Here is a 63,790-nt window from a genome sequence, read left to right on the forward strand (position 1 = left end):
CACCTTCCATCTGGTGTGTCTGCCAGTTCCCTGTTTTCATTCTCACTAACTCTCATGTCATTTCAGAGCCAGCCACTCCCCTCTGCCCACCTGCTGGCTGCTCCGCCCCTACACACACCTGTTTCCATTTACCTAATTGCCCCCTCTGTATATATACCTCCCTGTTTCTGTTCACCAGTTGTCTGAGTGTCTTTGTGCACAAGCTTTTCAGGCCTTAGGTTGCATAACTTCCTGACTGTTTGCCTGCCTGCCTGCCTGCCTGCCTGCCTGCCTGCCTGCCTGCCTGCCTGCTTGATGATGATTCTGCCTGCTACTGTTTTGTTTTGTTGCCCTCCTGTTTGTTTGCCTGGTGTTAAACAGTCCAGTAAAGACTCTCTATCTGTCATCACTGACTCTGTTGTGCTTTTGGCTCTTGAGTCTCTTGGACTGTATCAGATGTCTAAGCTTGGTAAGTCGTTTATTTTAGCACTCAAAAACATGAATCCCTCATGATGTGTTTCTTTACAATAAAGCACAACTTATGATGATAACATTGAGATTTTGTTAGCAACAGGGCAGCCTTAATAATGGACAGCTGGGTTCTACCACGTCCCAACTTCAATGAGTCTTGAATTATGGATTTATTCTCTCATATGGATTTTGAAGACCCTCCTTCCCCACCCATAATCTGCACACAGACACAGGAAATACTATTGTGCTAGACAGGAAATGCTGAGAGTAGGTGCTCAGATGACACTCCTAAAGACTGAGATTGGGTTCATACTATGTACATGTAGATGATCAAAACAAAGCCAGTATTGTGGGTTGCTACTAGAGAAGAGCCTCAGACAGTTACAGGAAGTTAAGCCATGGCAACTGAGTTGGAATCGTTCCCTTATATCTCCATTTAGACAATTACTGTGGCAAAGATGTGTAACTCTGGGAGTGTGGGCGGCTGTCTTTGTGTTAGTAGTGTCCTCACAAGGAAAAGAAAACATAAGAAAAGTACTCCAAAATGAAGACATCACCGATTATGATTTCTTTGAGAGATTGATCTTAGTTTGAGACTGAGAACAACATTTAAATTTAAGATTACAGTATATGTTTAATGAGGTTTTAAAAGGGTGATTGATAAATCTTTTGCTGCTTTAGTAGACAGAGACGTTTGGTTTAGAGTCATTATAACACTTAAAATGAGTTTTGAGTTATCCTGTCAGTTAAAGGGGAACTTTTAATATTTCCCAGGATTCATTTTAACAGTATCTACAGCTGGAGCTGTGCCGTCGAATGAGGGAAGCTTCCTGCATAACTTGCACCAACTTAATGAAGTAAAAATAAACATTTCTCACTTTGTGAACCTGTAGAATAGATAAGAAAAATAAGTTTGTGCATTTGTAAAAAAACAAAAAAAACAATTGGGAATGTGGATTTATAGTGGGCCACGTTCAAAGCCTCCATTGGGGATGCAGCTGCCAGGAGTTGTGGTTAAAAAAAAGGTTGTCGGTACCTCTTGTGGCGGCAATGTGAGAACCTACTGGTGGACACCGGTGTTGAGAGAAGCTGTCAAGCTGAATGAAGCCTCAGGTGTGGTTGGCCCAGGGCTCTCGTGAAGCAGCAGCCAGATACCGGCAGGCCAAAGGTGCTGTGGCTACAGCTGCGGCGTGCACAGATGCAAAAACCCGCTGGTGCGAGGACTTCAGGGAGGCATTGGAGAAGAACTTTCGGTTGGCCTCAAGAAGGTTCTGGCAAACATCTGGCATTTCAGGAAGTTGAAGCAGGGCTGAGTCCAGGCTGTTTTCAGCAGGGGAGATAGTCTGTGCCAGAGTGCTGAAAAGGAGGATCCGACCGACTGAAGAAGGCTATCCGGTCCGTGTATAACCAAAGTGAGAGTGTCTGTATTCTTGGTAAGAAGTCAAACATGTTCCTGTTGGGTGTTGACCTCCACCAGGGTTGCCTCTTTCCACCAATCCTGTTTGTGATTTTCATGGATGGGATTTCAAGGTGCAGCTGGGGTGGGGAGAGTGTGTCCGGTTTGGGGGCCTCAGAATTTCCTCTCTGTTATTTGCAGATGATTTGCTTCTGTTGGCTTCATCAGACCGTGACCTTCAGCATGCACTGCGGCAGTTTTCAGCTGGGATGAGGGTCAGCACCTCCAAGTCCGAAGGCCATGGTTATCTGCCGGAAAACGTTGGACTGCTCTCCTGGGGTTGGGATGGAGTTTCTGCCCCAAGTGAAGGAGTGTAAGTATCTTGGGGGTCTTGTTTATGAGTGAGTGCAGGATGGAGCGAGAGACTGGCTGGCAGATCGGTACGATAATAGACAATAATAATAATAATAGATGTTAATTATCAGGTTTATTTGTCTGTTTTTCTCAGTTTATCTGTTTTTAATCTGACTGTCATTTTCTGGCACCGTCACAGGTATGCATGTTTAGAGGATCTGTGAAAACTTTTCTTTTACAGGGCACGTGAATCAAATGCTCTCTAGAAATTCAGAAAATTCAACTTAAACAAAACTATGGACAAAGGGTGAAAATAGTTTCAATATCAGTTTGAACAGGACTGAACAAATAGTTAACAAACACTGCCATTGTGTCTAAGGCAGCTACCAGGAACTTTTAAGGTGGAATGTTTTTCTCTTATGTTGCTCAATGACACTGACATCCTAAATTAAATCAATAAAGGCCTACCTTAATATCAATATGACTACTATGACAATTCAATTTGTTTCATTGGCTCTCTTGCATGACATGCTTTATAATGCTGAACTTCAACCGGATCATGCGACCCGGGAATATTTCCTTGCCCCCGCCCAGTAGTGGCGGAACGTTGCTCCGGTGGCAGCACTGCATCTCTGTCTGTCCGGACGATGTGCAGATAGATCCACGCCGAGTAGCAGACTGCGACACAGCGTCCAACTCCCTCCCTCCCTCCCTCCCTCCCTCCCTCTGTTCCTGCAGTCCTCTCCCCTCCTGTCCCACGCAGCACTGCGCCCCCCCCCCCCCCCCCGCCCCCGCAGCCCTGTCCGACTGCTCATCAATAAGCTGTATTTGCCCACCACTAATCATATTGCGAGAGAAAGGGAGGGAGGGAGGGAGAGAGGGAGTAGGGCAGCCAGACCTCGTGCGCATCATCAGTGCGTGTGTGCAGCTGGTGAGGGAGGGGTGTATCCTAGCGGGGAGCTTTTCCCTGTTGTAGTAACCAACCGCACGCAGACTGCCAGCCATTACTTCACTGCAGCAGCAATCACCCTCTCGGTACTTAGTGAGCCAGACACACTAACCTGTCTGTCCCCTCCTCTTCTCTCTCTCTCTCTCTCTCCCTCTCTCTGCATATTCAGCAGAGCTGCCCTCCTCTCCTCCTCATCACTCCTCCACTCCTGCGGCATTGCTCTCTGCTTGAAGGGGGACACTGGCCTGCTCCTCACCCAGTGATTCTGCATGACTGTCACAAAGGTAAGACCGCCTCGGATGGGGAACAACTTACAGGCTGTCACCGGTGATTTTGGGGCTTGGAGTCAGACTGCAAGGTGAAGGTTATTGAAGACTTTATTCTCTTTAGTGTGTTTTTGTGTTTGGCTGTGGAGGAGCGAGGAGGAGTTTTTGAGTATAGTGCTGGAGTTGCTGGGTTGAGGCAGGTTGTCAGGATGCTGCTTCCTGAGGATGTGTGTTTGTGTGACTGTTGCCATTAGAAATGCAGACTGGTCATGATAAAACCAGTCAAATTCTGTGACTATATTCCCTAATCTGCAGTGTTTCACAGGCATTCTGGGTATGAAGAAGTTATTATTTTTATTTGTGAAGGAGCTGTATAAACTTTATTTAGATGAGACTTTGTGTTCAGAGAAGCTAAGGCCTGAAATCTGAAGGGAAAACTGTTTCTTTTAGGTGCGACTTCCTTTCACACTCAGTTATCATACTGCATGTGCAGGATTGTTGGGAAATGAATTGTTGGAGATATTGTTTGGCAGGTTTGGTGATTTTAAAATGTTTTGTTCATTTCTATTATTAAGAATAAAGGAGCTGATAAGCAGGTCCATACTGATTGGCTGTTTTGTTTGCTAGCAGCTGCAGGGAGTAGAGTGTATCTCCTAAAGCCCTACTGTGATTTTGACAAACAGCGATTTATAATCCTAATTAACAGAAAGACCATCACAATATGCAAATAACGGCTTAAAGTGAATTTCGAAGCACTTTACAAGGAAACATGATTTGAGTATTTTGCATTTCTATTGTGTCAGTGTGATGCAGTGATGTAGCTTCTCCTTGATCTGTTGCGGTTTGGATTATATCCCATTTGTAAATAATTTAAAACAAAAGCATCTACCAAATTAATAAATGTAAATGTAAAAAACCAGTTCCGGCAGTCACATTACAGGAACTCAACCCCCTTATTTCAGAATAAAAAGCAGGTTCCCACAAGGCAAACCCCTAAATATTAGGGTTATGGCTTCATATTTGGTTAATGTTAGTTTTTAAGTTAATCTTGGGGTGAGGTGAATAGAAGTATGGTTGAGATTATGGTTCCTTAAGGGAATAGTTATATGTCAATGCAGTGTCCTCTCAACAGCAAATGTGTTACTCACTGCTTGGGTGAGTGTTTGTGTTCACCTGAGTGTGTATTGGTGGTCGCAGTCTGTGCTTAACGCTGCACCAGCCAGTTGAATCCTCTTAATCAATTAACAGAGAGAGAGAGAGAGAGAGAGAGAGAGAGAGAGAGAAAGAGACAGACAGGAAGAGACACACAGAGAGAGGAAATTAGCACACCTACTCCCATGTAGAGAATTAACCTGGACTAAAATAGATGACCTACTGGCGACACAGGACAATGGCCTATTTACTCACACTTGTGGTCGCACACCTGCAACTTCCACGGAAAAGTTCCTTTTAATACAGAACGGTGTAGTGGTTTGTATTTCCAGGCCTGAAAATCTCTGTAGCACGAAACCACAAGGATTCACAGACATTCGCTCTCAAAGTAAGATTTTTCTGCCTGTGTGTGAGAGACACTGTGTGGGAGGTGTGTGCTGCTGCGTAGGTGGACGTTCTCCACTATGAGAACTGAAAGAGGAAAAGGTCAGGTGTTCCATGTGCTGGCATCGAGCCGAAGCCTGAATCTGACTGTAGACAAGGCCAAAGGCACTGAAGAGAATTTAAATGAATCCACACTTGATTTTTTTTTTTTTTTTGTGTGTCTTTGCTCGCATCTTGATTCTTACATGCAAGTATGGAAATGAGGTGAGGAGGAAGGAATGAAGGGGGGGAGGGGGCAGGCAAAAAAAAGTGCTTTGACATCTTTGCAGAAATAAAAAAGTATGATAAAAAAGATTTTAAAAAAAAAAGGTATGAAAGCACATTATCCAGTGGAATCTGAAAGATGATGGGTGTGTGGGAGAAGCAGAGAGAGAGAGAGTCTAGGGAGGCGTTTTCATAGCTCCGCCTGCCAACAGCAGACAAGTCACCTTGGGAGGGATACACGACAAGTGCTTGTATGCTGACAGGGCTAAACAACCTTCTGCCCCTCAGCACACAGATACAGACTCACAATATTCAAGAGACACATGCAGTTCCTGCAATGCCTACTCAGTGTCAGAAGATTTGTGTTGTATGACCTGATCTCTTGACATTGCAAGAGGGACGTTGGAGTTTATGCATGCAGAATAAGAATGACAGTCATCTTTTTAAATGAGAAATCATGTACATGCTGTATGTTGTTCATTTGGTTTCGGCTTATGAGCAGCAACACGTCAACTAAACACAGAATTACTCGGAGTTACTCAGATCATCTCCTCCTCGTCAGCACGTCTGCATATCTCATTAAACAATAACTCAATCAGAAGATCAAGAGTTGTTCAACAAGACTCGCAGCGCTCCAACTTATAAGCTACTTTTTTTTGCTGTAAAACATTTTGCATCAATAATCCATTAATTGGACGAAGGGAGAAATAAAATGTCAATACAAAACCAAATTTAAGAGATTTTACATTGACCAATCAGGTCATGTCCTTTATGACAAAATAGCAAATTGTCAGGCTGGCAACCTCTGCTGGTATCAGACCACACACACACACACACACACACACACACACACACACACACACACACACACCCATTAGTTGTTGTTTTTTTCAAGAGCTACTCTGCTCTTTGTAAATAGATCCTAAAAATCAAGAGGACTTAACATTGGTGGTGTTCCTTGAGATTCTTGATGTTTGTTTAATCTTCCAACACTGACGTCAGATTCTAATATTTTTACAGCGGCAGGTTTTTCCAAGTAAAGTATTAAAGCTTTTCCAGTTGGTTTGTTTTCACTGTTTCTTGGGGAAATAAGTTGTTTCTCTCCCTCCCCGCCATGATGAATCTGTATTTACACATCAATCAAGATTCTGTAGCGATAAAAGCATGAACATTATACTGGTTATTGTTCATCCCTGAACAAGTTCATCCAGGATTCATTTTCCACAGCAACCACACAAACATAACTAGCTAGATCATCTACCGCAGTGGTGATGAATGTAAACCTGTGAGCGTTTACAGATGGTAGAAGTTGCCGGCACTAGTTGTGTAATATATCTGACATGTTTTTCATTGCAATTGACAAATCAAGCTACGGAAGAGAAACTACCATTCACTCCTTTCAAACAAAATGTTGACAGAGAAAATAGGTCATTGCATGTTTAAATCCATGGCCTTTGCTTTCAGATGTGGCCCCGCTGGCCCTCGGTGAGACGGGACCACAAGTTCTGTAGCTTCTTAATACTGACACTTCAGTCTACTGGCAATCATTTCTTTACACCTGGAGGTTTATCCCATATATTTCAACCAAATATTATAATCCCTCAAATTGAAAACCATAATATGATTAGTGAAATACCTGAGGGTAATGCCTCCTTAAATTGCTGGATGATGTTATTAACTGTAGGTTTATGAGCAGGATCCACCCGCTGTGTGTAAATGTGCCAAATGCTGCCACAGTGGTGGGCCAAGATTTTTTTTTTTAACAATGCTGAGGCATTGCTTAAGAAATGGATGATGCTCTAATGTTCATGAATCAAAATGCAAAGAACTGCAAAATACAAATAATGCCTATCCTTTCTTTTTTAATTATGTTTTTCCAGCATTTGTTGGTGTATCATAAAGAGCCAAAAAGAAAACGTGCAACACAGGCCCTCGACTCAGTGATGGGACAGTTACATGGAGTGCATGTTAGTCCATTAGCCCTCCACAGATGACAGACCACAAATGTTTATTCTGACTGAACATATTCAGTATTTTCACTCTGAAGGCCATAATGCAAAACATTTGCATTAACGTGAATAATGCAATTTAACATTACAAACTAAGAAACACGAGTATTGGAAACACATGAATTTAGAAAAAAGTCAAATGTTGCAAAAAAAAGAACGTATACGCTCACATGAGGTGATTTTTCAACACTCTTTCCGCATTAGAAGTCACATGACATCCAAAAACATCGCAGACTGTTATCTCCAAAACATCCCTGATACGTGGCTGCTGCCGGATATAAGTGGTTTGCCTTTCTGTCGTTACGTGCACCCGATGCCCTCGTCGCCTTTGATTAAATACCACAACAGCTATTGCGGGGGCTGCAGTCAAAGTCCCCCGTCCCGACACTAAGCAGATGCTGGAAATCCCACGCCATGTTTAATTTCAATGATATTGCAAGAGGAGAAAACCCTCATCACTCAATGGAAACACGGACCATTCACATTGTTTTGTTGAGTTTTCTTAAAAAAAAAAAAAAAAAATAATTGTGCAAAACTGCAATGGAAACATTACTAATTAAATATTGTCTCTACCTTCTAGGCAGCCAATCACTTCCATTTATTTCTACTGTAAATCATCTTGCAGCTACAGCACTTGAAACTTCAATAGTAAATCCATAACGAGGAGTTTGTCTTGTTTTATTTTTGTCAGTGTTATGTTACCATAGCTGTTAAAAGGGCTTTTGAGAGTTACTGTAGCTTATCTACAGACTATTGATACTTCAGATCCTCTGGCTGTGACGTGGAAACGAGGAGAATATTGAAATGGAAACAGCAGAGTGTGTTTTTCCCTGAGTGAGATGCTCGGTGCTGTGTACAGCCCGCTGCTCTCAGCGGTGCAGCAGAAAACTGCCAACACAGCTAGCACATCAGCGCACAGCACGAGATTATTATTACTATATCTGGACACTCTGTTCTCATCTGCTTTGTGATTGTGTGTTTGTCTGTGTGGACATGAGTGTGTGGACATGTGTGGGAGGGCACAAATGTGAGTTGGCAGACACATTATGTGAAGGTGGGTGGAAAACTTCCATTACTACTAAATCGGTACAAGTATCTAGTGAAACCGGCAAAAGAGCAAGCCTGTTTATCTGCAGTCTTTTTGACCTCACACTGTGTGAATGTGTATCGCTGCATCTTCAAGGTTGTTTGAATTGTTAAAAAAGGAAGCCAGGTGAAATCCTACCCTCCCTTACATAATATAAAAGTAGTAACAACAACCCCATACAGTAAAACTACTAAAAAAAGACCACTTCAGTGTCCTCCAACAACACAGGGGGCAACAGAGGCTAGCTGTAGCATTGACCGTTGCCCTGAGTTACCTTCCTGTCAGTTTTAGTTTTGCCCTCAGCCCACGGGGTTCAAGGGAGAGGCATAATGGCCACGGCGGGATTTCTCTGTGAAAGAAACTGACCTCTCCAGAAGACTGAGGTCACCCGGCCCTCCGTCTGCCAAGCAATCCTCCAGCCAAGAGACTTCAGGCAATAAAAGCACAAACACAAGGACTGAATTCTGTTTCATATTCACAGCAATTTCTGAGCATTTAGCAACCCATTCAAATGTGCCATAAAGCGTAACGGCAAGTTGCTGGCACAGAAGTAGCTGCATCCGACCATTTGGGCCATTTCTGTTGACTACTCCCCCTTGATTAGAAAGCTGTGATTTGCACAGCGACCCCCTTAAATGGTCCAGTTGTTTTTGGTTGGATACCACAGAAAGAGCAGTGTGCCATGTCTTGGAAGAGGGGAAGACGGGGGGGTGGAGGGGTGGGAAGAGGGACAGAGGGACGCTGAGGGAGGAGAAGAGTGACCAAGACAGGGAGGGGGAGACTGACCTTTGGAGAACACCTTTTTGTTCCTTTAGACACCAGCTAAAAATGCTCCCCAGTTAACAGTGAAGGGAGTCCATGCGGTGATAAATGATGGTCCCAGAGGACACGGGGACACACACACACACACACACACACACACACACACACACACACACACACACACACACGCTTACTTATATCTGTATTCCTATACTTGCAAGCACCCTTTATTACCATTGATTTTCTGGCTCATAACCCCAACCCTTAACCATCTGCCCTGCAACCTTAACCTCACCCTAATCCTATTTTAGCTTTAACCCTCAGACTAAAAGCCTCGGCCTCAAATAAGCTGTCGAAGGTGGGAGGGGCACCCAAATTTACTCCCTTTGCAAAAATGTCTTGTAGGTCTAAAACCCAGTCAGCACAACACACACTCGAACATGCGTGTTCCTCTCCTGGTGCAGGCTTTATATTTAACCTGCTGACGTGAATTCTGCATAATTCAAAGTAACGTTCCAGCTGTGTTAAGTGTGTTTGCAATTACATATCTGCAAACACCCCAATTATGAAGGACGCCCGTGCTGCTCTGATGTCAGGCGCACACATGTGGTTGGAAAGACATCTGAAAGCCATTTTCAGTGTGTTTATGGTATAGCTTCTGCTGTTAGCTGTAAGGCCGTTAAATGTCTCGTAGTGTAAAACGATTCAAGATTTGTTTCAAGATGTGAGAGCTTTGACACACGTCGGTGACTGTCCCGTTTCATTTTTACCTGATTTTTATAGAGATTTTATTTGTCCAGTCAAAATAAGAAATAAACATTTTGCTGCAGAAAGGCTGTGCGCTTGTGCACACACACACACACACACACACACACACACACACACACACACACACACACACACAAATCCAAGCACATCCACACTTAAACTGTCTAAATTCTTTACTCTGGGCACCTCGCCCACCATAAATCTTAATTGAGTCTGATTTAGACCACTGGCCATTTGTCAAGCTTAATGTTTACCCGCACACTCCCGCTCTCTCTCTCTCTCTCTCTCTCTCACACACACACACACACACACACACACACACACACACACACACACACACACAGTAACCAACCCACAGATTGACACATTAAACTGAGAGCTAAATCGCTAACCTAGCAACACAAAACCTGCTATTGCTGGAGTAGGAAAAATACGCAACTGCTCAGCAGATTAAGAATACTAAATCCAGAATTAAGCTTTTTTTGTTTGTTTTCTTATATTCACTCTAAATAGAACATATAGAAGAATTAACACAGGGAGAGAAAGTTGTTTGTGTGTGAGGAGGGGGACAGACTAAAAGTGTGAGAAAAAAAGAAGAAGAAGGAAAAAAAGGGGGAATAGTTGTAAGAAAGCCACAGAAAAGCATTCACCACAGGAAGACATTCAGATCTCATGAGCTCATTGCCTGTCAGAAAGCTTCCTTACCCTGATCACTGTGTGTGTGTGTGTGTGTGTGTGTGTGTGTGTGTGACTGTCTGTAAAAACTGTACTTTTCAAATCTGTGTGAAAAGCCTGAAGTCTTTGTCCAGAAGAGTTGGGAAACTCTTCTCTCTCCTTGTGTGTCACTGCATAAATCATTCCTCCGCTGCAAATGCATTCACACAATCCAGACTCTCACAGGACGCTCTCGCATACAGTAGGTGGCTTTCTCACCACGGCACAAAAGTATGACGCTGAATTCATTGCGAAAGAATTGCACAGGGGAAAAGCTTTGTTGTGGCTTTTTGTTGGAGTCGGAGTTCAAAATTTATTTGTGAACATCCTCCAGCGGAAATAAAGACACAGGAGAGAGTGACCATTACCAGCATCCCCTTTCCCCTCCAGCTGAGATTAGGTGCACATCTCCTGGAGTGTGTGTGTGTCTGTGTGTGTCTGTGTGTGTGTGTGTGTGTGTGTGTGTGTGAGTGTGTTTGTGTGTGTGTGTGTGTGTGTATAGAATCAGGACATAGGATGTGCTTCCTGTTTGTGAGCCTGGGGACAAGGCAATAAGTGCATTGAGACAGCTTGGTGTTTCACTCTGTATGTGCATGTGTGTACGGTTGTGTGTAAGAGATTTTAACAACAACAAAAAAGTATTTCCTTCCTTGTAAATTGCTCGTAGTCTGATGTTCAACACTAAACCTGAGGAAGGTTTAGATAATGACTTAATATCAGAGAAGCTTCGGTTTCTTCAAGAACTTTTATTTACTTCCCATCATTTGTTTTTTTTCATGTATGAAGAAACGGAGACTCTTCAGCTGACATGACTTGTTGAGTTGATCTCTCTCCAAGACAGATTCAAACACTGTCTTCTTTCCCTCTGAGCAATACTCATTCCTTGTCCCTCCATCCTTTCTTTCCATCCTCTCATTCACTCTAATGTTATACATGTAATTATGAAATCCCCGATTTGTCTCGTCTCCTCTCGTAACTGTCTGTTTTGGCTTTCATTCTGTGTTGTACCATCAAAACTGCAAATATCTCCTTTCTTTCTCTTTTTCTCTCTGTTGTCTTCCATCTCCATCTCTCATTTAGAGGCGTCTAAGATTCCCTTGGCCATTCCAGCAGAGTTATAGTGACACTCTCTTTGGCACATTGAAACAGACTGAAAGGCTTGCAGCAGCTGTAAGGATTATTATTAGGTTATTTATATCAGAATGCCCAGTAGAAATAAATAACAGCAACTGAATATTCTTCTCTTCAAACACCTCTCAGTTCTGCAATACAATTCGGCAGCACCACAAACTACATCCTCCAAAATCATCATAAAGTAGATTTAACGCCTCTCTTAAACAGTTTCGACTAGAACTGAACATTATCGCTTCCATGAACGGAGGATTTACTGCAGGACTGTTGTATTAGCCTGCATCAGTTTTAGCCAGCTGTTCCTATAATGAACTCGCAACTGGGTGTATGATCACTTTGTGTTCACCGAAGTCATTTCTATAACATTAACATCACTATTAAGAAGTCTGCCAAAGCAGCGCGCGATTGCCTGCTGTAGTTGCTGTAAATTTGCCCGACATGTTGTTTAATTAGGGAATTCTGGGATCTCAGGTGTTCAGCACCAAATAAACTGGTACCTGGAAATGCCAGTTTTTTTTCCGACAACCTGTTTGATTGCCGAACTATTTGTGTTTCTTTTTCCATCGGTGTGGTGATGTTGCCGTGACCCCAGATGTCTGAAATTAACCGATAGGAAAAATGGCCGAGTGAAATGACTCATTAACAGCTGTTTACCCAGCTCTTCCTGTTTAGTGAACAGAGCCACAGAGAAAAGAACCCACTCGTACTTTTCTGCTGCAGTTGCACTGGTGAAGCTGCAGTGATCGGTACATGTCGTCCAGGCCGCTGCAGTGAGCGTCATGGGCGACTGAAACAGTAGCTGTCTGGTTGGGAGGCTTGACGAAATGTCATGGATTCTACTTTGCGTAATTTTATCCCACATCACATTCCCAAGCATGAGGCTGACAATAGCAGGACTGTGCAGTGGGTTGTGTCTTCATTTCTCGTCTGCTTGTGCAGTGTCAACTCGCATTTGAGGTGCGTTCTATCACGTGGCGGGGTGGTGTCAGGTGTGATGTACTGTGATGTCGTTCATGCCGGGGGAAACTCTAGTTGAGACATGATGCATAGCACATTTGAGCATGTTATGAGCTTATCTCTGTGTGTATTATACTGCAGGTAGACCTGCTCTACACTGAATGGGACGGAGCCGACTGAACATAAGTGAGCCGTGTGGCAACGAGTGAGAGCACATCCATGAAGGATGATATTACCACCCACACACGCTCTCTATCTCTTTCTCTCACACACATGAACACACACACACACACACACAGACATCAGCATTGGAGATCATTGGGGTCAAATCCAGCTCTGTGTTTCGCCTATGGGCACTGATAGAAGCATAAATATAGATATTTTTCTCTATGGCACAAAATACTTCCTTTCCATCCCTCATGTGCTTTGTTTCCTACCTCATGTCTCTACTGTTCCCTGTCTTTTATATTGAACATATCTATAATAACCATGTAAAAAAGGTATCCAAATGAATTTTACAGGTAGTTAGTCATGGTGGTTCGTTGTTCTGACCAAACTGATGAGCCCATGAGGAGGTCACATAAACCGTAAATACATAAGCCTCTTATAAAGGCCACAGTATAGAGTAAAACGTCAGCTCCGAGCCACAGATAAACCCTGGTGCATGTGTCAGCAGTTTGTCAGCCGAGTGTGTCAAAAGCAGTCGGGTTTATAATCGACGCTGGTTTGAGTTCAGTTGATGTTTGGAGAGATCAGGTGCCGAGTGGTGATGGTGGTGCTGGTGCTGGTGGTGGAGAAACCTGAGTTCAGCTCAGAGATCCGTCAGACTTGGGAACATTACTGTGGGAAAGAGTGTGCTGCGTTAGTGATTCCTAGTGGTTGGTTATGAGTGACCTGCGCAGGGAATGGAGCCTGAGGCGGACACCGTTAACAGAGCGATACGCCCCTCAGGCGAGCTGGTGGGCGCAAAGAAACTTCTTACAGACCACTGGACTGTCTACACCCTCCTCACACAGCGCAGTTAGAAGCCGTTCCAAAAAAGACATGATGGAGATGAATTATAGATTAGCGTAGTAGAGTAATCTTTAAAACAACCATTCTATATGTCTCTAATTATATGATATTAAAAAGTACTTTATACTCTAACCTTTTGTGTGATCAGCGACGTGACTCACCAGGACCAGAGCTCTGATTCCTCCTTTGTGAGTGACTGCCAGATATTTTTTACACTGCTGAGAAACGTCAGTATAAATGTCAATCGGTCCTTATGTTTGGAGAATTTGTTATTAATTCCAGCTGTCTGGATTTCCATTGCCGTCACTATGGTAACGCAGTGGGTATGCCCGGCTGTCTAAAAAGGAGCAGTCCAACAACAGAGGCGAGAAACAAAGAGGCTTTAGAAATGATTGGACATGAGAATTCATACCACTTCCAGTTAGGAACCACGTTCTCTGCCTCTTGTGGAATTATTAACTTTTGTGATTATTATTCACCATAGCACTTTTAATACATTTCTCTTATGGTTATATGAATACAGGCAATTTTTCCAGGGGCATTGTCTTGCACCTGCACATTCCTGTCTCTGCTTTGATTAAAATCTGCCTCAGCCTTCGTTCTAAATTAGTTCAAAGTTTAAACAAAACTTTAAGCAGATACTTTCATAATCTAGTGTTGGATTTTTCAAACAAAGACACTTTTTGATATAAGGACAAGAAAGCCCATTCCTCAGGAAACACATTATTGTAAGTAGACCTACTGTTTGCATTTTCTCTGCGTGTTATTGTTTACTGGACGGATTCACCAGCTGAGAGCCAGCTGTGTCTGCATTCCTGCCCCTCGCTTCTCCACCGTGGCTGCTGACTGCAGCTGAGAGGGTTTGCTGGGTCTTTCCTGATGTGCATGGTCATTTATTTATGTAGATGGCTCATGGGAAGAAGGACAGTAAGACACATGTCAAAAGGGAGGGTGAGGAAGACACACACAGACCGGATCAAGATTTAGCTTGAATCGAAACATTGCTGATAAAACCTTCAGGGAATTCAAGTTGAAGTGTGCAGGGTCTCCCTCTCTGTTTCAATGCTGTCCTCCACAACAAAACTTAATAAAAATGGCATATAATAAAGCTTTTTTGTTAATGTGGATATTTAGATTTGTTGATATGCAACTAAAAGAAAGTTAAAGTTTAGCAAAGGTTGTATTCATAGTTTCTAAAGAGAACCTTCAAAATAAAAAAGGGGAATGTAATCCCCACTGGGAACTGACACCCTGAGCTCCTTGCGTCTTTGACCTCATTGTTTTTGCTTGACGTGTGGCTGGTGAAGAAAAGCTAAAGAGACTCAGATATGTTGTTTTCTGACCAAACTGGAGATGAAACACCACAGGACTCACATTTGACTGGATGTGTAAGCATGGAGTTGTTTAGTAACATGTCAGCTGTAATAGCTTGTAAAGCTTGCTGCTGTTAGCATGGTGCAAAACCAAATTAATTGCTGTAACCATGACTCCTTTTGTATTTTGTCCCATTTTTGTGCACAGATCATGTGTTTAACCTTTTTAAGAAATTATCCTTTTTTCTCCACAAGATGTTTGACGCAACATGGATGGATTATGGAATGGGCCTACTGGACACAGGCCCGCGGGCCCAAAGGGTCACGATGTCCCAGGAACAGAGCCTCTGTATGAAATGACTGTCAGCCCTAAACCTAACCCCTTCTTATATAAAATTAAATCAAACGACTTCAAAATGACCACAAGGAGACACAACACGAGTAAAAAGAGATGTTAAACAACCACAACAGATGCAAAATCAGTAAAAACAGATGCAAAACAACTGTAGGATGTCTGTATGGATGTAGGAGGCCTACAGCTACTTGGAACATCTTTCACTTATTTCAGTCTGGTTTTCCTGGTTTTAGTTCGGAGGTATTATACAAACTGCACCAGATAAGGACCTCAGCCCGGCACTGCTGCTGACAGTGAAGAATAGGAGCTGTGAAGGGTAATAAAGGCTAAAAGACATTATTCTACAGCGTCAGGGGGAAAAGAGCAGTTGTGGTTTTGAATTGAAAGGTGCTGAGGGTGGCGGCGAAGAAAGGCTTGCAAAATTAAAGAAGGTCCTCGTGTCATGGGAAGATAGGATTTGAGGCTTTAAGCTTTTCTTTAAGTCTGTTAATATTTCTGACTGCACCCCCACCTTCGTTTCATACTCCTCCAGAGAAATACAGTGAGTTTTCAGGGTGAAGCTTCCCTTGATTAGTAAATTCATACTGTAAATACCACAGATAACAATGTCAATCAGTGGAAACTAAACAGAGAGAGCAAGTTCTCCTGTGCTTCTGTGTTGTTAAGACTCACCAGCTACAGTTACTTGAATTCTGCACAGAATGATCAATGAGGCTTCCTAACTTGGCTAGCTAAACCGTGGCCAGGGCCTGCCTGGGGTTTAAATTAGTTTTCCCAACTTGACAGTTATTAGTTGTCCTGTTTGGTTGTTTTTGCTTTGGGATTTTTTTTTTTTGGAACCTGTGTAGAATCCGGTATTTTTGCTTGCTGAAATTTCAAAATCCTTGCTTTGGTTTTAAGTTGTGCAGTATAGTAAGTAATTAACTGTAGGTCTAATAATCAGAATCAGGGTGTGAACAAACTTTCTCGATACCAAATTCAATACCACAGCAAAAAACTAAAACACACACACTTGACAGACGAGCAGTGAACAGATTAGTAGCGTACTAATGTTGTATGAACTGTCACTATATTAGCCTAAACAAGCTAAAGTTAGCCTTTGTGAGCATTATGTAGCAGCAGATACCGGCTGACATCCCTAATGCCAATGTAGACAGTGTACATGGTACGTACAGACAATGCACAATATATATAGATTGCACGAAAGACGAGCAGTATATAAAGTATAAAGTATATAAAGTGTGAGGTAGTGTGAAGAACAGTGACTTGAATACTACATGCAGACTATTTTTTGTTAGATATGTATTTGATTCATGCATTGATGTGGTCTGATTGGACATTTCAACCTCAGTCAGTGACTGTTGTGTGCGGCTACTGATCCAGTCCGTGTCGATAAGAAGCTTTGCACTACAGACTACATGAGTTTTATGTATTTGTCATGTATTTGTATATGTACATTGTTTAATTTTGATTTGTCCAAATGAAACTCTGAGGGAAAAAAAGCTTATTTGGTTTGCCTGTTTGATATAATTCAAATGTAAAAAGAGCACACACATCCTAGTTACATTCCTTACATTTTTCCCAAGCCAGTGTTGTGAATAATAAGAAGGGAATTCTATTGAAATTAACTTTACCCCTTAAGTTTTCTTGGGGCCAAACATCCATGGAAATTTTGAGTCAGTATTTGGAAAACGTACCTACAGTGTAGCATATGGAAAACCACTGCAAATTCATTATTTTGAGTATCACAGGAAAATACATTCAGTTGCCAGTTCATTAGGTACATCTCCCGAAAACTCAGTCGTGCGATAAATCCTATAAATAGCTTATACAAAATAATAGAAACATCTGTGTGTCTAAGGTAATGCAGTTCAGCAGCACCACAGACTGCAGCTTCCTAAAACTGTTTCAACACAAACTGAGCTTTTTTCATTTTCATGAAGGCAGGGTTTATTGCAGGACTGTTGTATTTAGTGTGAATTAGTTTTGAGTAGTTGCACCTAATAAACTGGCAGCTGAGTGAACTCTTAAAGTATATATTTTTTGGGCTTTTTTTTATGCCTTTAATGGACAGTATAGTGGAGAGTGACAGGAAACAGGGAGGCAGAGAGAGGGGGAATGACATGCAGCGAAGGCCGTCCGATGCGGGATTCGAACCGGGGCCGACTGCAGCGAGGACTGTAGCCTCTACACATGGGGCGCCTGCTTAGACCACTACGCTACACGACGCCCCCTGAGTGAACTCTTATATAAAAGAACAACCTGACTAGTTGATGGAACATATAAAACGTAGCATAACAGATCAGGGTTGACTTGATCTGTTTGATAAGATTACCATCTAATCCATTCAAAGCACTGTAATACACACACACACACACACACACAAAAAAGTGGGATACACAGAAACAAGGATGATGTAGATAATACAATAAGCCTAAGTATGACTCGGGAAGTGAGCAGATCAGCAGGGAGTAGACGGTGCCAATAAAAAATCCCTTATGGAATATGATAACATCCAGAATTAAATGTGTCTCTGTGGAGAATAATGAAATGAGGTCTGTGTTTTACAATTGGATCTTAAACTGGGACACATAGGCTCTGCTCTGTAGAAGTCCAATTGACAGGCTGGCAATAAACAGATCAATGCAACAGACTGGAAAGAGGTGCATGAGTGACCATATAATAGATATCCGATATACTGATAGCAAGCCACACACTGTCCTGACACGCGAGTGGCGTTTTCTTATATAAACTTTATAATATATTGTCTTCAACAACATTTCAATAAGAACACGGAGGCGTCTGTACGTAGAATGAGCAGCATTAATACTGTAGTCCTGTGGTTAGTTTTCCCTCGGTGATCAACCGCGTGGCTCCTCTGAAATAGGTCAAATTCACAACACATTAACTTTCACCCACATATGGGAATACTGTCGTTCAGAATGTGGCTCTCACACGGATGTAAAGATGATTACTGCTGCCTGTTTCTCTTTCTATGTGTGTGTGTGTGTGTGTGTGTGTGTGTGTGGTGTGTGTGTGTGTGTGTGTGTGTGTGTGTGTGTGCGTTTTCAACATAGAGCTGGGAGGAAGATGATATTGCAGAGACACTGGAGAAATGATTGAGTGCATACGGTTCCTCAGACGGTAGTTTTTAAGCACCGCTGTGCATGCCGGGAGTGTGTGTGTGTGTGTGTGTGTTGTGTGTGTGTGTGTGTGTGTGTGTGTGTGTGTGTGTGAGTGTGTTAGAAACCCTGGGACAGAGAGGTGAAGAGCACCATCCTTTCCTTCATTTCACCTGTCTGATGTTCAACAGTACACCGGCTTGTTTTCCATCGCTGCTTATTATGACTGTGGAAATGACTCCAGGCCTTTACTGCAGTCGTGGTTCAACCTGCTTACTTCAGTAGAAAAACCCCATTAGGAGTCTCTCTTCACAACCCTCTGCCCTGAATAAACAGGAACATCTGGAGTTCCCCTGCCCCCCACTTTACAGCTGGCAGAGGTGCCAGAATTGCTGCAATCTGTTTGTCTCTCACAGATTGGATCTTCTCTCTTTTGCTGCCTATGATAATAGACTGTGATCTGTCATTTCTGATGAAGACTCAAGAAAATATTTCCCATGAATCCCTCTCAATAACATCATGAAGAAGCTGTATCTTGTCACGCTCTCTTTAGTTTTACTACATTTTTATTCCTGCCGTCCTCTGACTACTCATTAATCCGCTTTGTCCTGCAGCATCAGCGAACCGCGACTCACCTTGTCCAAATGATGAAACTGATTTATAATGAGTGCGAATACACACAGTACGTCGCTTTTTCATAGACTTCATCGAACCTGTAGTTACTCCATGGAGCCTCCTTCAATGTGAATCGACTAGTCCATTAAACTGTAAGTAACCGTAGAGAGCTTACAGAGTACTGACCTGGTGTAATTGATGAGAATGAGGTTCCTGTACAAGGACATTAGTTATCTCATTGTGCTGTATAACTGATCATCAGACAAATGGCTCTCTAATAACTTTTCACCACTGGTATCCGGCATCTGCACCTACTGTCAGTCAGTTCATCTCCCTGATACTTTGGTCCACGGCAACATATCTTAACAACAACTGGAAAGATTTTCTGTAAAAAAAAAAAAAAAATTCATGGTTGCACAATGATTCCTCAGGTTTCTGATGACTCCCTCACATCTTGTGTAACACCACCATTGGGCCAAAATGTCTGCCTGTATACAAGAAAAACAATAACTCTAGAAACCAGACAGACCACGGAATTTACTGATCCACGGTCCCCAGAGGATGGTGTCCTTTCAACGCTGGACAAATTCCCTCTAGGACTATTCTTATGCCAAAATGGTCAACACTTGATTGTATCTCATAATTTGGTAGGTGACTGCCTATAGCATTTGATAAGCACATTCATGGCCTCAAAGAGATACACCCATTTACTTCGCATTCATATTTTGTGATTAAAGAAACTCGAAGGACGACCAGCGAGGGTGCTTTGTTTTTGTTCCTTTTTCTACAGTTGCTCTCACTTCATCTAAGTCATTATTTAAAATTCATTGTATGACATTATCCTCTTATTAATAAAAGTATATGTCAGATATTAAAACAAAGTTTTGTTTGCTTTATGTAAATGTCTCTCTTGGCAACAAGACGATGAACTTTTGATTTATTTCCCATTGGAAAGTGGAATATTAGACCTGTCCGATTCTGTTCCTTCTTGGATTAATTACTGTAGTCTTCCATGTCTTTCCAAGCATATCACATAAATGATTGGAAGATCAGTATTTGAGCAGCACAAATCCAAGGTTCAGACAGTCACTGTCTGGAATGGAGAAGTCCTTGGCCAGGCAGATGGTCTGGCACTTGGCTTGGCCCCGTTCTCTGTCTAGGTTTGTTTTTTCACGCTCTTCATCCCTCCAGTCCTGCGAAGAGAGATGGAATAAGAGAGAGAGAGATAGTGAGAAGACATGAGAGAGAGAGAGAGAGAAACCAGAGAGCAAGACATAGATTGAGAGGGTAGAGATACCAAAAGGGTGTTCGGTCCATCTGGTTGCTGACAGTGGAGCAGGGTCGCCTGGCAAACTGAGTCTCTGTGGTTCTGCGCTTCAAAGCTCTGTGCCTCGTCCAGTTTGGATGAACAAGTAGCTTTTAACCAGGCCTGTGAAAGACTGAGCAATAAATACTTTGTATGCGAAAAGATCAGATGATTTAAAATTTCAGAGATGACTCAGTGTTTGAACCAGTAAATGGACTGATTGATGCTTTTTATGGAGTGACTAGCGGCTGCCCAGGGCTTTTCAATCTTCCTGTGCTGTAGCTCCTGGTTAGGGTTTCTTTTTAAAACGTGTTATCAATGCATCAGCCTTTTTCATAGCAGACATTTGACATGCCATAAAGCACAAGTTAATTGTCCCAGTAAGCCATGACTGGTAGTAAGTCAGCATGCACAATACAAGACCCTGAAACTAAAGCAGTTAACTGTAATTAAACCATCATTAATTTTATTATTCTCACTTGAGCTTTTCCTACTGTGACGTGTCAAAATGTCTTCTGTGACAAAAGCTAATTATGCACCTGTGCTGCAGAGTTTTTTTGCATTGATTAACCTGCTTAAAGGTTCAACTTTGAGGAATGTAGGCACCAAGATCATCTCTGTGCGTCTTCAGGAGATACTGTAGATGTATGTGCATGCAGTGGTAATCTCACAGTGTGACTCTGCTTTGTTAATACACTCATTTATACCACACAGATCCAAGCAACACACCTAAAATATCCCAGCCTAGCCGTCCTCAGTTTCTTCACATACTTTAGGCTAAAGTGTTAGCGTGGCAGTCTGGGTCAAATGACCATTGAGCCAACCTCCTGCCGGTCGACGTGCCCCTCAGCAATCACCTTGAAGTTTTGAAAACGCAGTATCTTAACAGATCTGAAATGGATAACTCCTCGGCTGATTAATCATTCCACAGCGCTCTTTCTGTGGTCGTACTTCAGTGATGGATTTCAATATTCTGATGAAAGTGCAGCTTCGTCTCTTGCCCCTGCGTTTTTGGGCTCAGATCCATTTTCCTTTCTCAATTTGAACCTCCGCCAGAGTGGTTGCATTTCAGAGCTGATGAGATTTGTGTACTGTTCCATAAATCAACTTCCTTTAGTGTTGCTTCTGTGAAAGTTCGTGAGCTCTTTCAATCATCGTATTAGCTTTGCTGAAACAGATGTCCGCCACGTAAAGAACAGAATTTTAAAGTTGTCTCTTCAACCTGCACTAACATCAAATTTTATTACTGTATTAAAAGTAACATTTAATATAGGAATAGAAAAACAATACACAACACATAACAGTTATTTAACTACCGGTATGAGGATGCAGTACATGACAGCTCAGTGGTGTTGGTGTCAGGATATTATCATAAAATCATATTTATCATAAAATGATAAACCCTTAAATTCTTCCTGGACATTGATATTTTAATCGTTAATTCTGATGCTACAGTTGACAGTTCTAAATCCTGGAAATATCAATATTTATCTCCAGACAGTTGTCTCAGTGTGTGTGTGTGTGTGTTGTGTGTGTGTGTGTGTGTGTGTGTGTGTGTGTGTGTGTGTGTGTGTGTGTGTGTGTGTGTGTGTGTGTGTGTGTGTGTGTGTGTAGTGGAGTACGCAGGTGGTTTGACAGAGGGGAGTTAATCTCTGTCAGGAAAAAGCCTCCGCTCCTCCTCCTCCCTGTCTGCTTTTTCCCTTTGTTTCTCTAAATATTTCATCATTCTGTGTCAGTCTGCTCCTGCCCTGTCTTTCCTCTCTTTCCTCTTCTTATCTTTTCTTATCTTCTCTTTCACCTTGACTCCCTCATCCTCTCTTTCACGCAGTGCCCGCCTCCCTTTATCTGTATTTGTCTTTTGTCTCCGTGCCTCATATGTCTTCATCGGTTTCTCTGTCTTTTTCCCTGGACCCCCCCCCCGTCATTCGGGGTGTGGGGCCCAGATCATTATGCTCCAAAAAGCATGTGGCAGAAACTCCTCGGGGAAAAGCAGAAGCAAGCACAGGGGAGATTATTAATTTAGACTTTTCTTCAGGTTCTTGGACGACTGACCTCTTATAAATGGAAGAGGAAAAAATGTGTCTCTGATTTGTGTTTGAATTTGAAATATTTTGTGTGTTAGAAAGATGGGTGAACAAAAATAATCATAGTATTTGTGAGCATCAGAATATCTCAGAAATGCTACAGTATATACCCATAATTATATTACCTGGCTGACAAAAATACTCCTTTTACAATTACGATGGATGGATTCCGGGACACCCACTCCTCCATGTTCTTGTGCTTTGATAAGTGCCCTTCAGCGGGGGTTTCTGCGTCTCCTGTCCTTGAGTAGTGGGCTCTTTGCACCATTATCGCTTCTTAATAGGGCTGGCTTAAGGCCTGAGAGCTGCCATTAGCTGAGCATCTGCATCTCCTGTCATTATCACTGAGTAATACCCTATCATCATGAACACGCCACAGCTCCTGCAGCAGCGGCTGCTATTTCCCCGAGCTTCTATCTGCATTTTATTTCTTCATTGTTCTTACTAAAGTATTAACAAAGATGGATTCAGTGAGTTTCATGGTCCTGTTACTGTGTTCCAAGGTCAAAGGTATTTGATGAGTAGGTGCCTATTTTGTTGTATCATGTCACATGAGTTTCAACAATATTTCCACAAACTGTCCTGCTGCCTTTTGGTATTCTTCCCCACTGAGCTAGCTACTGCATGCTGAGGCAGTGGCTGCTACTGTCTGTGTAAGACTGCAGTTGTGCTTTGAGCTAAGTGCTAACATCGCAACAAGCTCACAATGGCAACGCTACCATGCAGGTATAATTTTTTACCATGCACAAGTATCTTAGTTTAGCGTGTTAGCATGCTCATATTTGCTAATTAGCACTAAACAGACATCAGCTTAGACTGATGACTTTCAGTGTCATTAGTTTTGCAGGTAATGGGTCATGAATCAAAGTGCTGAACAAGAAATATTTGACTTGATGCTGACGCTGAGTTCTCTAAAGTTACTACAGTTCATCCTGAGGGGACTGTGACTGTCAAATATCACGGCGATTCCTCCGTTAAATAAAAAAACCAAACTCAAGGTGGCCCAAGAGGAAAGGTCAGAGGATATCGAAAGCCATTCAAATACAGTAATACTACTAATCTGGGAACCATGGATGTCTTTATAGAATTTGGTGCCAATACATCCAGTAGATGTTGATATATTTCACTGAATAAGTGTAAACTTTGACCTCCTGGTCCAGGTCATAGGAGCACTAGTGTAAGTGAGTAAGAGGATTAAAATTTATCCTCTAGGAACCTTGAATGTCTGAAGCAAGTTTCCTGGCGATTCATCAGATAGTTATAACAAATATTTCACTCTGAACCACAAACGTCAAAGTCAGGAAGTCATTAAAGTCAGTGGGATTCCTCCTCTGAGGACCATGAATGACTGAATTACTGACAGACAGGTCGACATAATGTACAGAGTGCTGAGGTCACCTTCAAGTGCAGATCAACAAATGCATCACATGTCAACAACAAGCTGAATCTACAGCTGTTGAATCACTAAATGAAACACCTTCACACCATTCTGCACCTGCAGTGAATCAGTCTGATTTTTGAGGAGACATCATATGGGTGTATGTCCAGTTTGAAGGCTTTGTAATGCAGGGGATTACTGTAGGTTTGCGCCCCCTCCACCCCCACCACCCCCACCACCTGCCAGTTGAACACGAGCTTATAGTTGTAAGGGCTGACATGAATAATAGGAAGTTTTTTCCCCCTCCACCCGGCTCTCTGTTCACGTTACTGTCATGTGTTTCACTTGAGTATTTCTCTGTTGAGCTTGTGTGTATATTGAATTGTTTGAGAAACTCCAGAAATAATACAGTAGACACAAATGGACAAGATAATGGGGACTGAGTGAGATCCAACAGCTCCTGTGACCTCGCTTTTCAACTGATTGAAATTAATGCACTTTCACATAAAAGATTACCATCCCAACATTCCTGAACTGGACCATCTGGAAAACCTGAGCACAAGCCAGATGGACTGATTCACTCTGGGCTGCTGGAGCAGGTGTGTTAAATCTATTCTCTTCTGTTTTTATTTTATTCCATATGCCACTTGCTGACAGCTGCTGTGGCCTGCAGTGTCGGTCGTGTCTTTTGTTTACTTTTTTGTGTATGTTACGCTTTAACCAAACATTGCATGCATGTCCTGTCTGCATCAGACATTATGGATTAGTTTCAGTTTTTTTGAAGTTAAGACTGTAGGGTTGCTTAAAGAGAGCTGAAGTCATGACATCTGTTCCAGTAGCATGTTCCTTGGGTTTACTGATTCTAAAACAAACCAGAGTGCTGTAGTAGTAGGTTTTGTGATTTTTAACAAAGTTGAACAATGATTACTTTAATGGCACAGAAAAAAAAAAAAGCTACGGCTCCAGCTTCATAACAGTTTACGATCGCAGCAGCTCCGGTACATATATCATCCTAATCCTGCTGTCTAAAAACTTTTTACAGCTTTTGCTGCTTTCTGTCCTGCTGTTGTTACAGATATGAGACACATCTGACAGTGGCCCCTCAACTCACTCATGGACTTGCCTCCTTTGTGAAGCAAGCGAAAGTCAAGGGCATTATGGGAAATGGTGTTTTGTAAAAGGCAGCAACTATCATCCAAACATACTGTTGAGAAAGGCTGAGTTCCAAGGCTGAATTTCTAGTAATTAAAGATATTAAAGATGCCATTGGGATTTTGAATGAGGTTTCACTTTGGCCGTCTATATTGACTAAAGTTAATTTGCCTAATTTTAACCCTTTACAATACATACATTTCATCTGTAGGTTGTAAGCAAACTCAGCAGAGCTAGATCTTGTAAAAATGTTTATTAAAAATACACTTTTATTTTTTTCATATTTATATATTCTTTTATTTACATTCAAGAGGAGACTACATTGTTGTTAATAGATGAACAGATTTCTTTATAAATAGCTGATAAGATTGCTTTCAGCCGCCATGCGGTCAAGGATGTGGACTGTCAGCTGATAGCTAGTAAAATGCAAATACTTTATTCTAATAATCATCAACTTCACAGCACACAAAAGCCTTTTATAACCACAACAGTCCCATCAGACATTTCTATACCAGTGTGAAAAATATATTTCTGCACTTCCAGCCAAGCTGTGACACTTCCTGTGTGAGTCAGGAATAGAGTGACCACTTCACGCCGAGAGAGGTTTTTGTGCAGAGGCAGCCAATAGGATGTCTCTCTCTTTGTGATATTTATTCCTTGCAGAGATGGGAAGTCATAAATGACTGTACAGTGTCACTGCCAAGGGAGAGCGGGGGGGAAAAGACAGAACATGACATAGTGGCTTGACAGGGCTTCACTATGTCTGAGCGACAAGACATTATTTGCCTTTTGTATCTATTGAATGTGAGCTCAGATGGTCCTACTTCCTTATTTGGCACCAACACTGAGAAAATCTTGATTGGAATAGTTTTGCCCATTGATTTGATTAGTGGTGGTGATTGAAAGGCCTTTTGTGGCTCATAATGAGTCCGTGTGTTGTCGTTGACAGTTCAGGAAGACAGTGGACGTTTGACTGCAGCTGGGGCGACTGAAAAGTACAGTCAAGTAATGCTGCTATTCTTATGAAAAAAACAAAAAGACCAATTTGAAAGTGGATTTTTTGTTTTGTTTTTGTAGCAGTTTGACAGCTGGTTTCATATTTTGGTGACTGTCTTTAACTGAGATAAAGATTATGCTGCTTTTAGGAAATTGGAAAGAGGGTTAAAAGCTCAAACAGAAAGAAGGAAAGAGAAAAGACTGAGTGAGCACCAGGCAGCAGCAATGTCTTGAGGCAAGAGGTTAAAACAAAAAAAACACTCAATAAACACACTCCTCTCTGGAGTGGTCTGCCTTACAGCCATAAATGTATACTGGTACGACAGACAAATTATGGTCAGACATAGACACAGACACGGAAACGAACACACATGTACAACAAATAAGAAAGATGGCACATTACACACACACACACGCACACCCACACACATGCACGCACACACACACACACACACACACACACCACACACACACACACACACACCAAGCCAAGAGAGGCCTGGACAAACCCCCTTCACATGGAAGCTGCAGGGCTCCACCTACATTTCAAACACACAGACAATCATCAGGGGAAGCAATTTTAACTGTAACACCTGCCTCAGTGTATTGACTTGACCAGGGGCCGTCTGTTTGTCAGAGACTTCAGGGTTCGTCAGAGAGGAACAGGAAAGGGTTTACTGTTTTCCCCATCTCCAATAAATCTTTAAATATCATTCTAATATAATTTCAATAGGATGAAAATATATTTGTAGGATTTACAGCGCTCCTAAAATTATTTTGTGAATGGGAAAAACATATCCCTGTCAAGAAGGCTTAGTCAGTGTATTTATAAAATGTAACCGTTGGTCCTAATGGAGTCATTTAGATATATACGAGCAAACACTGATGCTCAAATTAACTTCAGCTATTTTAAATCTTGATTGCACCTTGTTGACACTTTTCAGACCCTGCTATCATAATAATTGTAATATGTGAATCAGACTCGGCCCTTAAGTGTTATAATAACTACAATAATATAAATAGCTAAAGCAGACTTTGACACCACAGGATGTTAAGCTAACTTTTACATAATTACAAGATTAATTTGCCATGCTCATACATTGTTGGTAACAGTTGTCAGCATAGAGACGCATGCGTGCGGAGGGAGAGCCTGACCCTGAAACTCAATGAGTTATACAGGCAACTCTCTACTGTGAAAGAGCTAACGTTTGTCCAAAAAAGTCGCTAGGTGATTAAAGAAAAGAAAAGAAGTTGCTAAAGGGGATCTGAAAAGACAGTAGATCTGGTGACAAAGGGGCTAAGTTGGCAATGCTGCTTGTTCGCACCAAATTATTCTTAAAGAGCGATGCGGAAACTCCAACACCCCCAACCCCAGCCGAAGGTGCAACTTCAGCACTCAGTCGCACGCCATTCGGCTCACCGATGGGTTAACCTGATCAGTCAGTCAGTCAGTCAGCGACAGATCTGTTTGAGGTAGAGATAAGAGATTAAAACAGGGGGAAAGGGATGGAAGGAGTGAAAAACTGCTGATGGTGCTGGGAATCGACCAGAAGAGCCTTCTGATTCTAAACAAACAGGGGGTGGGAAAGGAAGGAGGATGAATGGTCCACTAATCTAACGCTTCTACTCTGCTGTGCTGGAGCTTGAACTGTGGTAGAGACAAACAGAGAGAGAAAGGGAGACAGAGGGCAGACTGAGTGGCAGGATGAGAGAGAATGGTAAGAGCAGGAAGAGGGAGGGAGAGAGAGAGAGAGAGGGGGGTGTTAGCCCTCCAGCTATCAGTACTAGTAGGAGGAGAAGAGGGTGGGAAGACAGAGTTTAAAGGGGAGGGGGGAAAAAACATGAGAGAGAAGGAGGTAGAGCGCACACATGCCGCCTGCTTGGATTTGAAGGGAAAGGAAGGAAGGAAGAGCAGAGATCCTGGCGGCGTGCTTAGAAAGGAGGGTGGATGTTTGCAAACTGAGAAGGCCGCAGGAACACTGTGACCGTAGTGTCACTGTGAGGACGCTGGTAAGGTAAGCTGACATTTTCAATAAGGTGACTAAGAGGACATTAGAGTGCTGTTCAGATATGTGATGTAGAGAAAGTATGAAAGGGTCAAACTTTGCAAATAAACATTTAAATTGTGAAAATATGAAAAAAAGGGGAAAAAAACAACTGTAAAGTTGAGAAGGCCTCATACTGTGAAGACCAGAGGGAATCACACTCATAACACACGAGTCTTGTGATCTCTGTTGCTCGATACAAAGTCAGTGTTTTTCTGTATGTTTTTCTGCTCACTGACTCTGTGTGTGTGTGTGTGTGTGTGTGTGTGTGTGTGTGTGTGTGTGTTCGTGTTCCTCTGCTGCAAACACTCGTGAGATAAGAAAGACACAAACACACACTGACAGACATCCTCTCTGTGCCATACGCCACTGACCAATGAATGAGCATCCTTGTAAAGAGCAGACGAGTCTCCTCTTTCCCCTCGCCTCTAAACCTCCCTCAGGCCACTTTCTGCCGCTCTTCTGTTCTACATTAATTCTTTAACAAGCCGCCATTATGCCACTCATACAGACATGGCTTCAGAGCAGATCGGGATTTGAATGGCATGGGGGGCGAATCGTTTATATGCTTCATATGACCAGCTCACAGTAGAATCACATCTGTTTGTTTGATTGTGGAAAAATCGCCACCACAAGTAGTTACATCTATTATGAATGCATCATATTTTTTAAACTCATCATATAAACTATATGTAAAATTTTAAAAACACATACACACACACATGATAAAAAAAAAAAACCTGGTGTTGCACTATGTGTTTAATATTCTGGTAGAGCAGCAGCACTGTAATACTGCAGCACGGTCACTACAGTTACCTCATGTTACGTGCTGAAGAGAGGCCAAAGAGATCACCCACACTTTAACATTTGTCCAGTCTGGTTTGAGACGAGAAAGGACAGGGAAAGACAATGGCTGCAGCATGGTCAAGGGATGTTTCTGTTTGCATGCATACACCACTCCCACCCCCCCACCCCCCCCCAGTTCCCCTCCACATCCGAGGAACAATGCTGAATAGAGGATTGCCTGATGTCATCCGACATTGCTGCTACTGATCTGACAAGAATCATCCAGTTCCTTTAGTGAAGTGATATAGTCTCCATAGATCGTGTCACTGACACTGTGCCCATTAACAGATATGGTTTCAGAAAATGTCCTAAAGTGTCGCTGTATTCATTCATGAGAAATTCCCACAACTTCTCTCCTTATGGGACAAAGGTCATTTGACATCCACTTCCTGCGACTGAGTCAACCTTTCAGTCATTACGCAGAGTGGAGCCAGTTCCTGCCAAAAATGAAGCGCTCCGTCAGTGCATTCTTGTGGTGAAGTGACGGACAAAAGGAGCGTCTTGAGTCAAACATAACCACTTCTCTTTTGTTGTGTGTAGTGGCTGCAAACAATGGCTGCCTCTCTGTTCCACAGGATCCTTGTGGACTAAAACTGAGCGACAGACAACAGGCGCACTGTGATGTGCTGTGCTAGTCGGAGATAAATCGCTCTGGTTTATACAGTTGTCTTGTCTCTGTTCGTGTTATTTGGAAGGATCTTTACTAATGCTTTCCTTCTTCACACATTAATCACTGGGTCTGATGCAACAAGAAATACTGTCAAAACAATTTTCACCCTTTAAAAGTCTCACTCCCATGACCAGTTTGGACGACTTCCCACAACTGCATGTGTGACTGTTATCATGTCTGCACAGATGGGGCAGCCCACCCTGCAACTGTGGGTTTGGTAAATGAGAATGTGCCATTAGACTTCACTGATTCTTTCTTAACAAACATTATTCTGAGTACATTATGTCCAGCGCCTGTAGAATACTTAAAGAACCAAGATCATTTTTTCTTTGCAGTGTAATTTGTTTGTTTAGCTTGGCTGTTTCATCCTGGTGTGTTTTCTATAGTCCACCTGCACACAGTGACAAATTGGCTGCTCAATTAATGTCTACACACTGAGACATTAGTTTCAATAAGGTGAATCCACGTTTAAGCCATTATCCTTTATAGATTTTGGTTTGTAAAACTACACACTGAGTAGGTTTTAAAGGAGGACATGTTGATGGAGACTAATAAGAACTGTGTTGAAACAGAAGTTTAACAGAAAGGTCCTGAAGCAATTAACCAATTCATCAAATGACAGAAAATTGAATTGAATAAGTTTTATGATTTTATCAAGAAAATAATACAAAAAAAAACATCCACTGGTCTCAACCTGTAAAATGTGAGTCTTTGCTGTTTTATATCATTGTAAATTGAATATCTTTGGGCTGTTTTTGGTCAAAACAAACAAAATGAAGACGTCATCAGCCCAGATGCCCAGACGGCTCTGGGACATTGTATTCACTAAATGATCAATCGCTTATCAGAAAAAAAGTGATGGCAGTGCTTTAGTAAATCAGGTATAAATGTTTATCCTCGACATTTTGTTTGTTTTCTCAGATGTCATGGCGTCCGACTTACCGAAGCTCCAAGTTTCGAAATGTCTACGGGAAAGTGGCCAACCGGGAGCACTGCTACGACGGCGTCCCCATCACCAAGAACGTCCATGACAACCACTTCTGTGCCGTCAACTCCAAGTTCGTGGCAGTCGTCACCGAGAGCGCCGGCGGGGGCTCTTTCATGGTTATACCTGTATCCCAGGTAAATGCCACTGTCACACTCTTGATTTGCTGTTTGTTGCTATGCCAACCAGCTGCTGGGGTTGTTTGTCTGCCGTACATCCCTGTAAACGAGTTAACGATCGTAACTTGAGTCACTCACGGTGAGTCTAAGTCTTTACTGCAGGACGTCGCTGTGTAATATGACTTTACATTTTTTTCCTGCAGCTTTTATAAATTTCTGTGGTTTCAGCTATTTCACAGCATAATAAAAACTGAACTTGGAGAGATGTTTCCACATAAATGAAGCACAGGCCCCTACCTGCTAGTGCAAAGCACGCCAGCCTTAAATCCTCAAGCCAGAATCTAAAGGCAAAGTTCTGACAGGGTTGTGTTGCCAACACATAAAGACATGGTGGTACTGCCCGTAAATACCACAAAAGAGCACTGTTGCGTTGGAAAGTGTGAAATTCTTTTTCGCATTGTAGGAAAAGGGGAATGTGTTTCTTCTCACTCTTCACGTTCAGAGAAACTACATTCTGATTTATTGCTTTTGCTGAATTATTCATTATACAACACTGCGGATGTTTGGTTTATGGAAGATGAGGCTTGTTAAACTTGTTTGCTCACATTTGGTTTGTGCTGGTGATACTGGGTCTGACGGGGAGAGTGTAGAATAGTTTCTAAATGTTGTGCCTGTAATGAACCTGAGGTGCTCGTACAGTCGGCAAGACAAACGTTTCCCATTAGATGCCGATCATTGTTGTGTTCTTTTTTACGTGTTGCTGTATTAACAGCAAAGCAGCACAAATATTGGAGTTATTCTTCCAAGAGATTATGATGTACAGTACTTTGCATCTCACTCCACTTTATAAATAACACCGCAGGTCTGAGAAACCATAAAGTGCTTTGCCTCTTTAAGAGTGACTCTGCCAAGGTACTTGAAAAGCTCTTGGCTGCGGAGCGGGGTCGAGTCAAGCTGTTATCAGGCAGAAGAAGTATTCAGTAGGCTGAGCAGCTCTGCTGTCTGAAGCAGGAGACCTCAGCTACATTTTACTGTACATCATCCTGTGGAAAAAGACTACTGGCTGTGTGTGTGTTTGTGTGTGTGTCTGTGTGTGTGTGCGTGCGTGCCCTCCAATTTAGGCAATTAGATAGTTTGTGTGAAGTGCTACGATGATGTCAGTCTTTTTTATTATTCTCTGCAGCTCTGAAGTCACACACTGTCCACTGCTGCCACCCTCTATCATTTTATACACGGAGCAGCAGACGGCTCACATCATCACTTTATATAACCTTTCATAAATTCCTTTAAGAGAGGGTCTTTTTCATTTTGTCTGCCTACACTGAGATGTGCCTTTTAGTGCAGGCAGGCACCGTGCAGCGCTCTTTGTTTATGAATCTCCTTTGTGTACAGCTTTTGAATTTGAAGGAGAGTGGCACAGCATCACATAATGAAAGTAACACTTGCTGGCACAGTGTTCATTTATACATGTTTGCTTGCATAGACAGAATGAGAAGAAAGTCTTAGGGGCAGGATTCAGATGCGGGGGCTTATTTGTAACTCCTATAATATAATTTAACGGTGTAGTATTATTTAATCATACAGGATTCACTGAGGAAGATAGAAATAGGGGATACTGTTTGTGTCAATGACAGGACTGAGGAAATGAGTTGTTCTTTTTTTCCAGTTAGTTCAGTGAATACCAAAAAAAGGAAAAGATAATAGTAGTAGTTTTATTTCTCACGCTGCTGATAGTAAAAGGTAATTAAGGTGGTAATTTTAGAGGGTAAAAAAATACCTTTTGCACATAATCATCCACAGCATGCTAACTAATAAAAAGTGAAACTCTTTCATGCTGTGTAATGTCTCTTTCCATGACTCGTCCAAAGCCCATAACTGGATTGATTTCCTGCGAGTCAAAGTATTGCACTCTAGCATTTCCCGGGGTTTCTGCTGAGTTGACGAGTTCAGAAATGGCATTTATCATAGTCAGCAGCAGCACAGATGACGGCCTCTGTGAGACGGCGGCTGCTGTTTCGTGCAGGATCCTCTGATCAAAACAACAAATCAGCAAACTTAAGTGACGGTCAACATAAGGATGAACAGTAAAGACATATCTCTTATGCATTTTATTTCATTTTGTTGAAGGGGCCTTACATGATGCTCCAAACGTTGCATTCTTTACGGTACCACATAAGGAGCTGTGTTACTGCTTATGCTGAAAAGGCTTAATCTTTAAAAGATGGCGTGAATTTAAAGTGTATTTCTTAAGGTTCTGCATACAGAGCACATTCTGCTAAATGCAAAGTGTGTGACGTTAAAGCTTCAGCCGTGTGAATGAAAAGTAGTTTATCTAAAAAACAAAAACCAAACTGCTGAATCAATGAATGGAGTTAAATCTTAATTAGAAGGAGGTATGTTACGCAGAGTGATGTCACCAGTCACACTTTAGACAAAATCAATAGCTGTCTGCCCTGTTTAGTAGACGCCATCAGCAGAAGCAGTCTGCGTATCAGATCACTGAGAACAGGTAGAAAAATTACAAAGACAGGAGAGACTGAGGTTTCAAACAAGGTTGAAAATATCAGCAATAAATGAAATCAAAAAGCCTCTTTACTGAAGTCACTATTAGACTAGTGAACATTTAAATTGAGCTCCTCCTGGTTCCATTAGACAAAAAAAAACGGAATCTGTGGTGGGTAGGTCTAATGGCGAGGTGTGAGCGCAGCAGACTTATTACGATGACAGCCGGCGAGACGGCCATATGGCTAGTCCCAGACGATGCCACTAGCGAGTGGAAGGACTACCGCTGGCACCACCTGTCACAGAGCCCCGCCAAGGAGATGACACATAAGGTCACAAACACCTCTTCATCGCCTCAGACAAAGAAAGAGAGTGCAGAGGGTGTGGTGCTTTTGGAATCACTACTACTACTACTACTACTACTACTACTACTACTACTCTACTGTACTGTACTGTAGAATTACTACTATTACTATGGATCATACAGTGTGGAGCGTGTGCAGCACACTGAGGTGTGTGAATCAGTTTCTAGATTATTATAGAATAGAGTTGAAACAATTAGTTCAGTAATCAATTAGTTGATCAACAGGAAAACAAGTATTTTGATCATGTAAAATCTTTTTTAAGTCACTTTTCAAACATAAAGTATCTAATCTGATCAAATCTTTGGTTCCAGCTTTTAAGGTTTCAGGATTTACTGCGGTTATTTGTCAACAAAAGTGAACAAAAGATCTTCAGGTTTTGAAGAAACTAGTCATTCGTACATGTCACCATGTCTTCTGTGATGTTGTGATGGGCGTTTTTTTTTCTATTTACTTCTATTTTACTGAACAAACAATTAATCAATGATAAAAATAACTGTTAGTTGCAGCCCTATTGTTCTGCACGCTAATATCTCTTACCTTAAATATACCTTAGATATTATAACTCTAATATGTTGTATGCTATACAGTATGTATAGCTTCCTATTCTAAAACCACCCACAGTATTTACAGTGCACACGTTGTTGGCATTTATGAAAAGAAACAGTATTTCCAACAAACAGACAATGCTCATATTCACAAACAGGGGCATTACTTTGCTACAGTATTATGACCATTAAGCTGAACTATCAATCTAGCGGGACGTCACTATACACAAGGTCCTACTGTACAGTGAAAACAAATGCGCCAGTGATCCAGTGACAGTGACCAGATCACCTGACTGTCCAAACACTGCAGGCAGAGCTGACGTGCATTAAAAAAAGAAAGAAGAAAACCAGGATCAGGCATTAGACCATTAACATGAGATAAACCGCAGCAGCAGAAAACTCGATTCACTTCACTTACTAAGGATGACTCAGCATGTTGTTCTTTAGTTCAATGAGGAGCGGCCGGCCATAAGGGAGAATATGCCAAAGAATATTCTGCAGTAAATCTTCTGCTAAGATTTATAGTTGAAATAGAAAAAGAAGAAATAAAATTACAGACTCATACTGCTAAAACAAGATTACTCGTTCAGTTCCTCCTGCTCTCTAATTCAAACATGATTCCACATTACAGGCCGAGGAGCCGCATTATATTTTCAAAACATTAATCTCCTGAATGTCTGCTGTTTGGAATAAGTTGTAGTGATACAGGAATCACAGAGCAGCAGGGGTAAGCCACATTAGTAAAGATTTATTGAGTATTTCAGATCAATAAGAGTTGGTAGCAATCACAGTGCGCTGTCTCTGGTGAGCTGGGGCCGTTGGAACACCACCAGCACATCTGTGCGTCACCGGCAGGGTTTAGCAGTCTCAGGAAATGAGCTGCAGAAAGACAACGAGGCCTAAAGTTGGTCTGTGTCGTTTCCTGCCAGTTCATCCGGATAAACGTGAGCTGACAGCAGCTGTTTTATAATAATTTTCTTAATTTTTTTGTTATTCTGTGGGAGAGGTGTAGAGGTGGAGACACTAAAGTATGTGAGATCCAAGCTGGAAAGAGCCTTTAGTTTTATTAACTTCATGTTCCTTTTATGATTTCTGATTTCCTCATAATACCTCATGGGCTCCTCGGGACCCCAGGGTTCCCATCAGACATCATTTCTTTGCAGGTAATTAGTTCCACCTAAATAAAGAGTCCCTCAGATCCGGTGTTATTACTGTTTTCAGGTCGTGTTAAAACCTCCCAGTCATTGTAACATTTATAGAAGCTCGTCATCACAACTTGTGTTAGCATGACTTGTCTTCTTTTTTTTTTTTACATTTTGCAGTGAGGAGGGAGTTTTTCATTCTTTCCTGAAAGTTTACATCCACACACATGTGAGCAAATTTGAGTTTCTATGTGACTTTATAGCGAGATAGTCCAAAGTTACATGGAAGGTATAACAGAGTGACAGCTTCAGTGAAAACTTTCACCCACTTCCCCTTCAGGAAACTCCTTCATATCTCATGTTGTTACTCTGCTGGTCTCCATCACTGATGAAGTCTTGTAATGTGTCTTTAGTTTGTTCCGTTAATGGATCATTCTGTGTCGCTTCGTCCCGCCGTGTCCTTGTTTTGTCTTCTCTCATATTGACTGAATTGATGTCTCACTTCACTGTTGTCAAGTTTTGGCAGATATTGGCTTCTATTGGTTTTGGCATCTGTTCTTTATCTTATTAGCAAAGCATTCAGTATGTTCGGCAGTGTGTGAGCTTTCGCCTTCTTGCTTAGCCACAATTGTAGAATTATAAAGATCTTTAGTATCTATTATGTTGCTGAGGTTATATTAATCTGAATTGTGGCTCAGATTTTGAAACCCACTTTATGTCGTCTTAGTGCTAGTTATCTAACGTGTCGATAGTGCCAAGCTAAGATTGATCAATATGGATAAATGCTGGCTAATAAGTTGATCTACCAGTCACATACATTCACAGAATTCATTTAACCATGAGCCTTATTGAGGCTGTATGATTGTATTTCACCATTTTGCCATCTGCTGCTATGAAATGTCACATACTGAGTTTGAAAAGTCATGAATTTTCTCTGCTTGAGGGTGAAGGTGCAGAGATTCTGCTGATACAGGACTTTACTGAAAATAGTAAACAATTTATTATTGAAAGGAAGTTTTGTTCAGGCTTGATAATGCATCTGAAGTGAATCTTCATAGGTCAGTGAGGACATGTGCACACGCGCACACACACACACACACACGCAGGATTTCACTGATGCATGGCTGAACACTCCTCAACAAATCTCTGGGGAAATAAAAAAAAAAAAGAGGTCAGTGGATTGAAGTGACATCAAACATTCATGACATCATGACAGACAGTAAAAGGTTTCTGTTATGAGCCAGCGCCCCTCTGTGGACTCTGTGGGTTATTGCACCAACAGCAACGCGCCTCACACGTCCCTGTGCAATAACCAGCTCTGTTTTGTTCTTGTTCAGTCGTCTCTCTGATGAGATTTCACTTGGATTGTGTTATATTAGTTTTTCATGTGCACGTCACTAACATCTAAGAATAGTTTTGTTTCACCATCAGCGGTGATCTGAATAGAGGAACACAGATAATTCATTACTTGTATCCAATAATATCTATTTTATTAGGTTTTGGTTCTTTTCTACTATTGTTTTATGTAATTTACAGTCTTTTGTGACACATGCTGTTTTAACACAGATGCAGTCTTATACATTTAATAAATTCCTATCATTTTTTGACGCACACATCTATTCTATTTTACTCAATTCTAGTCCCAGCAGCATTAATTGATAATGTCTGATTGATGGTGCAGCACACAGAACAACAGATCGATAGAACAGAGGGAAACACATTTTTCTTCTTTTGAAAAAACTTTTCACACAGTTCTCTCTGCCGACTCAGCACAACAGCTAACGTCACGTCCAAAGTGCACCAAGACAACGGAAACACTTCATCCATATTTCAAGATCATCACTGACAACATTCTTCTTTCAACAAGAAAACTTTCTGTCAGTCAGAACACACTGACCTAAAAAACATGAACGACTGGTAGCATTACAATATTTACTTCTCTTGTCTTTGAAGGAGCTTCTGTTTAATTCTATTTATTTATTTGATATGATCCATGGATTGAGCCCGTTGACAGTAAATGTCAGACAGTAATTCTGAGTGTACAAAATGAAATGAAAGTATTTCCAATAATGCAGCACAAAACTCTACTTATCTATACGTGCTTGCAAACTGTGTGTTCTGCATTTGGCTCATCAGCATCACACCTCATGTTGCCTCTTCAATGTTCAACCCCTGGAAAATAATCTTTCTTCTGCCTGATACATCCCTGGCAATTTTCTGCAGATATGCAGCATCCATTGTGTGTAAGAAGCACATCTGAGCACGTGGCTGGTGGTCATTAAGTTTCCACCTCCATGAGGAAAAGAATTCCTCTGTGGGGATGAGGAGTGGAGAGTCGGGTGGAAGGGAAAGTGGCACCACTCTGGGATGGGCTGTAAATCCATCCAGTAACGAAAATGATTCAGCCTTGAAAGCATTTAGTGTCAAAGCAATGAGAAGTGATGCGCAGTTTAGTCTGTTCTGACTTCTGCTGTGCTGAAGCGTGAATCGTTTTCAAAAAGTGAACTCGGTATATAGACGTGAGATATTTTAGTTTCTTTCATCTATGTGTGTGGTATCCCAAAACAGAAGTGTAAAATATTGTATTATATTGTCTCTCCGTTTCAGGCTGGCCGTCTAGACTCTCATTACCCAAAAGTGTGTGGCCACCAAGGCAATGTGCTGGATATCAAGTGGAATCCCTTCTTTGAAAACATCGTTGCCTCCTGCTCTGAAGACACATCGGCAAGTGACCTACATTCTTCTTCTTCCTAAGCTGTTTTTTTTTTTCTTATCCCGACAGATTGCAGAGGGTAAGGTATGGCGTGATGACTCGTGAAGATGTGAAACACGTACTGTATATGTGAAACATGAGTTTGTTAGATGCTGGGGTTGACAGCCACTGGCCCAGAAGGCAAAGAGGTCATCGGCTCATTATGGCCAGAGGGTCGCTGATCCACAGAGTTTGCACCGGACACGAGCTTGTGATTGGATGTTGGCTGGCAGCCGCTCTGGTCGATGTTGTTGTTGTTGTGCGCCAGTGGCCTGAAAATGGCAAATGACAGATGTGAAATGCCTTTGAGCAACACATGAATCTGCTCGCTGTTGAGTAACTGACTATATAAAGTGAGATTAGACACAACATCAAATCTCAATCACTAACACACTTAATCTCACATGTATCATGAGCAATGCTAAGACCCCTGCAGGCCTTTTTTTTTCTCTTTCCAGTGCATGCACCTGTTACATTACAGTACTGAGCCACTGTAGCACTGTGTCCTGTATAGTACTTTCACTTGTTGAAGGATAATCTCCTCTGGTCCAACACGGAGCCTCTGGCCATAGCTGTAATCCACTCTAATCCTAATGCAATGGGCTACATTGATAGCATGTGGTATTTTTGATCAGGAGGATCTCTAGCTGCTACTAATTGTGTTTTGCAGTTCATAGTAATGACTTATAAAAAAAACACATGGTGGCCCCTGACAGAATAATATAATTCACCTATTAACCTGTGCTATAAGAATAAAAAAATGCCTTTTAAAAATCAGTTTTGTGTGCCTGCTGCACGATGGTGGGCTGCGTACTCATTTTATATGTGGTGGGTGTTTGTGAACGTGGCAGGTGCGAGTATGGGAGATCCCAGACGGTGGTCTGAGGCGCAACATGACGGAGGCGGTGCTGGAGCTGTACGGTCACAGCAGACGGGTGGGTCTCATCGAGTGGCATCCCACCAGCAGCGGCATCCTCTTCAGCGCCGGCTATGACTACAAGGTACCACATCAGTAACACAACGAGCTTGACTCGACACAGTACATAGACTGGCAATCGGGGGTTTCACTTTTATTAAACGTAGGATGAAGGAAATGTTCGCAGAGTGTCTTATTTAGCTTTTTCCAGGAATTACTTTGGAGTGTTGAAAGTATTTTTTGTGATATACTATTGTGTTGGACTAAATTAGTTGATCTGCAGATAAATCTAAGATAACAATTTGGTTAGATGATGAATTGTTTACATCATTTAACAAGCAAATATTTATAGATTAATACATTTACCAAACCACTAATAGACAAAGTAATTGATCATGAAAATAATTATTTGTTTCAGCCCCTCAACAGGCCTGATTTCCACTGCTCGGCTCTTTTGCAACCATGAGACATGTTTCTTATTTCACCTTGGATATCATCAGAGATTGATGTGTCCGCGGTGGCACACAAAGGCCAAAGTCAAATTTCATTCACAGCCTCACAGCATGATCACACCATTGATCCAAGCACCGCAGCCATCTAACAGCTCCACCCAAACAATCTTTCCCGACTGTGTCAGATCCTGATCTGGAACCTGGAGATCGGTGAACCTGTGAAGATGATCGACTGTCACACCGACGTCATCCTCAGCATGTCCTTCAACACAGACGGCAGCCTGTTGGCCACCAGCTGCAAAGACAAGAAGCTGCGAGTCATTGAGCCGCGCTCCGGGAGAGTCCTTCAGGTTAGAGGGAGTGTGCATGGGCATTGTGTGAACAACTGTAAGACTTTAAAATATCTTTTTCACTGAATGACATGACTCATGTTTCTACTGAACCTTTTCATTCACCACAGGGATTTAAAACGATGTTTTTCATTGATAAGGAAGGGGAATTTCAATTAAAGAAAATCTTGATCTCCCCCCCTAATGCTACAGCTTGTGATATTTTCTGACAATAGTTTGCAAATAGTTCCCCAGTGCACAAAGCAGCGTTCATTAACGTTTGGTGAGGAAGAACTGTGCAGCCCTGACCTCCAACACCTTTGGGATGAACTGAATCTTCAGTGTTCGACCTCTCTAATGCTCTTGTGACCGAATGGGAACAAATTTCTGCATCCCCAGAAGAGTGGAGGCTGTAATAGCAGCAGGTTCATGCCCATTGTTTGGAAAATTAGATATTCAGCGGTCACATATGGTGTAATGAGATACAGAGATTTAAGCTCCATTAAATTTTCCCACTAATTCAGTTTCTAGTGCCGATATTTAGGAGTTTACTCGTTAACTTTTAAAGGAGCTATTTAAGTTTTGCTATTGCTACATTGCTAATATTAGCACTAACAGCTGTTTACTACCAGTTCTAGAAGAAACGCTGTGAGTTCAGCATCAAACTTCCTTCCTTTACGCACCAACACCCGTCTCCAGAAGTGGAAACCAACAGCAATGTTAACTCTTATCTCCATCACGTCTTTTCTTCTACTGAAGCACGCTAACCAGCTAGCCCCAGCTCACCATGTCTCTATCCGATAGCCTCAAATCTAACCTCAACACATACCGCTGCTCAGAGGACATATTACGACTTATTACGTACTATAAAGACAATGATGGCTGAAGCTTTTGTCAAGCCACAATCACCACCGTCCGCTTCCGACAAGAAACCACGCTCAGCGGCAGAGAAAACAAACAGGCCCTTTAAGATAATCACTTCTGCTAAAGAAAAAAAATCCTGCTCCACACCACTCAACCTCTAAATGTTTGACCTTGGTGATCTTGCTGCCTGATCACCCTGAAATGGTTTTTGATTAGACCCATGTGCTGCTCCCCTGCTGCACTAAGTGGAGGTGATCAAGACGAGGCAGCAGGTACAGGAAAAGAAAATGGGACAAATCATGAAAATGTTCTGTTCCTGAAATACAGATTTATGTTCAAAGTTTCCAACAGAGTCGTGTTGTTGACTGTGCAGGAAGTATATGATTATATTTATGCTTGTATACAACACTAAGACGTGGACCAACTATAAAACTACAAGCAATCATATCGTACATGATGCCACTGATCTATGAGGGATCCGTGCTCTGTGTATGTAGCGTTAAAGCTTCTCTCTATCTTTTGTGTGTTGCCCTATCAGCAAGCCAGTTGTAAGAACCACCGTGTAAACCGAGTGGTTTTCCTGGGCAACATGAAGCGGCTGCTCACCACGGGGGTTTCTCGCTGGAACACCCGGCAGATCGCTCTCTGGGATCAGGTCAGGCAACACCTCCATATGGCTAGCGCCTTTAATGCCAGAGTGGGCGGAGCTAGTGTGTGTGTTTAATTCCCAGTGTGTGTGTGTGTGTGTTGCTCTTCCCAGGAGGATTTGGCCATGCCAATTGTGGAGGAGGACATAGACGGCCTCTCAGGACTGTTGTTTCCCTTCTACGATGCTGACACACACATGTTGTACCTGGCAGGCAAGGTTAGAACCGCCTCGACATTCACTTATATTTTTGACTCTTAATATTCCTCCGATTTATTGCACTGCATGTGAAAAGTAATATTTCTCACATCATAGTTTTACATACTCTAAAGTTGGAATGGCAGAAATCGTGGGTCTTCACTTAGTCCTTTGACCTTCATCTACTATTAGTGTCTCTGTACACATCATGAGATGTTTTTGAGTTAAAGAGCATGAAGCATACATAATTAATGGTAATAAATAATCAGATCAACTAAACTAAAGCTGCAAAAAATGCTGTACCATTTTTCGCCTGGCCACAGTTGGTCAGACGACTATTCTGTTTTTTGTGTTTTATTTCCAATGACAGACACCTGATCAAGTACAGGGACATTTATCCATAATAATGTTCTCTGTAAGTGAGAACAATTTGCAGGATGTCATTCAATTTATAATGAAAAATTAGGACATCAAGTGTTTCACATCAGGTATCGTGTCTGCTTTAAGATGTAAAGTCATACCTTCCCCTTATATTACTACATTGGGAGGTCTAAATTAAAAACTAATGGGACAAGCTTTGTAAGGTTTACATGCCTTTTGAATAGTTGTCTGTAATGTAGGAAAAACATCTCTCAAGAGCTTCTACTTTGGGTTGTAATTACCACATTCTGGTGTCTTGGCAGGGGGACGGCAACATCCGTTACTTTGAGATTACCACGGAAAAGCCGTACCTCCAATACCTCATGGAGTTTCGGTCCCCGGCCCCACAGAAAGGCCTAGGTAAGTTATCTGTTGATCAGCGGTATATATGATCTCCCCCAATGAGAGCAGAGAGATCCTAACTATGGACTTCACGTTGTGTCTTCACGCGCTTCTGTTCTCATCCGCAGGTGTGATGCCAAAGCACGGGCTGGACGTGTCAGCCTGCGAGGTGTACCGCTTCTACAAGCTAGTCACCCTGAAGGGTTTGATTGAGCCCGTTTCGATGATCGTGCCAAGGAGGGTGAGTGGGAACTAAATCACTGAGTCAACTCCCATTATTAATCGGTTCTGGTATACATTATATTTATCCAGCACACAATGAGTTAAAAAGGTTGGGGGTCTTTTTGTCTGAATTTAAAAGGTAAAGTAAAAGTTAATAATGTTGAGATCCTTTTTCAGTCACTGGTTTGACTTGAGAACAAACATCTTGGTTGTTGGTAACAAAAACAGAAACGAGAGAGTGGCAAGAATCCCGTGCTGAGAGCTTCCATTTTATACTTTAAGGCAAATAAATCTCTTTAAGACACCATGATATAACCTTTTTCCCCTTGTAGATGTTTACATAATCAACTATGCCACATGTAATTTATAAAACAAGAACGTATGTGGTGTTTCCTGGTTCACAGTCGGACACATACCAGGAGGACATCTACCCCATGACGGCGGGAACAGAACCTGCGCTGTCCGCCACTGAATGGCTGAGCGGCATTGATAGAGGTAAACACACCGGATTGGCTAATGCTCCTTTGGTGGTTTAAAACGTTCTACCACTTTTTGCCAAATATAAAACCGCGTTATGCAAAGATTTGAATGGAATACCAGAATATAATCGCATTTGCTGATGTGAATAACTTGTGAGACTGATGCGACGCGCTGGAACTCGTTTCTTTGGCATGACAGATATGGAAAAACAGAGATACGGTAAAAGTAAAGCAGAGTAATGAAAGGTCACCTCCAATCACTGTGTCTTTACTTTGTTTTGCTCTTCACTGCCAACTCTTCGCGCACTGTCACTGAACATATGGCTTTTGTATTGTCACCAACATGGTGCAAACTCCCACAGACATTTTCTTATAATCAACATCACACGACTTGAACTGGGCTCTGATGCGCATCTCATGGGGTCTTTAAATTCACAACATCAGCCAGTTGAACAGTGAGAGCAAGAGGTAATCTGTTTTGTTGCACCTCATCACCTTCATTCTTCACGGCCAGCCTGCTACCGTTTTCCAATAGAGAACAAACATAATGCAACAAGCCAACGTGAGAAACAAAGACAAAAAAGACGACACCGCATGAACACAACATAAATTGGGCAGCACATTCTCATTATAAAAAAAGCATGAATATTTATTCTGTTATGTTTGTGGCTTGATAATATTAGTCCTTGAGATTAAAGATTCAAATGAGGCTATGTCCATTGTTAATTTTTCACTCTTCCAATGGCTGAGACGAATCCTTGAAACACCAACAAGAACAAAGCTTGCCAGTGCAAATGCAAATTTTCATTTGGATCTACCTGGTGGTGGGAGAGACATGTCTCCCTATAAACACAGATGGGAAGATTCTGGCAGCGGTTTGTGAAAACACTCTCCAGTATTTCTGACTGCTTGTTTCCAAAAGGGAGAAACAAAAGAACAATCCCACAATAAACGGAGAAAAGTACCTGCTTCCTTTTGATGCCTCCAACTGTAATTTCCATTCATCCAATCCAATTACGATGTTTCTCAGATTCACAGTTGTCATACAGACTGTTGGCTATGACTCCTAGGCAAATTAAAACTAGGGGATATTCTTTCTTTTTTTAATCCCTTTCTCTTAAAATAACCACCAAACTCAGAGATCAGATAATGTTTACCAAACTTTATAAATCTGTGATAGCATTTAATGAGAAACTGCAGACTTGAGTATGCAGAGCAGTGTGTAGATGACAAAAAAAAAGATTATAGGAGTTTGTTGGACACACCAAGTCCAACACGGAGGAATAATAGATTCCCTGTGGAGATCTGTGAAGGACTTAAGCCTCTTTGTGCATTGTGTTGGGTTTCATATGCTTAGGAGTGTTTCTGCTCCTTTGTGCAAACAGACCCAGTCTTGATGTCCCTGAAGGACGGTTACCACCGGCCAAACCAGTTAGTGTTCAAGGCCCCAGTGAAGGAAAAGAAGAGTGTGGTGGTGAATGGGATCGACCTGCTTGAGAACGTACCACCCAGGACAGAGAACGAGGTATGTGGACAGCTAATGTGAATGAAACTGTTTCACAAGCTCTTAAGGAGTCGGAATATTAAAAAATAATAATGTGGTAAATAAACACCAGTAGCAAATTGAACGATGAAGTTATAGTACCGATATACTAAATATCGTGCTGGCATTTGTTCGTGTGTTGTGGGAGTTGGGTTGCAAATTCAATAAATGAATAGCAAGATGAAGAGACAGAGAGCCAGACTGGCTGATTGGATTCATGGAGTCATTTGATCGTGTGGAGAGTTTGATAAATTATCAGACTGACTGAGCATAAGAAAGAAAAAAGTAGGTCTGGAAAAAGACGTGTTAGTGGGCCTCGAATCAACATTGATTTGTCAGACTAACAGCAAGTTTAATCTCACCCCAAGACACATTCAGCAGCTGTTCTGTAGCTTTAGATAACAAATATACCGTTAAATACACAGTATATATAATGTTATGTAATATAACGGTGTGATATAATCCAATAAAGCCACTAAATGCACCTTGCACCACTTTACATTATGCAAATTTCCTCTTTACTCTCAGCTCCTTGCTTGTGTGAAAGTGTATTTGTCACATGCAGGATCTCCCATGTGTGAGTGTTTTGTTTTTCTTTTTTTTTTTCTTTTTCATACGAAGCTACTGCGGATGTTCTTCCGGCAGCAGGATGAGCTCCGGCGGCTGAAGGAGGAGCTGACCACCAAGGATGTGCGAATACGCCAACTGGAGCTGGAGCTCAACAACCTGAAGAACGTTAGCCCCAACAACGTCTGACCTCTCAGCCTCCTGGACTGGCAAAGCTGCTTCCTTTGCCCCCTCCCACCCCCTCCACCCAGTTCTGACCTCCAACAAGCTTCTGAGCCCTCCCACTGCGCTTTTTTATTTTATTTTTTATATCATAACTTGATTTCTGCTGCCCCGCATAGTGCACACAATAGTAATGATAACTGTTGGATTATGTCTTAGCTGGTGCAGTTACTGGGAAATTGTAATAATGAAAAATGTGATAAGTAATAGAGGCAAGGCAGTGTTCATGGATCGCCACCTTAACATGAAATCAACAATAGGGGAAATTTGAGATCCAGTCAATTTTGGTATTATCTGTTTTTATAAATTAATCCTCTTGCTCTAGCGTACTCTAAAGTGTTACGATCAATTATTGCATATTTTCGGCCGGACCACCAAGGTGTTTGTTATCACTATGCCTTTTTTGTCGGGGCAAAACTGGAGGATACAAAGACTGTCACTGGCTCCTGTTTTCCTTCCCCAAGACCTTACACCCTGCTGCAGACACGGCTCGCAGCGAGCTGCAACATCATCTCAGAGTCGTCTGGCTGACGTGAAGTAGTTTTGCACCAGAAGAGCGTTCGGACACGTGGATCATGTTTTTCCATAGAGCTGCTTTTCCCGCCACATCTTTTCTCACCTACAAATGTTGGCTGTAAATTGACTTCACCACACTGTCACATAGCTAACCAAATCTCTTCCCAAGGGATGGATAGTTCATTCACTTACAAGTATTTTTTTTTTTTTTTAAATAGTGGGAAAGCAGCTGGGGGACACATGGATCCAGAGGTGGTGGACTTGCGTAACTACTCCAATGTAGTCTCAAGGGAAGCTTCGCAGGCTGTTATTGGTTTTTTAGGGCTAATTTTGAGGGTGGGCGATAATGTATATTTGCTTCTATTTATTTGTCACGTTTTACCTTTTTAGCTAATAACATGTATATTTGTTAATCCCATTTTTTTTTTTTTTTTTGGATGATGTGGCTGCGCAAAGTAATGATTGTGATGCTTGATAGATTTTGCTGAATGTTTCCGGTTGAAATGGTGCAAGATTTGTGTGAAGCTGTACCTTCGGTGGTATTAGTTTGACTCCAACAACATAACTTGAGATAAGGTATGGAAATATACTCTTGCCTATTCCTAACATTACAGAAAACTGTAATAATAACCATCCCTTTTCATTTAATCCAAGTATATTACTATTACTGAGACGTGTTTACCGTAGATGTGTAATTTTGCTCGAGACTCAAGGTCATTTGCCTCTCCTTCTCCACTTGTACCATCAAACGGCTTTATTTTTCCCTCTAGTCTGAAATCGAAGAGAAGTGGGCACCGGATTAACATTTGATTGGCTCCATTATGCCAGCCAGGTTCAAGCAGGTTCCAAAAAGATTCTTCTAAACATGCCGTGTGTCTTTTTAATCCGAGCCCAATCACATTCAGCCTGGTGTTTATTAATGATTCTGTTCTTCATGGACTGAGAAAAAGGAAAAAGGTTGAATCCACTGCGTGCGTGACAAGACTGGAATTTGTTCCCAGAGTGAGTCAAAAGTAAGTTAAAGACTGAAGGTCACAAGTCTTCCCTGATCACATCACAGCAGGTGCATGAAGGGTCCGGAGCTTTATAGCTTCAGTTAAAACAATCAGAAGAAAAACTACCCTTTAAATGTAGACTTGAACGGCTGCATAAAACGGCTACAATGAAAGTAGAGAACGGGATAAAGGATCTACTGATGGGCCACAGGTGAAGTCGCAGCTGGAGTTGTGTCGTCTCATGTAGTTGCACCGACGACTAAAATCAACCACTTGACTGATTATTTTTGGGAAGGTAGGGTAACAAGGTGGAGAAGGCTTTTGAAAAATGACTGAAATTCACTTTGTGTAATTATTGGATGGCATTTTGGATTTGAATGACTAGTGTTACCATGGCAATACCTCCAAATTTGTTTTGGCACTGAACCAGATGAACTTTTTTGGGAAACAAGTAAACCCCAGCTTATGTTTGTTCTGTTTGGTCTTTGTGTACATATAATGTGGAGCGTACAGTGTCACATCTCAGTTTCCAAATGTATCTGGGATTGGTTTTATTTGTGGATAAAAAAACAGACTCATCAATAAGTGATGACGTTAAACTGGAAATCTGTTGTTATACAAGGACCACAAACTTCAAAACATATATAAAAGGGATTTATTGAAGTGAATGGGAGGGAAAAAGAAACAGAATTCGGCTGATGACAGTGGATTTAACAGAGTGAAAAAATCACTGAGGTAGGCCAATTTGACCATTGCGTATACTAGTGAAAACAAAGTTCAAATAACTGACCTTTTTCCAGAGTTTACACTTTGAAACGATACATTTTCAATGCACATAAGTTGCAATTGTAACCTCCATTTATATCAATTACTTCTCTACACTACCACCACAAATTCAAACATTGCCAACTGTATGTCACAGAAAAGAAACATGGAAAAAGCAATAATGAGCTCTGATGTTGAACATTTCTCTTTATGGAAAGATTATGCATACAAAGTTATCTTCAAATTCAAGAAATTTCACACTGCGTATTTTAGATAAAGCAGCATACATATTTAATATCTTATTACAGTTCATAGTTTCACCTCAGTTGTCTGTTCAATGTCTGCCGTCATCAAAGAGAATACAAAAAAATAGATTTGGTCATTATTTACAAGAACACGTAATTTCCGAACTATCAAAGCTGAGGGTTTAAGGAGGAGGAGCGGCTTTGACAAGGGCAGACATTTTTTTGCTATGATTTAAAAATATGCCCTGTGAGGGTCACACTGTGCATGTTCAGACAGAAGTTTCACACCAGGACAGCAGAGAGTATTGGCATACTGGTGACACTACAAACACATAACTTACATTAAAACAAAAACAGAACAAAAAAGTACAATGCAAAAAATAAGTTTAAGACGAGGAGAGGACAGCCATACATGAAATCCAGTAGTTGACTTTAAAATGTATTAGACATGCACTCTTTTTTTTGTTTCATTTTGGGGTTTTTTTTTTTTTAGGGGGGGGGGTTCTTAAAATACAGAAGTCATCAGAAACTGGTCTTACACAAACAGTGAGAAAACAAAAACTTCTTAAAAAGGTTTATCTTTGCTATTATTTGATAATACAAAACTGGTGTCCACAAAGCAGTCAAAAGTGGACAGTAAAGACTTGAACACGGGAGCATCAAAGGTACAGAAATTTAACTTATTTCTCCAGACAACCCCATCTACCTGACTGGCCAATAACAAAAACCACTCCTACTGCAATATGAAACTGGGGGAAGAAATACATGGGGTTGTTGGGAGGTGACTGGGAGATACAGGGTTAAAACAGTTCACAACTTAGCTTCATGAGGACTCTCAATCATCTTCATCCTCCTCTCCTTCTTCATCCAGTTCCCTTTTCCTCTTCTGACCTCGCTCCTCCTCTGGAAAATAAAGACTCACATTTCAGGACACAAAACACCAGAATCAAGAAAACAAATGTTTCCCCATCAAACCTCTCTTTCAGGTTTTTTGCATCATGACGACGGCAACGTTACAAGACAAGTTTACATCGCTAATAAAGATTTTCTGAATCGGCCGAGTCACAGCTGTATATTATGCACCAATTCTAAGCAGGTTAAGAGCATTGTAGTGCGTTCACACCGGAAAAATGACTAAATTAAGTTCTTCCCTGTGTTTTAAGGACACTATTCCACCGCTGTGGAGCTTCCTGCAGCTGGATGGTGATCCATCATCCAGCTCCAGCTCCAGGAAGATTTCAAGACAAAAAATAACTACTGCGAAGTTAAACTGGCATCGTCATTCTTTAGTCACAAAGGGATTGCCTTTGCAGGGCGCACACTGGAATCATTTCCTGTTACTATAAAAAAACACTTTAAGCTTTCCTGTTACCATTATAGATTAATTGAGCAACGTGGGTCCCTGTTTTCATGTGCACGCAGGAGGACTCAAATGCACATGTACAATTTCCATTCTATCATGTACGATACTTTTTTTTTTTTTTTTTTCCCAATTCGGAGGAGAAGAAATCTTTCCTGGTGAGAATTAAAAGTGACCTGATACAAAGTCCTGTCACTAGTTTCATGCAAAACTGCTGTTGCTGGTGGTAACATGCAAACAAGCCAGGCCATGCACCAACAGCAGCAGTAAACTAGTCGCAAATTTAGATGTAAACAATGTACGACTTTGAATTTCTTTTGAAAAAAATAGGCTTTGTAAAAAGGTTTTTACACGGAGGGAAATTCATTCAAAAGGCCTCAACAATAGACACAATGCATTCTGGGAAAATAACTGTTTACAAGAAAACTCCACAGTGCACCGTTAAGTGTGTTGATTTCTTTCATACTAACTACAAAACAAACTATGTAGTATAAAGTATATGTTGCATACTCTTGTCATGTAGTGTGCAACTGGGAAAGTCAGGTACTATTTTACTCACCCTCGTCATCGTCATCGTCAACCTCTCTGTCATTCAAATCTTCCTCCTCTTCCTCCTTTTTTAAAAAAAGACAAGGCAAAGGGAGTGTGGTTATTTCAGACTCAACATTTTAAACAATTAAAGAACGCAAATCTCATCAATCTTTCTCGTCCCACCTCTCCACTGAGGTCGTCCTCTTCCTCTTCCTCGTTCTCCTCTTCATCTTCCTCTCCTTCCTCCTCCTCCTCGTCTCCTGGTGCTGCATCTTCATCGTACTCCTCCTCGTCTACATCTGGGTGAAGCCGGTTGGCGGTTAATTGTTGTTCAAATGTTCAATCGCCTAAAATTAGCAGCTTCAAGAGATGCTAGAAAGAATGCAGCTGCGCTCATGAGAGGGTGTGTGAAGGACTTACGAACTTACCATCTTCGTCTTCCTCGTCATCATCCAAGCCCTCTGCGTAAACCTCAGCGTCAGAATCTGGCGCCTCTTTGTCGTCTTTGTCGTACCCGTCCAGGTACGTGAGCTGGGGTAGTAGCTTGAATACGTTGTCTCTGTATTCGTTCAGGTTTGTCACTTCACAGTTAAACAGATCTAGGCTTTTCAGGGTCCCCAATTCTTTCTGTCAAAAGAACAATTACGTTCGATAAATAACAGCCAGCTGCTTTACAGATTTAGCTTTTTTCCCCTTGGAAGTATTTTAAGGTCTCGCTTACCAATGGTTCTATCGTGCTGAGGTCTTTAATCTTGTTGCCACTGAGGTTGAGATGTGTGAGGTTGGGGCACTTCTCCGCCAGAACTTCCAACCCTCCTGAGATCCTGTTATCGCTGAGTTCAAGCTGTTGATCGATTCAACAATCAAAATATGCAACACCTTAAAGCCTGACGTCATAGACTTGCTCTGCGTAGAAAATCACCCACCTTTTTGAGTTTATTTAGCTTTGGCAAGTGGGCAACTGTCGTCAGTCCAACATTGATTGTGCTTAGAAATTCCAGCTCCTCAAATTCATCTGTTAGACCCTCGATCTTGCCTTCATTCGAGCGACAGTTGTCTAGCACAAGTTCTTTGACCTGCAGAACAAACAAACACATCTAGTCAACATATGTCACATTTGAGAATTTAAATGAAAAATTGTTAAACATATGAAAAGGGTCTTTAAAAAAGTTAAATATCTTTTGATAAAAGCCTTGTTTTAGTTGTTTTATTTGGGAGGAAAACAACTGGAGTTTTGATGATTTCTAGCTCTTAGTCCTACTGAGGCTGAATGTGACTTTAAATCATTAAATGTCAATTTGGACACAAGTGTGACTGAAATAAAATAAACAGTGAAGTGTAAAAAAAAAAATTTAAAAAATGTATTGTAGTATTTGGCACACTAAACTGATTGTGTTTCAGCTTTCAGGAAGCTGCTGCTTCATTAAGTTTGTTAAAGGGTGAAATAAAGGGTTTATTTAAGAAGCGAGCTGACACAGGACGATCTACGCTAATTCAACCTGAGAACTTTACCTACAGTCCAACTGGATTATTGTCAGTGCATAATATGTTTAATCAAGTATGTGTGTGTTACTAGAATATAACCATTATTATCAACTTCTCCTCCACTCAGAGGGAGATATTTCACTTTTTACTCCACTATATTTACTTTAGTTGCTACTTTGCAGTTCACGTAACGTAGTTCACATCCACTTTGAAAAAATAACATAACAATACTAACAATACTCAAAGAGTCAAATAGCGCACATTAGGGCCGAAACTAAAGATAATTTTCATTTCAATTTTTTAATTGAATTGTAAAATGCCAGAATATAAAGAAAAATGATTTCCCACAGACCAAGGCGACATCTTCTAGTGTCTAGTTCTGTCTGACGAAGCATCTCAATCCAAGGGTGTTCAGTTTACTGTCGTATATGAGTAACAGTAAAGCATCAAATACTCACATTTGAGAAGCATAAAATGGAAAATGTTTGGAATTTTTTGCTTAAAAAAATTATTACAACGATTGATTGATAGTTGCTGATTCTTTTTATGTTGATCGACTAATCAACTAATCATCACGGCTCAAATGTACATATCATAATATATTATTCTGTTGCATGAGTTCTTTTATTTTTGATACGTTCAGTAGATTTTGCTGATATTACTTCTGTATTTTTACTTAAGCAAAATTTTGAAAGCAGGCCTTTGTAATTGTAAGGGAGTATTTTTATCGTGTGGTATTGCTATTTTCACTTAAGTAAAAAGGATCTATACTTCTCCCACCACTGTTATGGTTTTGTAAAACTGATTATACACCACTTTAAATAAAAACAATGGAGCACAAGTGCAAGGTACTGCTGAAGAGATGATAAAATGTTCAAAAATAGACAAACAAAGCAGGTGTCACTTTATACAGCTGTGTGCAAAGGTATACAAAAATTATGTGTTTAGTTGATTTATGAAGTGAAAACAAGTAAATACAACCACTACATAAAAATGAGCCTCTCTCTAAAATGCACTGTTACTTTTTATTTCACAATCTTAATTTCTTATTTATTTATTTTTAAATATGCCACGTGCAAAAGTTTGGGAATCTTACTAAATCAGACCTTCATGAACTTCTCTTTGGCAGATATCAGAGTCTTTCCATTGTTGAATGAGGAGTTGTCACCCACTCTTCCTGCAGATCACTTCCAGTTCTGGGATATTTTTAGGCAGCCCCGCATGTTTCAGATCCACCTACAGATTTTCAGTGATGATCAGGTCAGGGGACCGCGAGGGCTGCTCCAAAGCTTGTGTCAGGCTGTGTTTCTTTAAAGAAGTTTGTGTTGGATTCTGAGGTCTGCTTTGGATCATTGTCCTGTTGTAGAAGTCAGCCTCTTCTCAGTTTCACTTTCTTGACTTACTGCTGGACTTGTGCATCCAAAATTTAACCAAAAAAAAAACATTATTTCTTCTATCTGGGCAGTGTTTCCAATGCCACTGGCTGCAGCCACATAACCCCAAACTGTAGCATTTACACCCCCGTGATTAACTTGTTACTGACCGCTGAGGATGCCCAAACCTTTGAATGGACACCCTGTGTCAAAATCTAGTTCTAAGATCTTAAATGCTTTAATTCATATTGTGGTTATTTGTTGTTGTATCTAATTGCTTTTCTGTGTCAAGTAATTACTACACAGAAAACCACAGGCATTTTATTATTTCATCATAGGAGAACTGCAAGGCTCCAACCAATAGTTATTATTATCAACAACACATGACTAATAGATTAATTGTTCAGGGTTTTTTGTTTTCTTTTTGGGTCAAAAGCCCTAAAAATTAAGTTTAATACAATTTGAAACCAGGGAAGTAGCACATATTCACATCTGAGAGTCTGGTACTAGTGAATTTTTGGCATTTTTGTTTAAAACAACACTGAAATGATTGATCATATCAAAATTGTTGCCATTTATTTTCTGTCATTAAACTAATCATTTCACCTCTCCAGCGCTGGTTGGTTTCTGGGTGCCTGAACCAATGTAATTAATAGTGCTTAATAGGGCCCCCCCCATTCAGCCATGTTTCTGCACATGGCACAAATATTATTATATTCTTCTATGTATTAAGTTGCATAACAGTGCATTTGAAGAAAGACTCATTATTATGTTTAATTGCTGCAGGAGTTCACCTCATAAATCAACCAATTATAAAAATTTGTCCAGGGGTTCCCATACTTTTGCATGCAGCTGTACATTGGCCTACCACAGTGTATGATGGTTAACTTGGCGCATTGATATTTAAATAGTCTGATATGCGGTCACAGGTTGCAGTTATCTGATATTTTACCGCGACCTTGAACGTGACTCAGCCAATCAGCACTGCGTAGCGAGACTATTAAAAACAAAACAACAAAAAAAAAAAACATACTCTACATCAATAATCTGTAGACTGCGCACATTTCAACGCTCTTAAGTATCGCGATGCACTGGTTCTCCTCCCATTACGTAAATATCACACTTAGCTACTTTTCTTTCCAGCAGAAATAGACACAGTACGGCAGGATGTAGGGGTTTATTTTCACTGGTTACCGAGCTAAAGTGTAATAAGAGATGTGTGTGAGCGGCGCAGATGCACATTAGTCAAAACAAGTCGGAGCCAAACAGACCTACGAGTCGTGCACAGGGTCATTTGTGAGTAGGAGGGGCAGCTAAAGCCGATTAGATAGCTGCCAGGCAAACGTTTCATTGTTGCTTGTGCTAAACAGTTGCAGATTGGATCGATGGCGTGTATAGGCTTCTGTTAATAACAAGGTATGATGAATCGTTCGTCGTGTGTGTCGAATGAACGGGATATTCGGTGTGCTCCGGTTTGCCTTTGTTTCTCGGTAAGATGGCGGCTTGTCCTAGTTCTGGAAAACTGGAGCAACAACGCGGCTCGACCATTTGTTTTCATTAAGGCAGGACCTCTCGAGTCGCAGGCGACAGAGAGTCCAGATGAACCGACCGAATGAACACCGGGCAGTTAGTTAAACGACGACGGCGTGTTTGTGTTGCACCCCCCACCACCACCCCCCCTCCCCTCCTTGTGTTGTCGCCCAGCCCGGTGGCTGGTAACGGTCCGTGCTAACACCGCTTTCTTTCGGCCATCTGTGCGCACCGTGGTCTCCGGTTGTCGGCTGCTCGGGCTGCAGGCTCACCGGTGTAAGCTGTTGTAATGCACTTCCTGCAGAAATACGCGAGTTCAACCGGACGGTCGGAGTAACTGTGGGTCTGGGACGCGGTTATCAGGCGATAAATGGAGGCTATGATCTTTATGCATCATTGATAATTTCATGACTTTGAGTATCCGCATCCTTAACGCGCCAAGTGCACGGCTTAAAATGTTTCGGCGAATGCATTTCCCAGTCAAAGCATGCAGATAGCACATCAGCATCGGCGAGGAAATAACAATATCACGGGTTTAAAACGAAAAGGGGCGCGTTCGTAGATCAAAAGTTACAAATATGGCTTCTCATACTGCTTGCCTTGTTTATACCGCTGGCATAAAAAGCTGTGCTGCATCTCAAACTGCAAAACGTGAGCTTAGAGCCGCACAAAAGTTCAAGCAGCGTACCTGCAGCACCTGGCGACTGTAAACACGATCGCAAAGCAACAATGTGACCCGACGTCTCCATCATCTTTTAACTTGGAAGAAACTTTGTATCCCCACACCAAGACATCACACGAAAGATTCTCCATTAGCTGAGTGTGAAACATTACCAGCGAGATGTGAGGCCAACTTACATCTGACGGAGTGCGGTTCCGCAACTCTAGATGAATTCTTTTCTTCATGTCCATCCTTGATCAGCGCACCCGTGATATGATACACACTTTTAATAATTACTGCAAATGCAACTACCACCTCCAGAACAGACTGCTGTTGTTCATTCAAACTTGATCCGCTCGGTGGGCGGGAGCACGGCTCGGGATTGTCGTCACCGCCGACCAATCGCAGCAGCCAAATAAAGAGGGAACGGATTTACAGACACACAGGCCAATGAAGCCGCCCTTGTAAAACTGGGTGGGGTTTTGTTGTTGAAGTTTGGTTGTTTGATAACTTAAGTTTACATGGATAATCTTATACTTCCAATACTATCCAATGCTGTGCACTGAATACATGCCATGGGAAATGGATGCCAGATGTTTGTCTGTGCGTCATTGTCACTATTAAACCTCCACTTTACTTGAAACCTTGTTCAGCTGGTGGGTTTGTTTGACTTTATTCTGTCATAAAACAACACGCACATAATACATATGTCCCAATATTCACATAACAAGAAGATGAAAGAGAAGAATCATAAATTCATGAATTCAATCCCACATGAGGCATGGACATGTGAAGGAAATGAAATGGTTTATAACAGAAACAATGTGTTGTGACAGGAAAAAACAAAACAAAACAATACGCCAAATACAGATTTACTCTTCTTACAGATTTAATCTTTTTTATTTGTTCGTTTCTGGTAACAGGCTGATAACTGCCATAGAGTTTAATACTGTAGAATGGCACCAAAATAAATTACAGTTATACAGTTATTATAGACAGTATAATAATTGGGGCAGATAACAAAACTTGTTTTGTGTGTAAAAGTCTAATTTTTTCTTAAATCATTTATGATAGACTATTAGGAATTTTATTACGGGTTATTCATTTGAATAATGAATGTAGAGCATCTCAAACTTTTATGTCGTTCATAATGAAACACTTCACACTTGCACAAATAAGACTGTGATGTAGCGATCACTCATCTAGGCTTTGGGACCTCCACTCATTAGGTAAACTCTGCGACTGTTCCTCTCTCAAGCATTGGCAGGTAAAGAGCTCAATCTGAGGCTGCAAAAGGTAAATCCACAAGAGGGGAGCAAAGCCACTAGTCTGGAGCCAGCGGGGTGTGTAAATCGCCATTTCCAGTTGAACTCTTTAAAAAAACAAAACATAAATACAGGCTGATGTGGAGGGTCTGTAATCATATTCCAGACATGGTCCACTTGGAGATCAACAGTAACTGGTCTAATGAAGTGTTGTCTAAATAAATTAAAACATAATGAGAAAGAGAAGATGATGAAATATATTCGTCTAAGTGGAACATTTTTCTGCCAAACAGAAATACATGCCAGTGTTTATCAAGAGGGAGCACTGTCTGTGTCACCGTCTCACTCCTTGTCCATGTGACTCTATTAGAGTGATAAATAATGTGCATATTCATGATAGGGAGGTGTGCTCAACTGCCAATAACTGTATTAATGCCATTTTTCAGCAGTTTCACTTGTAAGAAGAAAAAAAAGGATAAAAAGTTCCTCACAATTTACTCGAAGTAACATCTTCAAACTGATTGTTTGACCAACCAACTCTCCAAAGATACTCAGTTTACTATTTTATTATATCCTTTCATCTGAGAAGCTTTGACCAGCAAGTGTTTCTTGAAAAATGTTACCAGTTATCAAAATAGTTTGATTGATTTTCTTTCAGTCGATTAATTGACTAATCGACTAATCATTGCAGCTCTACTACACATTATCACTCTGCTCTGCTCCATTAGTGTCAAATAAACTGCATCATAAAAGCAGCACACATGCATCATGGATAATGAGGCACTGGCCATTTAACAGTTCAATGTATTATTAATTTAGTATTAATAATTGAAAGACAATTGAATGGAAATTATGCAAAATGGCTTCTCTAAGACAATCAAAATCTACTTAGACTGACTGAGAATTAATCTAAGTTTTAAAGACTAAATGCAGAGTAAGTTAGTGAATTCAAGTCATTAATGTTTAACTTATAAATTCCAGTTTTCTCCTTGTATTTAGCTCAATTGTCCCACAGTGTCACACACTGAATTGTGCATAAATGTGTTTATACACCTCTTCGTTGAAGCTGTATGATCTTACGCATCGTTCCATTTAATGTCATATACATCATTTTATTAATACATCCACAAAATCAGCCTGATTTATTTGACATCGGTGGAAATGTTGGAATCTTAACCGGAGTTTAAAATATTTTTCTGTGAGGCCGAAGAAAGTTTGGCTCTGAAGTATGAGTTTATACTGATTTACCCACCGGTTGATTTGTGGTGCTGAAGAGATTAAGGAAGGAACACTGCCACCAGAGGGCGACCCGGTCCTTCTCCATCACCAGATGTCAAACTGCTAAAAGTACAATTTTGGGCAGAAGTGAAAGATAAAGTAACAATCCTTCACTTTTACTCATACTCACAAACTAATGAATAAAAGATTGATTAAATGTGAAAAGCTCCAGATGTTTTTCAATAATAATAATAATAATAATAATAATAATCATAATAATTTTCAGGGGGTAAACAAACAATAAGAACAAATCTGATTTTATTAACATTCACTTACATGTTTATTGTCAGCACTTGTCTCATGTACCAAGATCAGAATTTCATTTCCATCTGTTTAATCCCTATTTACATATTTATACATTATAGATTGTGGTTAATTTCTCATGTTAATTATCATGGGGATTTAACAATTTCATACATATACAATGAACTTTTGAAAGAAATTACAACTACTTTCAGAATAACATACAACTAAATCAACTGTAAGGGCTTATTTTTGTGAGGAATGTGCAATATGACAGAAGCATGACTGACATGTGATCATGTGAGCTGCTCTTAAGTGACTTTTACACTTTGCTGTGAGCAGGAGGAAGTCACCTGGTAAATGTGTCTTATTAGTCCCAGTCCGCAAAGACCTTTTTGACTCAGAGCTTTCTCAAGTGTAGATCTTCTCAGGTTTGATGAATAAAGGCCCTGGAAAAGAGAATTTATCGAGCCCTCATGATCCAAATCAATGGTGTTGTAAATATAAAATGAGTCGTACAGTGCAGCTGCCTGATGCGTTTTTTGACTCATGTTTGTTTCTGAAACCAATGACGGTGGATCATTTTGGAAAAGTTGGGCAATATTTTCAGAACAACCATGAAAACCAAAACCCTGGCAACTCAGTAAAGTTGCAGGGAGGCTTTATGTTGATTTTCTTATCGCCACAATGGTTGTTGCTTCGCTCTGGCAGACTGCACATCTCCAGACTGCACTCACAATGTGTCAGCGGGGAGACTTGTTTATCATGTGAAGTCCAAAGCTCTACAAATCCAGCTGCTGAAAAAACTTCTTGGGAAACTTTTTAGTGCAGGTAAAGCTTTTAGCTCTGCATCAGCCATATAAAATATACAGCAAAGTAACTTCAACAGCCAATAACAATCTATATTAAAAGCATCTGAGTAATCCAGGAAGCATCTCGCAGGCTGCTGCAGATACAGGTCACCTCACTGGCGTTGTATGAAGTCCACTGAACTAAACCTTTTCATCAAAATCCAGCACGAGAAATATACAGTGGTTTTAATTTGTACTTTCCCAGGAATCAAACTTTCACATTTTTCAATAAGATCCTTTGTCAATGTAAAAGTATAGTATACAACATATATAATATTTAACATGTTTTTTATTTTTCAAATCAACAAAAATTCAGAAAGAAAATATAACGACAACATCATGCCATCCATCAGCCAACAGTGGATGAAATAAAATTAAAAAATAAAAATAAAATGCTAAAGAACTCGATAAAAAAAGTGAAGTGTTGAGATGAAGGAAAGTTTTCCACAAACACAACATTAATAATGGTTTATAACAGATCTGAACAGACGTATTGTTTCAAATGTAACAACTGCAGACATCTCGGGTCATACAGTGATATAAAGTAGATTCATGTGGACGTCTGAACCGCCGACAGGGGTGGACAGTAACAAAGTACATTTACTTGGGTACTATACTTAAGTATATTTTTTGAATATCTGTACTTTTGACTGCACTACATTTCTGAAGTGAAGTGAAGTTTCTTTGAAGCAGAGCTTTTATTTCTAAAAGTGTGATGGACCAATCACAGTCAACTCCTGCGCTGTTAGTCATGTTGTGCCGCTTCATGTTTGAACAACTCAGTTTGAACTTGGCAGCGTCCTAATGATGGCTGCAAGATAAAGACGCTTCAGGTCCATGTTTGTAATTTTAAAATTAAATAAAGACTCCCTTTGTTTCCAATGTTTTCTGTGTTCACACACAACCAAATTTCATCCTTCCTTTCTATCCTTCCTATAAAAATGTGCCATTCAACTATGATAGTGAACCAGATAAACAGATTGTAGTTGGCATCGTTTTGTTGATTTAATTTTTTTATGGGCATTTCTATCAGCTTTGTAACATATTCTAAAAGCTTTTTATTCTACAGGTTCTACAAAGTCAGCACTGCGGAACAAAACAACAATGTGTTGACGAAAAAAAGTGTACTTTTGAATGGTTAGTACTTTCAAAAGCAAGTACTCCAGTACTTTAACTTTAAGTAAAATTTGACTGAAGAACTTTCACCTGTATTGGAGTAATATCTGACCAGGATGATCTACACAGGAGTAAAGCAGCTGTGTACTTTGTCCACCTCTGACCACCAACCTGTGCAACAAGTTCATCAGCTGCTGTGGAACAATCACCGACGCTGCCAACCAGGTGTGTTAGTCTGCAGCTTAAAAGAAGAGAAGACAAGACGTGTTTTCCCTCGGCGTGGGGCTTATGAGGACATAGCTTGCGTAACTTGTCTGACAGACCACTTTGAGATCAATTACTTGTTTTAACTTGGCACATCGCTGTGGAGTTTTCTGGCTGGAGTTTATACACTTCCCTGGATGACAAACGCAAGTTTAAACTAAGTAACTTACCTTGAATACTGAAGCACTATAAATGCTTCTTCAACCTTATTACACCTGCACCCATAACAAAAAATCCACTAATAACTGATTGCTTTGTTTGTAATATCAGTTGACGCATCACTCCCTCCGGTGTCCCATCATGTCAGAAACTGCATCTGTGAAATCATTTTGCAAAAGGTTTCATAAGCCTGAAGCTCTTTCTTGCCACGGGAGAATAATTCTTGTTTAGATTGTTAGCAAAATATGTGGCCCATCCAAATAACCCCACATGTATTTAACTCACAAGCTGTTGCTGCTGTAGAACACACACAAACACACACACACACCTACACACACACACCTACACACACATAGTAAAAGACACGTCTCCAGGTGCTGGGAGGATATGTGTCTATAATTCTGTTTGAGAAAAACTCTCTGTTTTTTTTTTATGCAGGCGTTCTCTGTCGGAGATTCAGAATCATGACACTTTTTTTCAGGAAATGCCAGCAAGAAAAATCCTGGATCTTTGAGGCAAATTTAACCCAAGGCATCAGCCAGATTCACTATGTTAGAAATGCTTTTTTTTTTTTAATTCCGAAGTTGTTTAAATCCTGCTACATGTCTGTCTTGTGTCGATGTTATAGGTAATACTTATATTTAAGCGTTAGTTTAATAAACAGTGATGCAGACGGAGAAGCAAAGTAACAGATGTAATGTACACAGGGCATCTAGCCAGGCTTAAGATAAGATAAGATAAGATAAGATAAGATAAGATAAGATAGGATAAGATATTCCTTTATTAGTCCCACAGTGGGAAAATTTCCCGTGTCACAGCAGCAAAGTGGACAGTACAAAGAAAGAAAAACATGCTGCCAAATGACAAATACTTAAAAGAAGATAAATAATATAATAAAATAAAATAAAGTAAAACATAATATGTACAATTAAATACTAAATATACAAGATACAAAAAGTAGCAGCAGGTGACTTGTATTGCACATGGTGGATTGTCAGTCTTTGGTGTGTGAGGTCACTGAGTGCAGTGTTTGTTGTAAAGTCTGACAGCAGCAGGAAGGAAAGACCAGTGGGAGATTAGGCTCAGATTAAAACAACTAAATAAACTACAAACTTCAATTACTGCAGAAACTACGGTGAGATTGCTGCTTCTGCACAAGCTGAAGCTAGACCGCATTGCTGCCTTGAATTTGCATGAAGAAGCAGTTGACGTAGTATGAAGGATGAAGAATGCAAACTGTAGTGGAGGCGGTTTGGAAGTCACAATGTGGAAGTGAGTTGAAGTATAAACAGAGAAGCTGAGCTGCATTGCCTCGTGCATGACCTGTAAACACTGTAAATCCCAAATCTCTCACTCAACTTAAAAGTTTACACCTGCTACACAGCACCCTTCACAATAGAACCAACCTCAACCCAGACCAGATGTGCAAACTGCCGGACCTCTGCAAAAGCAATAAGTCTAAATTTGTAAAAGCAATTGTGCATATCATATGTGACAGAAATGAATGATGGTCTAAAGATCACATTCCTTCAGCTGAGATCTGCCGTTTCCTCCACAAAAACAGTGAAGCTACTGATGACCTGTGCTTGTGAAAGAGTTCATGTGCCACAAGAGGGCGATATTTGCTAAGAAGAGACGGCATCAACAGAGCACATTGAGCAGCTTTTGGACATAATGGAGATAAAGTCTATTGTTAAATAGTTTAACATTGTGAATTAAAAAGGGAGAAGCTAGGATATAAGTTGCTGACAGAAATCCTCATTGCAAACACTAATGCACATGTGTAAAGATAATGTATTACAAACTCCAGTTCTGTTTTTAATTTCTCTGTGAAGACTAATTCAGCACCTTCGGTTATCTTTTGACACAAAACACCTTTTAAATATAGTTAATGATTTAAGTTAAAAGCTGTTTTCCCATCACGACATCATGACAGGGGGGAACAGCTGCTGCAGAAATAATCAAGCTCTTCTTTTTCTCCTCATGGCAGCACTTTCTGCTGCTTGTATCCCCCAACTTAAGTGCTCTCAAACTGCAGATTGTGCATTAAATCCTTCTCATAATGTTACTTAATTGACGGTTGTAATTAACTCCTCTCCAGCTGCTGCAGCTGTCTTCATATTTTGAGGAGAACCTGTGCAGGCTTCATTAGAGTGAAGGTTTTCCTCTGTTGGAGTTTGGAACAGTTTGACAGCTTTCCTGGACAGCACCCAGATTTTCAGATGCAGAACTCAAAGCAGATGTGTTTATATATTGTGTGAAGACAAGACAGCGGCTGTGTTGTCTGGACTAAATTTTACAGACTTGCACTATATGAAGCACAAGAATCTTTTCTAGTGTCAAAACAATACTGCAGCAGGACATACAGGAGAAACTGTGAAATAATCCTTTGATGCTGTCAGTTGATAAAACATCAAACCCTGCTGGTAAATAAGAAATATATTCTGAGAACAGGATGTGTATTCAAGTGAGTTAATAAATAAACTTTTAATGAAGACATTTTCTTCAGATAAAAGAAGAGTTATTTGAGATCTGTATTGAGCCTTGATCTTTGAAAACAAAGCTCCTCTTCCATGCTGAAATGTTGTGAAAGCACAATCATCTCAGCTGTCAATTTTATTATTTGGAGCCTTTGGTTTAACCTGCTGTTTGGTACAATTGATCGCCAATTCATTAACTGCTCATTGATATAAAAGTCAATAATGGAGATGCGAATAGATCAATTTAGCTATAACCTGCAGGGGCTGCAAAAACAAAGCAGTGTATTGTCCCAACTAATCAATGCAATTGTAACAGTGCAGCTCACATTTAAACATGCAACCCAAATCCTAAGTTCAGGTAGTATACCTGCTGATCATCAGCATGTTAGCATTGTCATTTAGCATTTAGCTTTTAGCTCAAAGCACAGTGCTGCTAGCTTGGCTCGTAGAGTCTCCTCAGTGTCTGATTTCTTTTTGCTCTTGAATTTGATTACACACAATGACTTGCTTTTAAAGTCCTTGTAATATCTGGATGCAGTTATTTGTTCCTATCTGCAGTACTAAACTTGTTTAATTGACTTAATTGAATTACTAACTGAATCTTTGTCAACGATGGACTGGATAAGCATATTTACATTAGTGCACTATACATTAGTGCTCTTACTGTAGACCGAGCAGGAAATCAGCATTTTGAAGTGTCTGCTGGTGCTGGCTGGCCACTGGTTAGTGCCTGTTGACCTGGATAATATGCGTGAGCCCTCCAGCTGTGGGTGCTGAAGTGTGTAAAGTGATCTTAGTAGGGTGAGTAATGCCATCATTGTCTCATGATTTAACTCTCCTTTTCCATGTGAATTAGTTCCTTTTTTTAGGAGCCTGAATAGTTTCATGTTTTTCTTATTGTGGTGCTATGGAGAGCAGAGTTTGTGGTGTGATGCTTGTTGAGAACATGTGGTGCCTTTTAAATTCATAACGAATATTTTAGCACCTACCTTTTTATCTGTAAAAGAATGAGCTCCTAGTACCTTCTGCAAAATTAAACTGCTCTGCATGTGCAAGAACAATGGGAGCTGGAACAAAATGAGCACTCGAGACCAACAGCGTCTGTAGGCATTTATTATTCATGTTAATTGATTCTGGCAGTTTGGAGACAGTACCTTGTAATGCAACACCCATCCAGGACAGGAAGACGATAAACACACACTCGTCTCCTCCAGCATGCATACTGAACAGGCTGCTTCCTGCTCACGCGACTCCTCCTTCTCACATCAACATGGAACTGTGAGAAACTGAGTGACTCAGGTTTTATTCTGGCTGCTGGAGTGTGTTTTTGTATTGTTAGAGAAACAAGGTGTTTCTGTGTACACACTAATCTATAAGTGGGAAATGACCTTGTTTTTTTAGGATTTTGGGTGTATTCTTTTACATATTTACATACCTACACATACTGTTTTTCATATCTCAGGCAGACCAGTCCCATATTTGTATATTATGTAACTTACTGCAAGGCAGATTTTCCCATGCCTA

General features: G+C 41.0%; 2 protein-coding genes across 3 annotated transcripts; one reads left to right on the plus strand and one right to left on the minus strand.

Annotated features, from left to right (window-relative positions):
- The first annotated feature begins 3,121 nt into the window (after positions 1-3,121).
- Positions 3,122-47,131, plus strand: coro2ba (coronin, actin binding protein, 2Ba). Of its 2 annotated transcripts, none has more exons than XM_056385448.1 (12): positions 3,122-3,433; positions 30,461-30,661; positions 37,805-37,921; positions 38,801-38,950; positions 39,503-39,667; positions 41,049-41,165; positions 41,271-41,375; positions 42,038-42,134; positions 42,245-42,357; positions 42,743-42,833; positions 44,203-44,342; positions 44,982-47,131. In XM_056385448.1, the coding sequence occupies exons 1-12, from the start codon at positions 3,419-3,421 to the stop codon at positions 45,114-45,116; spliced, it is 1,446 nt and encodes a 481-aa protein (XP_056241423.1). In that variant the 5' UTR covers positions 3,122-3,418; the 3' UTR covers positions 45,117-47,131. The 2 variants fall into 2 exon arrangements, with proteins under 2 accessions (XP_056241423.1, XP_056241509.1); XM_056385534.1 differs by lacking the exon at positions 3,122-3,433 and adding an exon at positions 27,793-27,993.
- Positions 47,132-47,299: 168 nt separating this feature from the next.
- Positions 47,300-55,261, minus strand: anp32a (acidic (leucine-rich) nuclear phosphoprotein 32 family, member A). Its single transcript, XM_056385653.1, has 7 exons — positions 54,808-55,261; positions 50,488-50,637; positions 50,283-50,405; positions 49,990-50,188; positions 49,745-49,860; positions 49,590-49,644; positions 47,300-48,573 (listed from the first exon to the last, which is right to left on the minus strand). Exons 1-7 carry the CDS (start codon positions 54,859-54,861, stop codon positions 48,506-48,508), a joined length of 765 nt encoding a protein of 254 aa, XP_056241628.1. The 5' UTR covers positions 54,862-55,261; the 3' UTR covers positions 47,300-48,505.
- Positions 55,262-63,790: the final 8,529 nt, after the last annotated feature.

The sequence above is a fragment of the Seriola aureovittata genome, chromosome 1, assembly GCF_021018895.1.
Source record: "Seriola aureovittata isolate HTS-2021-v1 ecotype China chromosome 1, ASM2101889v1, whole genome shotgun sequence".
Classification (NCBI taxonomy): domain Eukaryota; kingdom Metazoa; phylum Chordata; class Actinopteri; order Carangiformes; family Carangidae; genus Seriola; species Seriola aureovittata.

What these genes read in the sequence shown, in the direction of transcription:
- coro2ba (XM_056385448.1), top strand. An exon ending in CGATGATCGTGCCAAGGAGG is followed by an intron (nt 42,358 to 42,742) that starts GTGAGTGGGAAC and finishes CCTGGTTCACAG; the next exon opens with TCGGACACATACCAGGAGGA. An exon ending in GCTGAGCGGCATTGATAGAG is followed by an intron (nt 42,834 to 44,202) that starts GTAAACACACCG and finishes TTGTGCAAACAG; the next exon opens with ACCCAGTCTTGATGTCCCTG.
- anp32a (XM_056385653.1), bottom strand. Translation starts at nt 54,861, where the DNA reads ATGGACATGAAGAAAAGAATTCATCTAGAGTTGCGGAACCGCACTCCG. An exon ending in GGAACCGCACTCCGTCAGAT is followed by an intron (nt 50,638 to 54,807) that starts GTAAGTTGGCCT and finishes TTTGTTCTGCAG; the next exon opens with GTCAAAGAACTTGTGCTAGA. An exon ending in AGCTAAATAAACTCAAAAAG is followed by an intron (nt 50,406 to 50,487) that starts GTGGGTGATTTT and finishes ATCGATCAACAG; the next exon opens with CTTGAACTCAGCGATAACAG.